Raw genomic sequence first — 72,089 nt, forward strand, 5'->3', positions numbered from 1 at the left:
GCTTGGAAGCAAGGCCTAGGGATCCCGCTTTCACTAGTGGACACTCTTAACAATGATCACATAATAGGACTACTCTACACCCTCTTGTTGGATGATGAAAACCACTAATTGTGTAGGATTACACGAACCCTCAATGCCGGAGTTAACAAGCTCCACAATATTCAATGTTCATATTTAAATAACCTTAGAGTGCAAGATAGATCAACACAATCACACCAAGAACTAACATAGCATGCACACTGTCACCATCACACTATGAAGGAGGCATAGATCACATCAATACTATCATAGCAATAGTTAACTTCATAATCTACAAGAGATCACAATCATAGCCTACGCCAAGTACTACACGATGCACACACTGTCACCATTACACCGTGCAGGAGGAATAAACTACTTTAATAACATCACTAGAGTAGCACATAGATGATATTCAACTAGATCACATAAAGAGAGAGGTGAACCACATAGCTACAGCGGAGCCCTCAGCCTCGGGGGTGAACTCCCTCCTCATCATGGAGACAGCGATGGCGGTGGAGACGGCGGTGGAGATGACTCCGGGGGCAATTCCCCGTCCCGGCAGGGTGCCGGAACAGAGACTTCGCCCCCGAATTGGAGTTTCGCGATGGCGGCGGCTCTGGATGGTTTTCTCTGGTTTCGTCGAACGTGGTCGAGGTTTTAGGTCAGGGACGACTAAATAGGCGAAGAGGCGGAGTCGGAGGGGCCACGGGGTGCCCACACACTAGGGGGCACGGGCCCCCTTGGCCGCGCCAGGGTAGTGTCTGGTGGGCCTGTGGCCCCCCCTCGCGCCTCTCGGGTGTTCTGGAAGCTTCACGTGATCCTAAGATGCTGGGCGTTGATTTCGTCCGATTCCGAGAATATTTCCTTACTAGGATTTCTGAAACCAAAAACAGCAGAAAACAACAACTGGCCCTTCGGCATCTCGTCAATAGGTTAGTTCCGGAAAACGCATAAATATGACATAAAGTATGTATAAAACATGTAGATATCATCAATAATGTGGCATGGAACATAAGAAATTATCGATACGTCGGAGACGTATCAGCATCCCCAAGCTTAGTTTCTGCTCGTCCCGAGCAGGTAAACGATAACAAAGATAATTTTTGGAGTGACATGCCATCATAATCTTGATCATACTATTGTAAGCATATGTAATGAATGCAGCGATCAAAACAATGGTAAATGACATGAGTAAACAAATGAATCATAAAGCAAAGACTTTTCATGAATAGTACTTTCAAGACAAGCATCAATAAGTCTTGCATAAGAGTTAACTCATAAAGCAATAAATCGAAGTAAAGGTATTGAAGCAACACAAAGGAAGATTTGAAGTTTCAGCGGTTGCTTTCAACTTATAACATGTATATCTCATGGATATTGTCAATGTAAAGTAATATAACAAGTGCAATATGCAAGTATGTAGGAATCAATGCACAGTTCACACAAGTGTTTGCTTCTTGAGATGGAGAGAGATAGGTGAACTGACTCAACATAAAAGGTAAAAGAATGGCCCTTCGCAGAGGGAAGCATTGATTTCTATATTTGTGCTAGAGCTTTGGTTTTGAAAACATAAAGAGAGCATAAAAGTAAAATTTTGAGAGGTGTTTGTTGTTTTCAACGAATGGTAGTGGGCACTCTAACCCCCTTGCCAGACAAACCTTCAAAGAGCGGCTCCCATGAATTATTTTTATTTTTGGGTGGCACTCCTTCCAACCTTTCTTTCACAAACCATGGCTAACCGAATCCTCGGGTGCCTCGCCAACAATCTCATACCATGAAGGAGTGCCTTTTTATTTTAGTTTTATTATGATGACACTCCTCCCTACCTTTGCTTTCTCAAGCCATGGCTAACCGAATCCTTCGGGTGCCGTCCAACAATCACATACCATGGAGGAGTGTCTATTTAGGTTAATTAATTTGGGACTCGGAATCCCATTGCCAGCTCTTTTTGCAAAATTATTGGATAAGCGGATGAAGCCACTAGTCCATTTGTGAAAGTTGCCCAACAAGAATGAAAGATAAACACCACATACTTCCTCATGAGCTATAAAACATTGACACAAATCAGAGGTGATAAATTTTGAATTATTTAAAGGTAGCACTCAAGCAATTTACTTTGGAATGGCGGAGAAATACCATGTAGTAGGTAGGTATGGTGGACACAAATGGCATAGTGGTTGGCTCAAGGATTTTGGATGCATGAGAAGTATTCCCTCTCGATACAAGGCTTAGGCTAGCAAGGTTATTTGAAACAAACACAAGGATGAACCGGTGCAGCAAAACTCACATAAAATACATATTGTAAACATTATAAGACTCTACACCGTCTTCCTTGTTGTTCAAACTCTTTACTAGAAATTATCTAGACCTTAGAGAGACCAATTATGCAAACCAAATTTTAGCAAGCTCTATGTAGTTCTTCATTAATGGGTGCAAAGTATATGATGCAAGAGCTTAAACATGAGCACAACAATTGCCAAGTATCAAATTATCCAAGACATTTTGTCAATTACCACATGTAGCATTTCCCGTTTCCAACCATATAACAATTAACGAAGCAGTTCAACCTTCGCCATGAACATTAAAAACTAAGAACACATGTGTTCATATGAACCAGCGGAGCGTGTCTCTCTTCCACACAAGCATTTATTCAAACAAAAACAAAAACAAAAACAAACAGACGCTCCAAGTAAAGTACATAAGATGTGACCGAATAAAAATATAGTTTCAAGAGAAGAAACCTGATAATTTGTCGATGAAGAAGGGGATTCCTTGGGCATCCCCAAGCTTAGATGCTTGAGTCTTCTTAAAATATCCAGGGATGAACCACGGGGGCATCCCCAAGTTTAGACTCTTCACTCTTCTTGATCATAGTATATCATCCTCCTCTCTTGACCCTTGAAAACTTCCTCCACACCAAACTCAAAACAAACTCATTAGAGGGTTAGTGCATAACCAAAAATTCACATGTTCAGAGGTGACACAATCATTCTTAACACTTCTGGACATTGCTCAAAGCTACTGGAAGGTAATAGAACAAAGAAATCCATCCAACACAGCAAAAGAGGCAATGCGAAATAAAAGGCAGAATCTGTCAAAACAGAACAGTCCGTAAAGACGAATTTTATTGAGGCACCAGACTTGCTCAGATGAAAATGCCCAAATTGAATGAAAGTTGCGTACATATCTGAGGATCACTCACGTAAATTGGCATAATTTTCTGAGTTGCCTACAGAGAATTAGGCCCAGATTCGTGACAGCAAGAAATCTGTTTCTGCGCAGTAATCCAAATCTAGTATTCACTTTACTATCAAAGACTTTACTTGGCACAACAATGCGATAAAAATAAGATAAGGAGAGGTTGCTACAGTAGTAACAACTTCCAAGACACAAATATAAAACAAGGTTACTGTAGCAAAATAAACACATGGGTTATCTCCCAAGAAGTTCTTTCTTTATAGCCATTAAGATGGGCTCAGCAGTTTTAATGATGCACTCGCAAGAAATAGTATTTGAAGCAAAAGAGAGCATCAAGAAGCAAATTCAAAACACATTTAAGTCTAACATGCTTCCTATGCATAGGAATCTTGTAAATAAACAAATTCATGAAGCATAATGCAACAAGCATAGAAAGATTAAACAAGTGCAGCTTCAAGATTTTCAGCAAAAAGAGAGGTGTTTTAGTAACATGAAAATTTCTACAACCATATTTTCCTCTCTCATAATAATATCCAGTAGCATCATGAGCAAACTCAATAATATAACTATCAAATGAAACATTCTTATCATGAGTCTCATGCATAAAATTATTACTACTCCCAACATAAGCATAGTCATTCTTATTAATTGTAGTGGGAGCAAATTCAACAAAGTGGCTATCATCAAATATAGGAGGCATATTATAATCATAATTAAACTTTCTCCTCAATACCCGGAGGGCTAAAGAGATCATTCTCATCAAAACCGACCTCCCCAAGCTTAGAATTTTCCATAGCATTAGCAACAATAGTGTTCAAAGCATTCATATTAATAACATTCCCATTAGCATGCATATAAAGTTCCATGGGTTTTTTAATTCTCTCTTCAAACACATCATGTCCTAATTCAAGATAAAGTTCATAAAGATCTCTCATATTTTTGTTGTTTTCCATTATGCCTAACTAGTGTAAACAAGAAACAAAAAGATGCAATTGCAGGATCTAAAGGAAATAGCTTCGAACACACACACACAACGGTGCCAGAAAAGTACTTTACCTGGGACCGGAGTATGAGTGCCTTTTACCTTTCCTCCCCGGCAACGGCGCCATAAAAGTGCTTGATGTCTACGGGTGCTTCTATTCTTGTAGACAGTGTTGGGCCTCCAAGAGCAGAGGTTTGTAGAACAAGCAACAAGTTTCCCTTAAGTGGATCACCCAAGGTTTATCGATCTCGGGAGGAAGAGGTCAAAGATATCCCTCTCAAGCAACCCCGCAATCACGATAGCAAGAAGTCTCTTGTGTCCCCAACACACCTAATACACTTGTCGATGTATAGGTGCACTAGTTCGGCGAAGAGATAGTGAGATGCAAGTAATATGGATGAGTATGAGTGGTAATAGCAATCTGAATAAAATATGGCAGCGAGTAAACATGCAACAAAACAAGAAACAAACGGAGATTCGATGCTTGGAAGCAAGGCCTAGGGATCCCGCTTTCACTAGTGGACACTCTCAACAATGATCACATAATAGGACTACTCTACACCCTCTTGTTGGATGATGAACACCACTAATTGTGTAGGATTACACGAACCCTCAATGCCGGAGTTAACAAGCTCCACAATATTCAATGTTCATATTTAAATAACCTTAGAGTGCAAGATAGATCAACACAATCACACCAAGAACTAACATAGCATGCACACTGTCACCATCACACTATGAAGGAGGCATAGATCACATCAATACTATCATAGCAATAGTTAACTTCATAATCTACAAGAGATCACAATCATAGCCTACGCCAAGTACTACACGATGCACACACTGTCACCATTACACCGTGCAGGAGGAATAAACTACTTTAATAACATCACTAGAGTAGCACATAGATGATATTCAACTAGATCACATAAAGAGAGAGGTGAACCACATAGCTACAGCGGAGCCCTCAGCCTCGGGGGTGAACTCCCTCCTCATCATGGAGACAGCGATGGCGGTGGAGACGGCGGTGGAGATGACTCCGGGGCAATTCCCCGTCCGACAGGTGCCGGAACGCGAGACTCCGTCCCCCGAATTGGAGTTTCGCGATGGCGGCGGCTCTGGATGGTTTTCTCTGGTTTCGTCGAACGTGGTCGAGGTTTTAGGTCAGGGACGACTAAATAGGCGAAGAGGCGGACTCGGAGGGGCCACGGGGTGCCCACACACTAGGGGGCACGGGCCCCCCCTTGGCCGCGCCAGGGTAGTGTCTGGTGGGCCTGTGGCCCCCCTCTGGCCTCTCTCGGGTGTTCTGGAAGCTTCGCGTGATCCTAAGATGCTGGGCGTTGATTTCGTCCGATTCCGAGAATATTTCCTTACTAGGATTTCGAAACCAAAAACAGCGAGAAAACAACAACTGGCCCTTCGGCATCTCGTCAATAGGTTAGTTCCGGAAAACGCATAAATATGATATAAAGTATGTATAAAACATGTAGATATCATCAATAATGTGGCATGGAACATAAGAAATTATCGATACGTCGGAGACGTATCAATCATCCCGACTATTTCCCCCCCGTATTTCCTCGAAAACCAGCCGATATTTGGCCAGGAGCGTCATAACTCGAAAACTGTTGAGAAAATCGTCGTCTATTTTGGAAGTTTCGACTGCGGTCCTCCTCTGGTGACCTATGTCGCTTATTGTGAACAGCATCTTCTCCGTCTGCCCATCTGTTTGCTATCTCCATTAATGCTGACACTGTCCTTGGGTTTGTTCTCCCCAAGTCCTCGACAAAATCTCCTCGTCGAATTCCTGCCACGAACGCATCTATTGCCCTCTCGTCAGATATGTTCTCTGCCGAGTTTTTTATAATGTTCCATCTCTGGATGTATTTCCTCATTGACTCATCATGCTTTTGTCGACATGATCTCAACTCTTCTAGTGATGCAGGTTTTTTGCAGGTGGATCGGAAATTCTTGACGAACACATCTTCAAAACTGTCCCAACTATCGATAGAACCTGGAGGAAGCTTCTTGATCCAAGATCTTGCGGCTCCACTTAGGTGTACTTGAATGCTTTGCATGGCTGTTGCCCTGGTTCCACCTATCAATTTCACCGTGTCGAGGTAATCCACTAGCCAATCCTCGGGATCTTGTAGGCCATCAAATTTCTTGAAATTGTCGGGTAACTTAAATCCTGACGGGACTCGAGTTTTTCGAACTCGTCTCGTGAAGCACGGGAGTCCACACATATCTTCTTCAGCAACTTCTGGTGAGTGCCGATGTTCCCATCTATCTTGTCGCGCTCTATCCACTCTGGCCTGAGTCGCTGTATCTCTAACCCCGCTTGCTCTCGGGGGATCTTGCACTGCTACGGTAGGTCGTGGGCTATTTTGTCTTGCAGCTCCTTCGGGAGGTGTAGCTGCGAATGCTTCTCCCATAGCTCCACATCCTGCCATGGCCATGTTATACAACGCTTCTCTTGGATCTCCAGGAGGTGGTCTGGACGCTAAGATGAAAGCTTGCGTTGCCATGTACCCAGCTTCCGGTGTTTTAGGAATGATATTCTCCCTCGTGTCGATGGACATAAAAGACATGTCGAGGTTTTGAACCAAATTCTCTCTCTCTGCTTCAGGTATGTTTTGCAGCCGAGATCTTGCTCTCCTTCGAGCTTCTCTGTGACTATCTCCCGAAGTTCCTGATTATCGGCTTAAATCTGCCCTTCGCCTGCTTGACGTGGAGGCTGCCTCCCTTCTTCTATCCAAAGCGGCTGTCTGTTTTTCTAATTCTCTGCCAACACGAGCGAGTCTATATTGATAAGCTTGCAATTCTTCTGTCGTAGCAGTTGTAGTCATTGGTTCTGTACCGTCCATAGCTCTTGCAGCTCTGTCCCATGCTTCCTATGGTAGTTGAACCCTTAGACGCGGTGTAGACCCGATATATTTAGTGCCTAAACCTCGCCTGAGATCAGCGGGATCGACATATGGGTTTCCCGCATCGTCGAAAGCCTCTGACGTCTCTGGTTCTGATCGGCTTGGTTCTACGATTGCATAGATCTGATGATATTTATGGACCTTGTCGGGTTTGGTGACACCATCATTGAGATTGGTGAAGACCTTTCCAACAGTAAGAGATCTATCGATGAAGTTGAAGCTGTCGATGTAGCTCGAGTCATCGCTTATATCGGAGTCCGCAGATGACTCGAAAGACATGTCGCTGAAGATCTTGGCAAGTTTTTCACTTGCCCTGGTGCTGATGAAGTGTGGCGACGAAATCTCCTCGTCGCTTGACTCGATTGATGATGCGGAGCTTGAAAAATCGGGATCGACCGCTGATAATCCCCACGAGATCGGAATTTCAAGACGATATGATCCTTCCTTCTCGACGCGGAAGTGGAACTTTCCAAACTTCATCTCCATGGGCTCCTCCAGATACGCATATGCATCCAAACGGGAGGGCGGGTGAGGAACAAAATCAACGAGACCGGTTTCGATCCGTTTACCTCTCGTCCATGGCGTTGCTTGCTACCGACGAAGTCGACGATCTTGAATGTGCCATCGAGATCAGATCCTTGACACCTCTAATCCCCACAGACGGCGCCAATTGACAAGGGATTAACTTACCAATGCCTACAGATTGTAGACTAGGGTTTTAGTCGGGAGTAGAGGGCAAGTAGACCTCGAAGGTTTCAGCCGAAAAGGACTCGACGATGTAAAAACTAGGGTTGCGTGAACAATGAATCGATCCTCTCTTTGTCCCTCGACTCCCCCTTATATAGGAGGCGGAGCCGAGGGATTCGTAATACACAGGTTACAGAGTCCGGGAGGGTTTCCAACCCGTCCCGCAAGATTACAAGTAGTACTTCCTAATACAACTCTAGCTTTCCTTAATAATAACTTGGGCTTCCGAATCTTCTTATTCTTCGAGTCATGGGCCTTCAGTAAACCCCGGGTACCATCTTCGGCAGACCCATTTGGGATGCCTATGTCAATGGAGGCGTCTTTTCTTCTCTTCTTCTATCTTTTCTGATGTAAGGCCCAGAAAGAGAAGGCTGGGGGAAGGTACATGCAATACAAAAGTTTCAGAGGCGCCCGGACATAGAGGGTGTGTCTGGTAGGTCGGGTCTACCCAGAAAATTTCCTCCCAACCGAGAATTTTGGGCCATCCAGTGTTTGTTAGGTCGGGTCACCGTATCTGGGCAGTGCCCACCTCATACAGAAAACGGCCTTCAGCCCTGCCCGGTTGCGAAGCCCGAATTGAGCTTCTCACCTCAGCTCGGTTGAGCTCATCCGGAAAGCGAGACCGCGCGGCCCCAAAAGAATCTCCTCGCATCCCACCCTCGTGAATCGTCTCACCTCCACCCGGTACCCCCGAGCCACAAACCCCCGCTCGTCTCTCCTCCTCACGCATCGCCGCCGCCGTCGCCCTGATATCACCGTCTCCACCGACTCCCCTGACTCCCTTGAGACCCGCTGGAAGGTAGATGGAGGCCGACTTCCGACTGTTGGGATTCGTAGCATACAAAACAAAAAATTCCTTCCGCAAGAACGAATAACAAGCCAAGATCCAATCTAGAAGATGGTAGCAACGAGAAGATCATGAGACTAACCCTCGAAGATTTCCAAAGCCTACGAGATTAGATCTCGTTGTTGCTGTAGTCGATCACTTGCCGCTTTCAAAAGCGCGTAGAAGATCTTGACGGTGCCACAGTCGGGCAGCACCTCCGTACTCGGTCACACATTCGGTGTTGATGACGACGTCCTTCTCCCTGTTCCAGCAGGCAACTGATGTAGTAGATCCTCCTCGGAATCCCGACAGCACGACGGCGTGGTGTCGGTGGTGGTGGAGATCTCCGGCAGGGCTTCGCCTAAGCACCATGGGAGAAGATGGAGGAGGGGAGAGGCTAGGGTTTGGGAGAGGGGGCTTGGGCTGCGACTTGTGGTGCCTTTGGGGTGCCCCTTGGTCCCTTTAAATAGGTGGCCAAGCCCCTTGGGTTGTCCATAAACCTGCCCCCAAGTTTGACTGAGTTCCGATAGGTTTCCGGTTCCGAAAACCTACTCCTTCTCGAACTCTTTTGCCAATTCCGAAATTGCATTAAGGAAAGACTTATTTTCCTTTAAGACAACGTGGTTGCACCTATTATGGAACCCTCCGGACTTCCTTAGACATCCCGGGTCGTCCCGGACACTTCCGGAACCTTCCATAATATTCCGGACTATTCCGGTCCTTCCAAAACCTTCCAGAAGCTCCGGTCAAAACACCGGACTTTTTCCGAACCCCAGAAAATGACTTCCCATATATGAATCTTATTCTGCGAACCATTCCGAAATTCCTCGTGATGTCCTGGATCCCATCCGAGACTCCGAACAACATTCGAACTCCATTCCATATTCCATATCTACTTAAAACGACATCAAACCTTAAGTGTGTCACCCTACGGTTCGAGAACTATGCGGACATGATCGAGACTCCTCTCCGATCAATAACTAATAGCGGGAACTGGAGATCCATAATAGCTCCCACATATTCAACGATGACTTCGTGATCGAAAGAACCATTCACATAAAATAACAATTCCATTTGTCTCGCGATATTTTACTTATCCGAAGTTTGATCGTCGGTATCTCCATACCTAGTTCAACCTCGTTACCGATAAGTACTCTTTACTCGTACCGTGATATGATATGCCTTGTGAACCATTCACATGCTTGCAAGCTAATTGGATGTCATTCCACCGAGAGGCCCCAGAGAATATCTATCCGTCATTAGGATGGACAAATCCCACTATTGATCCATATGCCTCAACTCATACTTTCCGAATACTTAATCCCATGTTTATAACCACCAATTTACGCAGTGGCGTTTGATGTAATCAAAGTACCCGTCCGGTATAAGTGATTTACATGATCTCATGGTCAAAGGATTAAGTTACTATGCATATTAAAGTTTGAAGCATAAAGAACTAAATGACTTGATCATATGCTACGCTTACTATGGGTGTATGTCCATCACATCATTCACTTAATGAAATGACCTTGTTATTAAACATCCAATGTTCATGATCAGGAAACCATGATCATCTATTAATCAACAAGCTAGTTAAACGAGAGGCTTACTAGGGACTCTGGTTGTTTACACAACACACATGTATCAATGTTTCCGGTTAATACAATTATAGAATGGAGTGTAAACATTTATCATAAACACTAAGATATAATAATAACTATTTTATTATTGCCTCTCGGGCATATCTCCAACACCGACGCTCCTCCCCTGGACGGCCGCGAACTCGCAGATCGAGCCGACATGGAGCTCTCGAGCTCCACCTCACCGCTCGTCGGTCAAGGCTGACCAGGCCATCCCTCGACCTCGCGCGTCGGCCTTCTTCTCCGACGGCCATCCACCTCCACCTCCATTTGATGGTAATCTCACCAACTCAGAGAGGAGGTGACCACATCTAACTCAGATGCAGCCTACCAAACAACCTCTTGATGACCCACAAGTATAGGGGATCACAACAGTCTTCGAGGTAAGTAAAACCAAATTTATTGATTCGACACAAGGGGATGTAAAGAATACTTATAAGCCTTAACAACGGAGTTGTCAATTCAGCTGCACCTGGAAAAGCACTAGTAACATGGGTGATGTGAAAGAAGCAGTAATATGAGAGCAATGACAATAGTAACACAACAACAATAGCACAGAGGAGATGGCACCAGAAAGTATTCCAGTGCGGAGTTGACTGTACATCAATGATGATGATGATAGAAGGACCGGGGTTCCCAGCTATCTACACTAGTGATAACTCTCTAAATAACATGTGTTGGGTGAACAAATTACAGTTGGGCAATTGATAATTATGAGGCCATGACAATGCATGCTATGATAAGATAAAGTTTACTGTAGTATTTAATTGGGCATTACAACATAATACATAGAACGTAATCCAACTGCATCTATGACTAATAATCCACCTTCAGGTTATCATCCGAACCCCTTCCAGTATTAAGTTGCAAGCAACAGACTATCGCATTAAGCAATGTGTGTAAATTAAATAATAGAATTATCCTTAGACAAAACATTGTTGTTTTCTCCCTAGTAGCAACATGACATCTACAATCTTAGAAGTTATTGTCACTCTTCCAGAAAACTAGAGGCATGAACCCACTATCGAGTATAAATACTCCCTCTTGGAGATACAAGAAAGTACTTGATCAAGGTAACTACAAGTACCAGAGAGCATGCAAGATCTTAAATAACAGTAGTATGATAATATGATGAACAATCTGATCACAATTCCACAATTTATTGGATCCCAACAAACACAACACCAATTACATCATATGGATCTCAATCATGTAAGGCAGCTCATGAGATCATTGTATTGAAGTACATGGGAGAGGGAGTACCAACTAGCTACAGCCGAGAACCCGTAGTCCAGGGGAACTACTCACGAACCATCATGGAGTCGAAGTGGAGGCGGTGGAATCGATGGAGATGGCTTCGAGGGTCAATCCCCGTCCCGGCAGGGTGCCGGAACGGGAACTTCTGGCCCCCGAAACTCGTCTGGACGATGACGACGGCGACAGAACTTTTCGTGGATGGAGGCTTGATGTTTCAGGGTTTTCGCGTCGGAGGCAATTTATAGGCGGAAGGGTGAGGTTGGTGGGCGCCTGGTGGGCTGATACGTCTCCGACGTATCGATAATTTCTTATGTTCCATGCCACATTATTGATGATATCTACATGTTTTATGCATACTTTATGTCATATTTATGCATTTTCCGGCACTAACCTATTAACGAGATGCCGAAGAGCCGATTCTGTCGTTTTCTGCTGTTTTTGGTTTCGTAAATCCTAGTAAGGAAATATTCTCGGAATTGGACGAAATCAACGCCCGGGGTCCTATTTTTGCACGAAGCTTCCGGAAGACCGAGGGGAAAGGAAGTGGGGCCACGAGGCGCCGCCACAACAGGGCGGCGCAGCCCATGCCCCGGCCGCGCGGCCCCGGTGTGTGGGGCCCTCGTGTGGCCCCCGCGTTGCCCTTCCGCCTACTTAAAGCCTTCGTCGCGAAACCCCCGATACCGAGAGCCACGATACGGAAAACCTTCCGGAGACGCCGCTGCCGCCAATCCCATCTCGGGGGATTCAGGAGATCGCCTCCGGCACCTCTGCCGGAGAGGGGAATCATCTCCCGGAGGACTCTTCACCGCCATGGTCGCCTCCGGAGTGATGAGTGAGTAGTTCACCCCTGGACTATGGGTCCATAGCAGTAACTAGATGGTCGTCTTCTCCTCATGTGCTTCATTGTTGGATCTTGTGAGCCGCCTAACATGATCAAGATCATCTATCTGTAATGCTATATGTTGTGTTTGTCGGGATCCGATGGATAGAGAATACTATGCTATGTTGATTATCAATCTATTACCTATGTGTTGTTTATGATCTTGCATGCTCTCCGTTATTAGTAGAGGCTCTGCCAAGTTTTTGCTCTTAACTCCAAGAGGGAGTATTTATGCTCGATAGTGGGTTCATGCCTCCATTAAATCTGGGACAAGTGACGAGAAAGTTCTAAGGTTGTGGATGTGTTGTTGCCACTAGGGATAAAACAATGATGCTATGTCCGAGGATGTAGTTATTGATTACATTACGCACCATACTTAATGCAATTGTCTGTTGTTTGCAACTTAATACTGGAAGGGGTTCGGATGATAACCTGAAGGTGGACTTTTTAGGCATAGATGCATGCTGGATAGCGGTCTATGTACTTTGTCGTAATGCCCAATTAAATCTCACTATAATTATCATATCATGTATGTGCATTGTCATGCTCTCTCTATTTGTCAATTGCCCGACTGTAATTTGTTCACCCAACATGCTATTTATCTTATGGGAGAGACACCTCTAGTGAACTGTGGACCCCGGTCCATTCTTTTACATCGAATACAATCTACTCGCAATACTTGTTCTACTCGTTTTCCGCAAACAATCATCATCCACACTATACATCTAATCCTTTGTTACAGCAAGCCGGTGAGATTGACAACCTCACTCTGTTTCGTTGGGGCAAAGTACTTTGGTTGTGTTGTGCAGGTTCCACGTTGGCGCCGGAATCCCTGGTGTTGCGCCGCACTACATCCCGCCGCCATCAACCTTCGACGTGCTTCTTGGCTCCTCCTGGTTCGATAAACCTTGGTTTCTTACCGAGGGAAAACTTGCTGCCGTACGCATCACACCTTCCTCTTGGGGTTCCCAACGGACGCGTGCTGTACGCGTATCAAGCTACTTTTCTGGCGCCGTTGCCGGGGAGATCAAGACACGCTGCAGGGGGAGTCTCCACAATCCAATCTCTTTACTTTGTTTTTGTCTTGCTTTATTTTATTTACTTTCTTTGTTTGCTGGATTATATCAAAAGACAAAAAAATAGTTGCTGGCTTTACTTTATTTACTGTCTTGCACTCTATATCAAAAACACAAAAAATTAGTTACTTGCATTTACTTTATTTTCCTTTAGTTTATCATGTTTCCTCCTAAGTTTACTCTGAAAGATATACCGGTAGGACGTGGGTCTATAATTGGAAAAGATAATATAGAAGATTTTTTCACTCATGTTAGTACCACTGAAGATTCTGAAGATAGACACTTGGTAGAACTTGCTCCTACTTATGAAATTGTTGTTGCTTCTTTAGTTCACGTGTTGGAAACTAAATTTGTTAATCTCAATCCTGTAATTCAACATATGTTTCTTACACTTAGTGATATGGAAGAAGGAGAAAATAAAGATGTTGTATTAGAAACCCTTCTTAAAGAATTTGGGGGAATAGCAAGAGAAGCCAGAAAAGTCTTCACTAAATATAATATGTTAGGCTCTTATACCAATTTTGCAAGTACCCTTGAAAAAATGGAAAAAGATAGACAAAAGTATACTAATCAAGTTAATTATGAGGGGGATATTAAAACCTCAATACCGTGCAAACTCTTAGGAATGTGCGAGGCACTAGAAAATAATTATGCTTGGCTTGTTCCCGAAAATTTGTTTGATGAAAATATCAAGCCTAAGACTAATGAAAAGGGAGCCTATGAAACTTACATAGATAAGATACAATGCATAGTTGAGAAAACTCCAAACCCCGCTGTCGATGCATCATCTCTTGATAACACTTGATATACACTTTCTGCGCCTAGCTGAAAGGCGTTAAAGAAAAGCGCTTATGGGAGACAACCCATGTTTTTACTACAGTATTATATTTTATATTTGAGTCTTGGAAGTTGTTTACTACTGTAGCAACCTCTCCTTATCTTAGTTTTGTGCGTTGTTGTGCCAAGTAAAGTCGTTGATAGTAAGGTTCGTACTAGATTTGGATTACTGCGCAGAAACAGATTTCTTTGTCGTCACGAATTTTGACCTGCCTCTCCGTAGGTAGCTCGGAAAAATATGCCAATTTATGTGAGTGATCCTCGGATATGTACGCAACTTTCATTCAATTTGAGCATTTTCATTTGAGCAAGTCTGGTGCCTCAATAAAATCCATCTTTACGGACTGTTCTGTTTTGACAGATTCTGCCTTTTATTTCGCATTGCCTCTTTTGCTATGATGGATGAATTTCTTTGTTCCATTAATGTCCAGTAGCTTTGTGCAATGTCCATAAGTGTTAAGAATGATTGTGTCACCTCTGAACATGTGAATTTTTATTATGCACTAACCCTCTAATGAGTTGTTTCGAGTTTGGTGTGGAGGAAGTTTTCAAGGATCAAGAGAGGGAGATGATACAATATGATCAAGGAGAGTGAAAGCTCTAAGCTTGGGGATGCCCCGGTGGTTCACCCCTGCATATTTTAAGAAGACTCAAGCGTCTAAGCTTGGGGATGCCCAAGGCATCCCCTTCTTCATCGACAACATTATCGGGTTCCTCCCCTGAAACTATATTTTTATTCCATCACATCTTATGTGCTTTGCTTGGAGCGTCGGTTTGTTTTTGTTTTTTGTTTTGTTTGAATAAAATGGATCCTAGCATTCATTGTGTGGGAGAGAGACACGCTCCGCTGTTGCATATGGACAAATATGTCCTTAGTCTTTACTCATAGTATTCATGGCGAAGGTTGAATCTTCTTCGTTAAATTGTTATATGGTTGGAATCGGGAAATGCTACATGTAGTAATTCTAAAATGTCTTGAATAATTTGATATTTGGCAATTGTTGTGCTCATGTTTAAGCTCTTGCATCATATACTTTGCACCCATTAATGAAAAAATACATAGAGCTTGCTAAAATTTGGTTTGCATATTTGATCTCTCTAAAGTCTAGATAATTTCTAGTATTGAGTTTTGAACAACAAGGAAGACGGTGTAGAGTCTTATAATGTTTACAATATGTCTTTTATGTGCGTTTTGCTGCACCGGTTCATCCTTGTGTTTGTTTCAAATAACCTTGCTAGCCTAAAACTTGTATCGAGAGGGAATACTTCTCATGCATCCAAAATCCTTGAGCCAACCACTATGCCATTTTTGTCCACCATACCTACCTACTACATGGTATTTCTCCGCCATTCCAAAGTAAATTGCTTGAGTGCTACCTTTAAAATTTCCATTCTTTACCTTTGCAATATATAGCTCATGGGACAAATAGCTTAAAAACTACTGTGGTATTGAATATGTACTTATGCACTTTATCTATTATTAAGTTGCTTGTTGTGCGATAACCATGTTCCTGGGGACGCCATCAACTACTCTTTGTTGAATATCATGTGAGTTGCTATGCATGTCCGTCTTGTCTGAAGTAAGGGAGATTTACCACTCATTTAATGGTTAGAGCATGCATATTGTTAGAGAAGAACATTGGGCCGCTAACTAAAGCCATGAATCATGGTGGAAGTTTCGATTTTGGACATATATCCTCAATCTCATATGAGAACATTAATTGTTGCTACATGCTTATGCATTAAAGAGGAGTCCATTATCTCGTTGTCTATGTTGTCCCGGTTTGGATGTCTAAGTTGAGAATAATCAAAAGCGAGAAATCCAAATGCGAGTTTTCTCCTTAGACCTTTGTACATGCGGCATAGAGGTACCCCTTTGTGACACTTGGTTAAAACATGTGTATTGCGATAATCCCGGTAATCCAAGCTAATTAGGACAAGGTGCGGGCACTATTAGTATACTATGCATGAGGCTTGCAACTTGTAAGATATAATTTACATGATACATATGCTTTATTACTACCGTTGACAAAATTGTTTCTTGTTTTCAAAACCAAAGCTCTAGCACAAATATAGCAATCAATGCTTCCTCTGCGAAGGGCCTTTCTTTTACTTTTATGTTGAGTCAGTTCACCTATCTCTCTCCACCTCAAGAAGCAAACACTTGTGTGAACTGTGCATTGATTCCTACATACTTGCATATTGCACTTGTTATATTACTCTATGTTGACAATTATCCATGAGATATACATGTTACAAGTTGAAAGCAACCGCTGAAACTTAATCTTCCTTTGTGTTGCTTCAATACCTTTACTTTGATTTATTGCTTTATGAGTTAACTCTTATGCAAAACTTATTGATGCTTGTCTTGAAGTGCTATTCATGAAAAGTCTTTGCTTTATGATTCATTTGTTTACTCATGTCATTACCATTGTTTTGATCGCTGCATTCATTACATATGCTTACAATAGTATGATCAAGGTTATGATGGCATGTCACTCCGAAATTATCTTTGTTATCGTTTACCCGCTCGGGACGAGCGAGAACTAAGCTTGGGGATGCCGATACGTCTCCGACGTATCGATAATTTCTTATGTTCCATGCCACATTATTGATGATATCTACATGTTTTATGCATACTTTATGTCATATTTATGCATTTTCCGGCACTAACCTATTAACGAGATGCCGAAGAGCCGATTGCTTGTTTTCTGCTGTTTTTGGTTTCAGAAATCCTAGTAAGGAAATATTCTCGGAATTGGACGAAATCAACGCCCAGGGTCCTATTTTTGCACGAAGCTTCCAGAAGACCGAGGGGGAAAGGAAGTGGGGCCACGAGGCGCCGCCACAACAGGGCGGCGTGGCCCATGCCCTGGCCGCGTGGCCCTGGTGTGGGGCCCTCGTGTGGCCCCCCGCGTTGCCCTTCCGCCTACTTAAAGCCTTCGTCGCGAAACCCCCAGCACCGAGAGCCACGATACGGAAAACCTTCCAGAGACGCCGCCGCCGCCAATCCCATCTCGGGGGATTCGGGAGATCGCCTCCGGCACCCTGCCGGAGAGGGGAATCATCTCCCGGAGGACTCTTCACCGCCATGGTCACCTCCGGAGTGATGAGTGAGTAGTTCACCCCTGGACTATGGGTCCATAGCGGTAGCTAGATGGTCGTCTTCTCCTCATGTGCTTCATTGTTGGATCTTGTGAGCTGCCTAACATGATCAAGATCATCTATCTGTAATGCTATATGTTGTGTTTGCCGGGATCCGATGGATAGAGAATACTATGTTATGTTGATTATCAATCTATTACCTATGTGTTGTTTATGATCTTGCATGCTCTCCGTTATTAGTAGAGGCTCGGCCAAGTTTTTGCTCTTAACTCCAAGAGGGAGTATTTATGCTCGATAGTGGGTTCATGCCTCCATTAAATGCGGGACGAGTGACGAAAGTTCTAAGGTTGTGGATGTCTTGTTGCCACTAAGGATAAAACATTGATGCTATGTCCAAGGATGTAGTTATTGATTACATTACGCACCATACTTAATGCAATTGTCTCGTTGTTTGCAACTTAATACTGGAAGGGGTTCGGATGATAACCTCGAAGGTGGACTTTTTAGGCATAGATGCATGCTTTGGATAGCGGTCTATGTACTTTGTCGTAATGCCCAATTAAATCTCACTATACTTATCATATCATGTATGTGCATTGTCATGCTCTCTCTATTTGTCAATTGCCCGATCGTAATTTGTTCACCCAACATGCTATTTATCTTATGGGAGAGACACCTCTAGTGAACTGTGGACCCCGGTCCATTCTTTTACATCGAATACAATCTCATCGCAATACTTGTTCTACTGTTTTCTCGCAAACAATCATCATCCACACTATACATCTAATCCGTTGTTACGAGCAAGCCGGTGAGATTGACAACCTCACTTGTTTCGTTGGGGCAAAGTACTTTGGTTGTGTTGTGCAGGTTCCACGTTGGCGCCGGAATCCCTGGTGTTGCGCCGCACTACATCCCGCCGCCATCAACCTTCGACGTGCTTCTTGGCTCCTCCTGATTCGATAAACCTTGGTTTCTTACTGAGGGAAAACTTGCTGCTGTACGCATCACACCTTCCTCTTGGGGTTCCCAACGGACGCGTGCTGTACGCGTATCATGGGCCCACACCACCCTTAAGCACGGGCCAAGGCCAGGCCGCACCTAGGGTTGGTCTGGCCGGTTCCTGGCCCCCCTCCGTCTCTCCTCTGGACTCTGTCTTCGTTTCGGTAAAATAGCAACTTCGGATTTTGTTTCGTCCAATTCCGAGAATATTTCCTTTACAACTTTTCTGAAATACAAAACAGCAGAAAACAGGGAACCGACACTGTGGCATCTTGTTAATAGGTTAGTGCCGGAAAATGTATAAAAGTGAAACGAAGCATGAGCAAAACATATATAAATTGGTGTAAAGCAAGCATGAAGCATCAAAAATTATAGATACGTTTGAGACGTATCACCTGTCAGCTCAATACATCTCAACACACACAGTCTAACACACCCGGGAAATAGGAAATCTGAGTAGCCCTGGCTACCAAACACACCCAGAGTATCCTTGACCTCGTCTTCAAAGGAAGGCGAAAGAATGGAAAGGCGGCTTCTTTTAATACAAGTCTTCTCCACCGAAAGACCAAGTAAATTTCCTCCCTGTTTACGAAACTCGCTTCAACCCTGAGGGCAAGCCTCTTTCTAACCCTTTGACCAAGGAAGATCAGCATTCCATTGAGCCATGGCGACTAATACCTTCGATATGGATTATGGGTGCAATATAGTAGCTTTTTAACTAGAAGATCTAGGTTTATCAAACCTTGGGAAACATTTTCTGATGGTTAAGGAACTCTACAATACTTGCTAGTTTGCTTTACCTTATGTTTATCAGACCTTTCCAGTTTATTTTATATCTTTGGTTGCTGATGTCTCCCTAGTGCAGAGATATCTTTTAGTACCTTTTAATAAAAAAAGATTTTCACTAGCTGAATTTCTTGCCAGCTTTCATTATTCATAAGGTCTACATGTCATTGGGTGAATTTCTTGTCAAACTTTGCTATATTTTACTGCTTTCAAGTTCTCAGCCATACTTTTGTGGCTGCCATATTTTCTGAACTTAGGCTGGCCGTGGTTAAGGAGCAAACACGCTCTTAGTACTCCTTCCGTCTCAGTTCAGGTCTTGCACGTATATCTAGATTGATTATTTGATCAACATAATATTAATTGTATAGTACAAAAATTATATCATTAGAAAGTAGAACATCTAAACTTTTTAATAATATATATTTTATATTATGTTGATAAAATTTACGATCTAAAAATACGTGCGAGTCTATGAACCGGAACGAAAGTAGTATCTGAAATAGATGGGCCGCCGCCGAGGCGTACCAATCACGAGACCATGCCTCGAACCCGGTTTACTCTCTAGCGTGCCATCTTCTCCATAGACCCCTCTCCCAAGCCAAGACAAAGCCTTCGTTGTTTCGAGACAATTCTTACAGGGTTATATTCGTCAGAATGCAGTTGCAAACTTGCAATGATGGCATAGATTTGTTTGGGACCAATGAGCTTTAAAAAATTCGTTCTTTTCCCGCTATCCCTTTCTTTCTTTCGGGGCCTTCGGTTATTATTATTTCCTTTTGGACCTGCCGGCCCAGGTCTCGAGCCTGCCCCTGGTCACAGTCACTGTTCAAAAGACTGTAAAAAGTGAGCAAGGTGACTGGCGATGGTAAAAAAATGGCACAGGATTCTCTGCCCTGCAGCTCAAACGGTGACAGGGTGTGCTGTGTTCCAAATGCCATGTCTAATCCAAGGTAACTGCCCCAATGAGAAATAAAATTCACTGACATACTACATGTGTTAAATCGACAAGTTTTCTGTTTTCTCCTTTATTCCAAAAAAAAGAGCAAAAAATCGATGGTACCAACGACCCAATGCTTGATCGCACGTAAGAAATTGTTGCGACTTATAAGAACATGCAACATCTTTTAAACGTTGGAATGCTCGAAATTATGTCCTCGTGCCAAATCATAAGATGGAATCCCTAACAAAACCGCACATGCTTTGATGCTTTTAACATACTCCATAGATAATTCTCACGAAACGACTGATACCCAAAATTTTAGCACATCTAAAGTATGAAAACGACGTTAAGAAACGAAATTGAAGCAACAGTAACATATTCAGGACGTCTTTAATCACCTGCCTGTCGATTGTCACGATTCCGGTCTACGACGGTACTGTAGCATTACGACACCAGCGTGACTCACATACCGTACGTGCGTGCCTGCCACTACTGTACAACATAACAAAACAGCCGTCAAAAGCCCTAACGATTTTCTTGCGGTCAATACGCGCACCACCTCTTCATTGACTGACTAGTCTTCAGCTCACCTGGGTTCTCAGGTCGCTGCAATAATTCTGCTCTATACGTATGCATACGTACTTTTTTTTTGCCAAGTCGGGCTGTTTCATAAAAGTTAATGCGTTATCTGATCAAAACTATTTTGGAATCTAACATTCTAACCATGAAGTTCAGCGCCATAGATGTTAGATCCGAAGTTGTGCGGATCGGCGCGGGAAATACCAGGATGTACTGGGGTGTAGGTGCACCTGTTTTCTCTAATACTGGAAAAATGCTATTATGATAAAATGTTAAAATGACACTATAATGATTGGTAGTGTACTGTTCACGGTAATAAAAAAATCCTATTTTCACAAATATGTGTAGGTCCCACATGCATTTTTATGCCAAAATCTGCAGAAATAAGTTGGATATACATGCGTGCATTTTGTCAAAAAAATTGAAACTTTGAAATAGCATTTTTTTTGGAATTTTTCATTATAGGGTGCACGTGCACCCGGGTACATATCATCTGCTTCCGGATCGGCGCCAACTTTTATAGGCATGAGAGCATTCCAGCCGGCTTCCCCACACTGGCCTCCAAGTGAAAATGGGGGACATCGTCCAACGGCGTTTCCCAAACACGTCTCGCGTCCGGCGCGGCCTAATTGTCTATCCGACATTTACTTGCTATTCTCGACCCATAGGGCATGCTCTAGGAGCGTTGGATAGGAGCCACACGACGTGAAACTTTGGATACAGATAGCTGGGATCCACACACCAGTGACCCACTTGCGATTGAAACCACCACATCGCTCCCTCCTTCACCCAGGCCGTTCCCACCACTCGAAATCGTCACCTCCGTCGACGCAATTTCTAATGCCTCACGTCGACAAAACCGGCTCGCTGACGCGGGCCGCAGTTAGTTTTAGGTTTGTCTTTCGTCTCTCCGGCCATTTCCCGTCGCGGTAGGTGTGTCGATCTCGCGCGCTGCGCTTGCTCTCAAGGTGTTCGGCCGAAGGGCAGAGCCGGCTTTGGCACCGCCGCCATTCCGTGCAATGACTCATATATTTCTTGATTTGCAGACTATAGATAGCGAGGACGAGATGATTATGCATTTATTAATGGAAGAGGAAGCCAATGTTTCCATCGACACAGAGGAACATTTCATGATTCTCGCCTGTCTTCTTCAACTTGAAGAGGATGAGAAGGAGGCCCTTACCAAACACAGAGGGCCAAAATGCGGGAGAAAGAAATCGTAGCCAAGGCAGCGATTGGAAGGCCATGTCATGCTCTACACCGACTATTTCGCCAAGTATCCTACATATACGACAAAGGATTTTTGCTGGCGATTTAGGATGCACAAGGAGTTGTTCAAGAACATAGTGCATGGTGAGAGAGAGAGAGTTTGATACGTACTTTGAAATGAAGAGAGATGTAGTCGGACTCCGAGGCTTCTCATCACTGAGAAATGCACTCCAACAATTAGGATGCCAGCGTATGGAGTTCCCGGAGATCTGAAGGATGAGTACGTATGGATGTCTGAGTCCAGTGCTGAGGAATCCATGTACAGATTTTGCAGGTCAATGGTCAAGAAGTTTTGGCCACATTATCTTCGAGGACCAACCCAAGAAGCTTGTATCATGGCACATAGTGAAGCTAGAGGATTTCCTGGGATGCTCGGAAGCATCGATTTCATGCCGACGAGGGTGCTCCCCGGCAATGCCCATCATGAGGGGCTTAGGATTGACGAAATCCTGCAGGCTGACATGAGACATCGGATACCAAACAAACGGGGAGAGAGATTTACCCAGTTTCGGGACCCTAGATGAGGTAAAAGCCTTACTTCATGCTTGTCTGATCTTAGTTATCGAATATATCGTGTTACAATAGGGTGATAGGCTGTGGTTGTTGTCTCGTCGAGAGACTAAGATTCTAGGGTTCTAGGTCTTGACTTACGGTGAATCTACGTGTTAAAGTTGTGCCTCGGCAGACCCTCTCCTGGCTTTTATATAGTAGGCCAGGTCCCGAGAGTTCTGTCCGGACTCGACTAGGTTACAAAGAGATCTATTCTATTGCCTTGCTCGTCAAGAATCCTTCTTCGGGTAGGTCTCCTCTACTAGAACCGACGTATAGACCCACCTTGGTTGTTGGGCAATCTTCATGGCCCCTGGTTGGGCCAGAGGAGGTAGGCTAATGTTGGTTACCCGAAGGGTAATGCCCACGCATATGCATTGGTCATGGAAGAATTGTCCATTTGCCTGGCAAGGTTTTTTTACAAAGGGCATCATGGATATTGTGGCCGACTATGACCTTTGCATTTGGCATCCTTTTTTCGACATGGCTGGTTCATACATTGATATCAACATGCTTCAGGGGTCCCGGTGTTTGCAAGACTAGTTTAATGGCATGCTCCACCGTGCAACTATGAGATCAATGGTCACCAATACAACAAAGGCTACTGTCTAGCCGACGGGATCTATCCAAAATGGGCGACAAAGATGCGAAGACAATCAACACACTAGTGGGTCAAAAGAAGTCTTAATTTGCTTCGCGGCAAGAGAGTTGCAAGAAGGATGTGGAGCGGGCTTTTGGTGTCCTGCTCTTACTTGGTCTCAGTAGGAGATGTGGATGGTGATGAATTGTTGTGTGATCTTGCACAACATGCATGATCATCTAAAGTGAGCCCACAAATCTACCAATGGATGATCATCCATATGATGGCCGGGTCCTCTTGCCCAACTTGATTATGAGTTGCCTTCTGATTTTGGAGATTTTTTCGTCATGCATACGGAATCCTCGATGCATGTATTCATGCGCAACTTCAAAATAATGATGTCGAGCATCTGCGGAGAGTGAAAGGAAACATCTAAAACTATTTATTTGTGTGCTACAACTACTCCTTATTTGCAAACAATTTATTTGCGTGATATGCTATGTATTTTGTGTGCTTGAATATTTATTTGTGAGATATACGATTTGGTTAAAATTGGGGAAAAAATGATAAAACCTAGCCGATCAGCCGGTTTGGGGGACGCAGTGTCGGTCACAACTGTTCCCCAAAGGTGGCAACCCACGCTGACGTCCACGCCGGATGTCGTTTGGGGGACCCGACTGGGATGCTTTGAAGCGGCTCTAGGTGGTACGGCGCCGATCTACTTTTGGGGCCAACTGATGTGGCCCCAACCTTCATTAGAGCATCTCCAGCTGCGTCCCCAAAGTGATTTGGGGTGCGCCGGATAAAAAACCCAGGCGCGTCCCCCAAAGCCTTTTTTTGTCCGGCGCGACCCGATACGGTGTCCGGTGCCCCGAGCCCGTACCTGCCTCACAGGGGATGCTCCAGGCACGCCAGACACAACGAAAAGCGAGGTGGGCTCCCACATGTCGGCGAGTATTTCCATAAACCGTTGGTTCGCGCCTTTTATTTCTCATCGCGCCTTCCCTCCCGCGTCTCCCACCCCTCAGCCGCCGCTGTATTTGCCGGCCGTTTCGACGGCTGATCTCTTCTGAGATTCGACACCATCATCGCGATTGGCACTCTCGCCGGACGTTTCGTCGCTGCCACTTCGCCAGCGCGTCCTAGAATGCGGCATCAAATCCGCCCCACCTCCGCGCACACAAGGTGTTCGACGACTTGCCAAGTAGGCGCGATTGGCCGCTGTTCGTTGCCTCGTCTGCTGCGCCGCAGTTTTCACCATTGATTTTGTTTCAGACATGGATAGCGACGACGAGATGCTTGTCCGACTACTCGAGGACGAGCAAGCCTTCAACGACGACCTCTGGGAGCATTTTCTGATCATCGCGTCCCTTCAGGACATGCTTGACACCGAGGCGGAGAAGAGGAAGAGGCCGCACCGCTGAGGATCAAGGCCGCGGAGAAAGAAGTCGAAGCCCCGGCATAGGATGGAGGGGCATACCATGCTGCACAACGACTACTTCGCAGATGACGCAACACAGGCCGATAATTTTCGGCGCCGGTATAAGATGAGCAAGGGTTTGTTCATGAATATCCTCCACGTCGTTCGAGAGTTCAACAACTATTTCAAGCTAAAGCACGACGCTGTAGGCGTTGCCGGGTTCTCGTCGATTCAGAATTGCACCGCCGCCATGAGGATGCTTGCATACGGAGCGCCTGTCGATACATAGGTCGACTACGTTCGCATGAGTGAGTCTACTGCCATTGAGTGCATGTACAAGTTTTACCGAGCTATGGTGGGAAAGTTTGACAAATACTAGTTGAGAGGGCCAACTGAGGAAGAGACTGCAAGGATCATGGCACAAAATGCTGCTAGAGGATTCCCTAGAATGCTTGGAAGCATAGATTGCATGCACTGGTCATGGAAGAACTGCCCGTTTGCTTGGCAAGGTATATACAAAGGGCATCATGGATATTGCAGTGTGGTGCTTGAAGCTATGGCAGATTATGACCTATCGATTTGGCATTCTTTCTTTGGCATGGCAGGATAACACAATGACATCAACGTGTTGCAGCAGTCTCCGGTGTTCAGCAGACTAGTGGAAGGGCATGCTCCACCATGCAACTATGAGATCAATGGCCAATAATATACCAAAGGCTATTATCTAGCCGATGGTATATATCCAAAATGGACCACTTTTATCAAAACAATCTCGGCTCCATCAGGTCAGAAGAATTCCCACTTTGCTGCGCGCCAGGAGGCTTGCAGGAAGGATGTCGACGGGGCATTTGGTGTGCTTCAAGCTCAATTTGCAATTGTCCAGTACCCTGCTCTAAGCTGGTCTCACGACCAAATGTGGGAGGTGATGCAGGATTGTGTGATCATGCACAACATGATCATCGAGGATGACCGCAAGAATCAGGTCAGGAGACATGTTTATCCATATGAGTGTCAGGGCCCTCTTGCGGAGGTTGATCATGAGTTGTCTGCAGATTTTGCTGATTTCCTCACGATGCACGCAGAGATCCGTGACAGCAATGTTCACGATCAACTTCAAGCTGATCTCGTTGAGCATATGTGGAGGATCAAAGGATTATTAGCAATGCAGTGGCACCTTGATCTAACCCCATTTATTATATTTGTTTAGTTGTTTAGTTGTTTGTTGTATTTTAATTTGAAAACAATTTCCGCAAACATATTTATTTCTATGCTATATTTAATAAATGGTTGTGTTTTTAAAAACCTTTTAAAAAAGTTTTGGGGCGGCCGTTTGGGGGACGCGGCTGGGGAGCGACGTCCCCCAAACGCGGCACGAACAAAACACGTCCCCAAAACGCTTGATCCGGCGTTGTTTGGGGGAACGATTTGGGGGACGCGACTGGAGATGCTCTTATGAAAGTCAAATAAGATTTTTTTTTTCGTGGTTTTTTTTCTTTTACCATATGTAACGGTGAAGCAACCCGTTTTCGGAGGACATGCGGTTAGGCACCACACCACTTTCACATCAGTATCTATCTTTATCTTTATACAACATGCGTCGTCCCGCTGGAGCAGGATGTAGGTGTATTTCCGATCCGCGCGGACGCAAACGGTTGCCATGTTGGAGATGCCCTTAGTACTGTCAAGGATCAGGGTTGTGAAAAAATATGTTTCTCAAAAAACGTTTTTTCAAAAAGCACTATACATACAGCCCACACAAATAATCCCATGCTTTTCCTAGGAAAAACAATAGTAGCAGGAGCAGATAAAACCTAGGGTGAAAGAAGAAAAGCAGGGGGAGGGAGAGGTTGAAGCAGACTGAAAACGATGGAGAGTGGGGGAGTACACTTTAAAAACCTTTTTTATGTTGCACGCATCCAGGGACGATAGCAGTGGAGAGAGAGAAGAGAGACCACACAGGCACAGCTAGGCACAAGGCAGGCAGGCAAGGGCGCACACTGCTCCTGCTCTGCTCTGCTCGCCCCCACCTCCCTCTCCCTGTTCTATACTCTCGCACGCCAAAGGCCAAGCAAGCAAGCAACCAAGCAAGCAGGAGCCACATCCAGACCAGACGCACCAAGAAAATCATCGCCATCCCGCGCGCCCTCCCAGATCTCGCTCAGCCTACTATGTGGGATTAGGTAGATGAGGGCGGCGCTCTTCGGTGCCGACCGGAACGGGGGACTCCACCGACCCGCCACCGCCAAAGATCTCTTCTGGCCGCCGGGCAAGCAGCAGCAGCAGCTGGAGCCCAGGTCCGTGCTCGACTGCTCCCGCAGGCTCAGCCCGCCCAACTCTGCATCGACGCTGTCGTCGTCCCTCGGCGGCGGCGCGGCTGACTCGGCCGGCGGCGTGGCGGCCGTTTCCGAGAGCAGCGCCGGCGACGCCGAGGCCGTCAAATGGGGGGACCACGGCAGCGGGGGGAGGAAGGACGACTGGAGCAGCGCCGGCGGCGGCTGTGAGCTGCCGCCCATTCCTGGGGCCCTCGATGTGGGCCTCGTCGGCGCCGAGGGCTGGGACGCCATGCTCGGCAACGCCGCGGTGGCGGCCGGGCAGGACCAGACCTTCCTCAACTGGATCATGGGGGCGGCCGGCGAGCTGGAGATGCCGGGGGCGCCGCTCCCAATGCATCAGCAGCCGCTCGTCGACAATGCAGGCTTCGGGTTCTCGGCCGTCGACCCAATGGGCTTCGCGCTCGACCACCACCACCACCACCTCGGCGGCGCCTCCTCCGACCTCTCCTCCTCCGGCGCCACCGGCGGCGGCGGCGGCAGCAGCAAAGCCTCCTCCGCCTTCGGCCACTTCTCGCAGGAGGCCGCATCCCTCCAGCCGCCGCCGCCTCCCATGCTCTTCCACGAAGGTATCGACACAAAGCCCCCTCTTCTTGGACCGCACCCGCCTGGCCACGGCCTCCTCCACCACCACTACCAGCACCAGCACCAACCGCCGCCTCCCGCCGCAACCTTCTTCATGCCGCTCTCCTCCTTCCCCGATCACAACCACCGCTCGCCACTTCACCAGCCACCACCACCCAAACGCCACCACTCCGTCCCAGACGACCTCTACCTCTCCCGCAGCAACCTTGGCGCCTCGGCTGCCGGGCAAGGCCTCGCCTTTCCCCTGCTCCACGGCTCAGCCCCGTTTCAGCCCCACCCTTCGCCGCCGCTTCGCGGGGCGATGAAAACCACGGCTGCAGAGGCGGCGCAGCAGCAACTCTTGGACGAGCTGGCTGCGGCGGCCAAGGCGGCCGAGGCCGGCAATTCCACTGGCGCGCGAGAGATATTGGCGCGGCTCAATCACCAGCTTCCCCCGCTCGGGAAGCCCTTCCACCGCTCCGCCTCCTACCTCAAGGAGGCGCTCCACCTCGCGCTCTCCGACGGCACCTACGGCGCCTCCCGCCTCACCTCCCCGCTCGACGTCGCCCTCAAGCTCGCGGCGTACAAGTCCTTCTCCGACCTGTCCCCCATGCTGCAGTTCGCCAACTTCACCGCCACGCAGGCGCTTCTCGACGAAATCGCCTGCAGCACCGCCTCCTGCATCCATGTCATCGACTTCGACCTCGGGGTGGGCGGCCAGTGGGCTTCATTCCTGCAGGAGCTCGCCCATCGCCGTGGCACCGGCGGCGTGCCTCTGCCGCTGCTCAAGCTCACGGCCTTGGTTTCAGCCGCTTCTCACCACCCGCTAGAGCTCCATCTCACTCAGGATAACCTCTCACAGTTCGCCGCTGATCTCGGGATCCCGTTCGAGTTCAATGCCGTCAGTCTTGATGCTTTCAGTCCGGCGGAGCTCATTTCTCCTACCGGGGATGAAATCGTAGCTGTTAGCCTCCCTGTTGCTTGCTCTGCCCGAGCACCGCCGCTGCCTGTAATCCTTCGGCTGGTGAAGCAGCTTTCTCCTAAGGTTGTGGTCGCTATGGACTATGGAGCTGATCGTGCTGACCTCCCGTTCTCGCAGCACTTCCTGCATTGCTTTCAGTCTTGCATGTTCCTCCTTGACTCGCTTGATGCCGCCGGGATTGATGCGGATTCCGCATCTAAGATTGAGAGGTTTCTTATCCAACCAAGAGTGGAAGACGCCGTGCTTGGGCGGCGCAAGACCGACAAAATAATGGCATGGCGGAATGTGTTCACAGCTGCTGGGTTCACACCTGTGCCGCTCAGCAACCTCGCCGAGGCGCAGGCCGACTGCCTGTTGAAGCGGGTGCAGGTCCGAGGGTTCCATGTGGAGAAGCGTGGTGCTGGGCTCACGCTCTGCTGGCAGCGCGGCGAGCTCGTCTCCGTATCGGCATGGCGGTGCTGATCATCGGCAGCGGCCACCGTCTGCAGGCATCATCCACTCCAGTAATGTTGTTCATTTTGTCTTGCAGTTAAATGTTGCGATGGAAAAACTACTACTATCTTGGCTGTTGTTGATCTAAAAACTATCTTGCCTGTTGGACACCCTGTATTGCTTTTCGTCGCAACTTATTAGCTAGGCCTAGAGGATTTAGCAACATTTGTGTCCGGTATCTCTAGTGTAATGGTGTTGCTCTAGGTTCTTACCACGACGTTCGCACTCTCTGCTCATTTTAGCATTTACCATGTCATTTCAAGAATTGCTTGTGAGGAGAGAGTACTATAATTTTAACCAGTGGAACCGGTTCTATGGTACAGTATTGATATTTGCTCCATCATGTGTGCTTTAGTTATTCCTGATGTATCTTATTTGTGCATTTTTGTGCTTAAATTGAGCTGCCGGTTCTAGGTATCTCTCTGTTTATCATCGCAATGCTGACAATAGTCTTAATGGTTTTTTCATAGGTGGAGGGTTAACTATAGTAGGACTATAATAGATGAAAAATAAGATTTAGCTTGCCCTGGTTTTAAAAGCTTAGAGTGCAGACCTTGCCATAGTGCATTTGACCTACATGTATTAGAAGCAAATAGAATAGAACTTTACCCCAAGAAGAAGAAAGCAGAGCTTAACTGACATTAACGAAGGGCACTAGGGATCCCATTGATGTCCACCTGATATAATTCACATTAGTACCTTTTCTTTTCTATATGAAGCTAAGTTCTTTATCGAAAAAATATGAAGCTAAGTTGTAATTGGTATAGATTATGGTGCAGATTAGATTTTATATCTTCAAAGTGAACTTCTCTCAGTATTAGTTTGTTTGTAGCTACATGAATACCTTACTCTGAACTTTTGACTCATTCCCATCATGTGGTATGTTTCCAAGATAGCTACCTATGGAAAAGAAAAATGAATGTGAAGTATCCCTAGGAATAGATAGTGATACCTGATTTGCTATCGTGCCAAACCTGGAGGGCAAACAACATGATGAGCAATTGGCTCTGCACTGGGCATTCAGTTATATTTCCACAATAGACTTCATGCCAGTAGAACATGACAAGCACAAAACAACACATTTCCTATCGTAATTTTTGTGTGTGGATATGTGGCTATGTGCTGTGATGAGGTGTGCATGTCCATCCGCAAGCTAGTGAAGACAACAATGTTTGGCTGCGTGCTGGCGCCTTGTTGGTATTTGTTTCAAGATAGGCACAGGTTTTCTAGATGAAGATATGCATAGTTTTGATCTGAAATAAAAGGACGTGCCTTGTTGGTGTTTGTTTTATTTTTGGTTATTGCCCATCCAAATGTCTGACGCAGGTTGCTGTGTATACAAGCCATCTGATTGCAAAAATCTCAAAAAGAGTGCTGTGAGACCAGGCTATAGAAAGGTAGGGCTAGGCCATGTCTGGAACATCGGATTACTGAAACTTGACTGTTAGATGGTAGTACAAAATTCGGATCAAATTCCTGTGGCGTTTACCTTTAACCACATCTGAGTACAGTAATTTGTGCCTGTGACTTTGCTTGTCACTCACAGTAGAGACAACTCTGCTACGAGGTTTTTTAATCCCCATCTACCACTTGCATAATGCGTGCACATACAAAACCCTACAGCTCTACCAGGGCCATCATATGAGATGTGTCCTACCTCGGTTTTAAAAAAACGGGAGGTGCTATTTTATCTTTGATTTTTATTATTGTAGTAGTATGAAATTTTATAAGTGTGTGAGAGACGGACAAGGGCACTGACCCTATGATTTTCTAGGGTTCATTTCATCTTCGCTCATCTCCCACATGGTCGTGTCCCCTCCTGCCTCCTGTTCCACATTCTCGCCTTCATCATCGCTTGCCCCCGTGCTGCCTTCCAGCCACTTAAAAATCATCGTCGTCTGTACTGCTTGTACTGGTTTGTCAAGAAGAAGCTGTTATCTTTTACCGGGGAGAAGGCGCGAAGGCGCTAGCAAATCTGAGATTTGAAAGGCTGATAAAATAACCCATGTTACAGGTGTGACAGCGGAGTGCAGCCAGTTTGCCTTTCCTCCTACTAGTAGCCTGAAAAGGAAAAATAACCATGTGTGCTAACTGCTATTCGGCGACAGCGGCGTCCACACAAAGAGTATTAGGGCATCGCGACGCAAATCCGACATCTAAATTGTCCCGTGCGTCCATTTGCGTCGCCCCGTGGACACGAATATGACCGCTTTTTGTCTGTGCGCCTGTTTGCGCATGGGGTGCCTCCAGCGGATGCATTTGCGCGTCGGCATGAATTGGGATGTTTGAAAACATCAAAATAAACAGTTTCAACGAAATCTTAGTTATTACATCCAAATTTTCAAAAGTATGTATGAAAATAAGACGGTATCCTCTAGGCAATGTTTTCATGGCTAGCCAATGCCCACTGATACTCAATCAAATCCGTCTGCAGGCATTTGCACACGGCCTCGTTAGTGACTTCTACATTCATATGCAGATAGTCCTCCCAAGATATTGCCTTAGGGATTGGCGCAACCAGCTCACCTTGAAAATCCCAGTGATGCTCATTGCGGCCATCAGGACACTCGTTCTCAACGATCATGTTGTGCGTGATCACGCAGTATGTCACCACCTCATGCATGGTCTTGAGCGACCATGTTCTTGCCGGGTGACGGACAATTGCCCACCGAGTTTGGAGCACACCAAATCCCCGCTCCACATATTTCCTGCAACTCTGCAAGCCTCTTGCATCTTGGCAAACCTCCTCGTCTTCTCCGAGTTTGGATTACGGACAATCTTCACCAGTGTGGCCCAATCAGGGTAGATGCCATCAGAAAAATAATATGGCTTGTCATATGCATTTTCATTGACCTCGTAGCTCACCCGGGGAGCTTTGCCTTGCATAAGCCTGTTGAAAACCGGTGATCGGTGCAACACATTGATGTCGTTGTTGGAACCGGCCATGCCAAATCCATAAATATAAGTCTTGAGATATGACAGCTTCCAGAATAACAGTCTGTCTCTCCGCATGCCTGCTGTACTGACCCTGCCATACAAATGGACAATTCTTTCACTCCCAGTGCATGCAATCTATGCTGCCAATCATTCCCGGGAACCCTCTAGACTCGTTGATAGATAACAGCCGCCTTGTATCCTCAACAGTTGGCTCCCTAGAGTAATGCTGTCCGAACACGGCAATCACGGCTCGGCAAAACCTGTACATGGACTCAAGGTAGGCGCTCTCACCCATTCGAAGATACTCATCGAATATATCAACAACCATTCCATATGATAGCATGCGAATAGCTGCAGAGCATTTTTGGTTGGAGGTGAAGCCTAGCGCACTAGTTGCATCGGGCCTGCATTGGAAGTAGGGATCGTAGTTTCTGACACCCTGTAGAATGACCATGAACAGGTCCCTTGACATCCTGTACCGGCGCCGGAACATTTTTTCCTTGAACACAGGATCAGTGCGGTGGAAGTAGTCCTTGTGGAGCCAGAGGTGCCCTTCCACTCTGTTGCGCGGCAGGTTTTTTGAGCGGCCCTTCACAGAGCCCCGGTGAACCGGTGTCTAGCTTGAATTGTACTCGTGGAGGATGGAGGCTGCAGCAGTAGCCAATGTCTGCGTCGACTGATCGGACTCCTCGTCGGAAGAGGAGTCAACGACCTCCGCGCGGAACTTGTGCAGCATCTGCCACATGTCCATATGCGTGGGTATGAACTGCGGATCAATGGCCGCGCACAATAGCGCCAAAAAGAAGAGTAAGAAACCTACCGGCGCAATTGACCAAATAGGTCATGGGCGGCGAGGACGGGCGGCGAAACCAGCAAAGTTTGGCCCCTACCAGGCGACAGGTGCGCGCCAGAGCCTACCCCGACTCAGATCCTGCTGTCCGGCGCGGCGAGGACCGAGCCGACGGCGTGTACTGCGGCGTAGCGGCGGGGGCGCGGTGTTTATCCGGTCTCGTGTTAGATCCTATGATTTGGTTAGTTAGCCTACGAGAACTTGCGTCTCGGCGGTGGCGGGTGAGGTTGGGGTGGTGGCGTCACACTAGGACAACAAGGAAGGGGAAAAAGAAGCAAATCGAAGCAGTCGATTTTGCTGTCCCTAACATGCGGGACCGGGTAAGAAAAGGATGACGCTCTCCGCGACCGCGCAACGTCTGCGGAGACGCAAACCTGGCGCATATTTGGGCCAGGTTTGCGTCGCCGCGGATGGCCCGGTCACTTTGTGTCGCGCCGCTGGAGCAGGACCCAGACGCATTTTCGGTCTCCGCGGACGCAAACGGTCGCTCAACATTCGTTTGCGTCGCCCCATTGGAGATGCCCTTAGAGCATCTCCAGCCGCGTCCCCAAATGGCGCCGGATCGAGCGTTTGGGGGACGTATTTCCTTCGTGCCGCGTTTGGGGGACATCGGCGTCCCCCAAACACGCCCCCAAAACTTTAAAATACTGTATTTTTATTTTAATAGATAGAAGAAATTTGTAGGTACGGTGAAGAAATAACCCTGTACTAATTTTCAAAGCGGTGCAACATAAACAAATTACATATAAAAACTTCGAAAAAAGATAAACAAATTACATATAAAATTTTGAATTTTTTAAACTACTTCTTTGATGGCCCCGCCTCGTCGTCCTCACGGTGGCGCTTCCTGCTCGTGGCCTCTTCTGAAGAGCCGGTATCGTTTGATGTGTAGGAGGAACTTGTGTCCCCCTCGTCGTTGATGGTGCTCGCCGGCTGCGCCTTCATCTGCGCCTTCGCCCGAGCCCTTGCTGCTGCCGCCTCCTCAGCCTCTTCCTCCTCCTCCTCCTCCTCGTCGGCCTCCCATTCCTCCTTGCTGTACGGTGGCGGGGAACCATCGCTGCTAGGCGTTGCAACTCTGTCCCACCAATGGCGCTGATACATTGCAAATGTATCTATAATTTTGATGTCCCATGCTTGTTTTACACCAATTTGTATATGTTTTGTTTACACTTCGTTGCACTTTTATACATTTTCCGGCACTAACCTATTAACAAGATGCCAAAGTGCCAGTTCCTTGTTTTCTACTATTTTGTATTTCAGAAAATTTGCACATGAAATATTCTCGGAATTGGATGAAACAAAAACCAAAGTTCATATTTTACCGTAACAAAGACGGAATTCAGAGGAGAGACGAAGAGGCGCCACAGGGCAGCCACACCAGGCCATGGCGCGGCCCAGGTCCTGGCCACGCCATGGGGTGGTGTGGGCCCCCCAGGAATCCACCGACCTCGCCCTTCCGCCTATTTATTCACGATCTCGGGAAAAACCTAAATACCCGAGCCTCCATCCACGAAAAGTTCCGTCGCGGCCGCCATCACCGACCCTAGCTCGGGAGGGTTCTAAAGCTCTTCCCGGCACCCTGCCGGAGAGGGAGATCATCACCGGAGGCCTCTACATCGCCATGCCCGCCTCCAAAGTGATGCGTGAGTAGTTTATCTCTGGACTACGGGTGTATAGCAGTAGCTAGATGGTTGTCTTCTCTAATTTGTGCCTCATGTTTTGATCTTGTGAGCTGCCTATCATGATCAAGATCATCTTTATGTAATACTACATGTTGTGTTTGCTAGGATCCGATGAATATTAAATACTATGTTGAGATCGATTATATACTTGTCATATGTTGTTCATGATCTTGCATGCTCTCCGTTGCTTAGTTTATTTTACTTTGTCTTGTTTGCTTCATTATATCAAAAACATAAAAAATTAGTTTCTCTTATAGCTTTTATTACTATTATTCTGTTTTAATTTTGCTAAAATGGGTACTCCTGAAAATATTAAGTTGTTCGACTTTACTAGCACAAAAAACAATGATTTTATTTGTACACCTATTGCTCCACCTGCTCCTGAAGCAGCCATCCTATGAAATTAAACCAACTTTGTTAAATCTTATTATGAAAGAGCAATTTTCTCGTGTTACTACTGATCATGCTGCTTCTCACCTTAATAATTTTGTTGAACTTTGTGAGATGCAAAAGTATAAGGATGGATGGTGACATTATTAAACTGAAATTTTTTCCTTTCTTTTTGAGAGGGAGAGCTAAATATTGGTTGCTATCTTTGCCTAGAAATAGTATTGATTCTTGGGTTAAATGCAAAGATGCTTTCACTGGAAAATATTATCCTCCTGCTAAGATTATATCCTTGAGAAGTGACATAATGAAATTGAGACAATTTAATAATGAACATGTTGCTCAAGATTGGGAAAGAATGAAATCTTTGGTAAAGAATTGTCCCACTCATGGACTGACTACTTGGATGATCATCCAAACTTTTTATGCAGGACTGAATTTTTCTTCAAAAAATCTTCTGGATTCAGCTACTGGAAGAACCTTTATGTCGATTACTTTTGGGGCTGCAACAAAACTCTATGATGATATGATGATAAATTATTCTGAATGACACACCGAGAGAGCTCCAGAAGGTAAGAAGGTAAATTCTGTTGAAGAAATCTCCTCTTTGAGTGATAAGATTGATACTATTATGTCTATGCTTGTTAATGGTAAAGCACATGTTGATCCAAATGATATTCCGTTAGATTCTTTGGTTTCTCAGGAAGAGCATGTTGATGTGAACTTCATTAAAAACAACAATGCTTATATGAATAATTTTGGTAGCAATAATTATAGGCCATATCCTTCTAATAATGGTAACGCTTATGGAAATTATTATGGTAATTCCTACAGCAACAATAAAAGTGCATCCTCTGATCTTGAAGTCATGCTTAAAGACTTTATTAGTAAACAAACTGCTTTTAATAAATCTGTTGAGGAAAAGTTTGTCAAAATTGGTGTTCTTGCTTCTAAAGTTGATAGCCTTGCTCTTGATGTTGAATTTCTTAAATTAAAGGTTATGTCTCATGATGTTAAAGAAAGTAAAACTTTAAATGCCATTCAAGTTATAATTTATGACAATGTTAAGATGTTAGCGGAATTGCATGCTAGGTGGGAAAGAGAAGATGAAATTGCTAGAAATAATAATATGACTAAAATTTGTACCATTACCACCACTAGTAATACTGAAGTCTCAAATGCTAGCAAACCTCCTACTATTAATGGTAACATAATTGGTGTAGGAAAAGGCCCCACTCCTCTTACAAAATTGTCTAGAACCACTGAAACTGTTTCTGATAAGAGTGCTGAAATTTCTCGGAGTATGGGAGACAATAGTTCTTTTACCTTTGACAATAATGACTTTGATTTTGATAATTGCAATATCTCTGAAGTAATCAAGTTCTTGCAGAAGCTTGCTAGAAGTCCCTAATTCTAGTGCTATAAATATGGCTTTTACTAAACATATTATAAATACTCTCATGCAAATTAGAGAAGAGAAATTAAAACGTGAAGCTTCTATTTCTATAAAGTTATAAGATTGTTGGGAGCCCATCATTAAGATGAAAATAGATGACTTTGATTGCAATGCTTTATGTGATCTTGGTGCGACCATTTCTGTTATGCCTAGAAAAATCTATGATATGCTTGAATTGCCAACATTGGAACAATATTACTTGGATGTTCATCTTGCTGATATTGCTACAAAGAAACCTTTGGGGAGAGTTAATAATGTTCTTATTATGGTTAATAATAACTTTGTCCCTTTTGATTTTGTTGTTTTCGATATTAAATGCAATGCTTCTTGTTCAATTATTTTGGAAAGACCGTTTCTTAAAACTGTTGGTGCTGCTATTGATATGAGAGATGGGATTATTAAATGTCAATTCCCACTCAAGAAAGGGATGGAATACTTTCTTAGAAAAATAAAGAAGTCACCTTATGATTCTATTATTAGAACAAGTTATGATGTTGATGCTTCTTCATTTGAAAATACTTGATGCTAGCTCTTTTTCTGCGCCTAGCTGAAATGCGTTAAAGAAAAGCACTCTTGGGAGATAACCCATGTTTATTTCTGTAATTTTTATTTTATTGAGTCTAGGAAGTTATTACCTCTGTAATAACCTCTCCTTATCATTTTTATTTCATTTTTGTGCCAAAAATAGCCTCTAATAGGAAGAAAGTAAGATTTGGGGAAGTTGCTGTCCTGAAACAGATTTTGTGATGTCACCATAAAAATTTGTATTCCCAGACATAACGTAATTTTAAGCTGCCAACTTTCGTTAGTTGAGCACTTTTCGATCTGAGCAACATAAGATTTTCGAAAAAATCGATCTTTACATACTGTTCTATTTTGACAGATTTCTGCCATTATTTGCATTTGACTATTAATCTCTTTCTTTTTAAATTCTTTTGAGAGAAAGAGATTTTTGAAAAAGTTGCTACAGTAGATAATGTTTTAGTGGACATTTGATATATGTTAGAACTGAAATCAAGTAGATTTATTATTTTGATTGCAGTAATGCTGCTAATGAGAATTGTGTGAAGTTTTGTATGAAGGAAGTTTTCAAGTGTAGGGAGAGAAGAATGATGTAAGGAGATGAAGTATGGACAAAATCTCAATCTTGGGGATGCCCATGTAACCCCAAGAAATATCCAAGAGGTACAAGCGTCAAAGCTTGGGGATGCCCAAGGCATCCCGTCTTCATCAACAAAGCATCAGGTCATCTTTCTAGGCGCTATATTTTTATTGCTTAATATGCTATGTGTTGTTCTTGGAGCGTCTTCATTTTTATTTTTAGTTTTGGTTTCGTTCTGTTTTGTTTTCTGTAGCATATGGTTGGATCCCAACATATTTTTTTCGGAGAATGGCACACTCCATTTTAATTGCATAGAACACTCTAGTTTTCGCTCTTATTATTCTGCGAGTGTTCTCTTTTGCTAGTAATGCGCTTAGCTCTTCGTTTTACATTGTTTTTTTCAGAGATTGTTAGTTTTCTTTATTTATGTATGATTAGCTCTCTGGTCCTTATTGTTATTATCTATGAGAGTTGTTTCAAATAAATTTATTGGTGTTGGAGACGAGTAAAATGTTTCATGATTATAGTGATGCAAAAAAAGCTTGTTTAGACTGTGCCATAGACTTTGACATGTCATGTTGGATGTTATTCTTATCATATGTAGTTATTGTTGTAGCACTACTTGTATCAAATAGCTGAGAGTGCATAATGTGCCATTGAAATAATCATGTTTTGTTTCCATCATACAAAGCATAATATTGCCGTATTCTCCTTTGATGCTATATTGGGTTGACTTGGCACATGTTTACATCATGTTATGAATATAAACCAGTCACCTAAAGACTCTATGATCATTTAATTTTTGACTTGTAATATCACTTTATGCTTTTATTAATAACTTTTAGTCGCTATGCATGATTATGGCCACTATCGCTCTTTTAGTTGGTCACTTCCAGTCTTTTGCTAGCCATCGCCTATACTGAGTATGAGCTCTACTCATGTATCCAACCACCAAAAACCAAAGTGCAAATTGTGTCCACCATACATACCTATATGTGGTATTTCACCACCACTCCAAAGTGAATTGCTTTTGTGCTACCTTTAAACCTTCAAACATTATTACCTGTTTTGTATTTTGTTTTAGCTCATGAGGAAGTATTGAATGGTTTATTATCTTTTCATGACTTCATTCCATGGCTAGCATGAATAATGTGCTGGTCCTAAATATTGCAAAAAGAGCAAGGCAACTGGGTGCCCAGCCCAAACAAAATATAAAATAAACAAATAAACAAATAATGCTCCGTACATTATGTACTGGAGATATTCTAAATAATGGTGTGCAATGGAGAACTACATGGGAGCCGCTCTTGAGGTCACTATATGAAAGGATGATAGATCATTTGATGCCATTCGTTGACGTAGACATGCATACCTCTCAAAATATATATTTTCAACACTCCTATTGCGTTCAAAATAAAAAGCTCTAGCACATGAGTACTCTTGCTTCCCTCTGCGCAGGGCCTTTCTTTTACTTTTATGTTGAATCTTCATCTTTTTACTTTATGCACAAATTAAGAGAGCATAGTTGTCATTCTGAGTATAATGTGCATAGTCCTAAAATTTATTATTGATTGATTCATGATTATGCTATTGCTTGTTCTGAAATTACTTGTATCTAGTCACCCTTTGAACTTTAAAGGTGTCCTGGCATTTATGTTTTGCTACTTCATAAAGGACAAGCTGAGTATCACTTTGCTATGTTTTCTCTATGCTCATAAACAACCAGTTGCTTTCAATGCACAATTGTTCATGATCCTTTGTTTGAGTTAGTTCTCATGTTATAACACAGTTTCTAAGTTCCATTGTTGGAATTATATCTATCATGTCTATGTTTATAGTACTTTGATCCCAACTCACAATGCTTTTATAATAACTTGATCAAGATTGTGTTGGCTGCATGTCACCTCAAAAATTATTTTTGTTATCACTTACCTACTCGAGGACGAGCAGGAGTTAAGTTTGGAGATGCTGATACGTTACAAATGTATCTATAATTTTTGATGCTCCATGCCTGTTTTACACCAATTTATATATGTTTTGTTTACACTTCGTTGCACTTTTATACATTTTTCGGCACTAACCTATTGACAAGATGTCACCGTGCCAGTTCCTTGTTTTCTGCTATTTTGTATTTAAGAAAAGTTGTACAGGAAATATTCTCGGAATTGGACAAAACAAAAGTCGAAGTTCATATTTTACCATAACGAAGACGGAGTCCAGAGGAGAGAGAAGAGGCGCCACAGGGTGGCCACACTAGGCCATGGCGCGGCCCAGGGCCTGGCCGCACCATGGGGTGGTGTGGGCCCCCAGGCATCCACCGACCTCACCCTTCTGCCTATTTATTCACGATCTCGGGAAAAACCTAAATACTTGAGCCTCCATCCACGAAAAGTTCCATCGCGACCGCCATCACCGACCCTAGCTCAGGAAGGTTCTAAAGCTCTTCCCAGCACCCCGCCGGAGAGAGAGATCATCACCAGAGGCCTCTACATTGATGGGATTCGTAGCATAGAAAACAAAAAATTTCCTACCGCAGGAACGAATAACAAGCCAAGATCTAATCTAGTAGATGGTAGCAACGAGATGAAGATCATGAGACTAACCCTCGAAGATTCCAAAGCCTACGAGATTAGATCTCGTTGTTGATGTAGTCGATCACTTGCCGCTTTCAAAAGCGCGTAGAAGATCTTGACGGTGCCAAAATCGGGCAGCACCTCCGTACTCGGTCACACGTTCGGTGTTGATGACAACGTCCTTCTCCCCGTTCCAGCGGGCAGCGGATGTAGTAGATCCTCCTCGGAATCCCGACAGCATGACGGTGTGGTGTCGGTGGTGGTGGAGATCTCCGGCAGCGCTTCGCCGTAAGCACCGCTGAAGAATTAGGAGGAGGGAGTAGCTAGGGTTTGGGCGCAGGGTGGTGATGCGACTTGGGGAGCTAGGGCTGCGACTTGGGGTGCCCCTTGGTCCCTTTAAATAGATGGCCAAGACCCTTGGGTCGTCCATAAACCTGCCCCCAAGTTTGACTGAGTTCCGATAGGTTTCCGGTTCCGAAAACCTACTCCTACTCGGACTCTTTTGCCAATTCCGAAATTGCATTAAGGAAAGACTTATTTTCCCTTAAGGCAATGTGGTTGCACCTATTATGGAATCCTCCGGACTTCCTTAGACAGCCCGGGTTGTCCCGGACACTTCCGGAACCTTCCATAATATTCCGGACTATTCCGGTCCTTCCAAAACCTTCTAGAAGCTCCGGTCAAAACACCGGACTTTTTCCGAACCCCGGAAAATGACTTCACATATATGAATCTTATTCTCCGGACTATTCCGAACCTCCTCGTGATGTCTCGGATCCCATTCAAGACTCCGAACAACATTCGAACTCCATTCCATATTCCATATCTACTTAAAATGACATCAAACCTTAAGTGTCACCCTACGGTTCGAGAACTATGTGGACATGATCGAGACTCCTCTCCGATCAATAACTAATATCGGGACCTGGAGATCCATAATAGCTCCCACATATTCAACGATAACTCAGTGATAGATTGAACCATTTACATACGATACCGATTCCCTTTGTCACGCGATATTTTACTTGTCCGAGGTTCGATCATCGGTATCTCTATACCTAGTTCAACCTTGTTACCGACAAGTACTCTTTACTCGTATCGTGGTATGTCATCTCTTGTGAGCTAGTAACATGCTTGCAAGCTAATCAGACGACATTCCACCGAGAGGGCCCAGAGTATATCTATCCGTCATCGGGATGGACAAATCCCACTCTTGATCCATATGCCTCAACTCACACTTTCCGAATACTTAATCCCATCTTTATAACCACCCATTTACACAATGGCGTTTGATGTAATCAAAGCATCCTTCCGGTGTAAGTGATTTACATGATCTCATGGTTGAAGCACTAGGTAACTATGTATCGAAAGCTTATAGCAAGTGGAACTTAATGACTTGATCTTATACTAGGCTTACAATGGGTGTGTGTCCATCACATCATTCACCTAATGATATGATCTTTTTATTAATAACATCCAATGTTCATGATCAGGAAACCATGATCATCTATTAATCAACAAGCTAGTTAAACGAGAGGCTCACTAGGGACTCTGGTTGTTTACACAACACACATGTATTAATGTTTCCGGTTAATACAATTATAGCTAGGGGTGTAAACATTTATCATGAACACTAAGATATAACAATAACTACTTTATTATTTCCTCTTGGGCATATCTCCAACATACATAGCCATGCCCGCCTCCGAAGTGATGCGTGAGTAATTCATCTATGGACTACGGGTCCATAGCAGTAGCTAGATGAATGTCTTCTCCAATTTGTGCCTCATGTTTAGATCTTGTGAGATGTCTATCATGATCAAGATCATCTTTATGTAATGCTACATGTTGTGTTTGGTTGGATCCGATGAATATTGAATACTATGTTGAGATCGATTACATACTTTTCATATGTTATTCATGATCTTGCGTGCTCTCTTTTGCTAGTAGATGCTTTGGCCAATTAAATGCTTGTAACTCCAAGAGGGAGTATTTATGCTCAATAGTGGGATCATGTATCTAGTTTTATGGAAGAGTGACAATAACTTCTAAAATTGTAGATGTGTTGTTGCTACTAGGGAGAAAACAACAATGATTTATCTATGGGTAATTCTATTGTTTACTTTACACACATTGATTAATGCGATAATTTGTTGCTTGCAACTTAATACTGGTAGGGGTTCGGATGATAACCTGAAGGTGGATTATTAGTCATAGACACAGTTGGATTACGGTCTATGTATTATGTTGTAATGCCCGAATGAATCTCATAGTAATCATCTTGTCATGTATGGTCTTTATTCTGTCAATTGCCCAGCTGCAATTTGTTCATCCAACATGTTATTTATTTTTATGGAGAGACACCTCCAGTGAACTGTGGATCCCGGTCCTTTCTTTTACACTGATAAAATCATCCTGTTCTGTTTACTTACAGCAAGCACTGCTCTTTTTAATTCCACTGCAAACAAACATCTCTTTCCACACTATACATTTAATCGTTTGTGTTCAGCAAAACCCGTAAGATTGACAACCTCACTGTAAGTTGGTGCAAAGTATTTTGGTTGTGTTGTGTGCAGGTTTCACGTTGTTGCTGACGCCGGTAGTGCGCCCTGCCACAAGTCAGCTAGAAACCCCTTTAGAAGTCACGCCTTTCTTCTACTGGTCGATTAAACCTTGGTTTCTTACTGAAGAAAAACTTGCTACTGTGCTCATTATAAATTCCTCTTGGGGTTTGCCAATGGTGTGCAATCTGCGCTCATCAGGCGCCATCCCGGCGGCTTCCCCTTGCAGTTGGTGTCTGATGGCAGAGAGAGGTCGCTCATTGTGAGAGAGGAGGAGAGATGAATGGCGTCGGCCGGTTGTAGATCGGAAAGCGCATACGTAGGGGTCTTATTGAGCGCGGATGAATGGCGGTGCATATATAGAAGAGAGCGGTGGTTGCTCTTCCGTGGAGTTCGTGCTCCATTCCGGCGGTTCGCGCGTTGATCGACGCAGTTGCCACTACGATGGTTCACCTTCCCGGCAACTGCACCGTCGCTAGGTAGGTGGCGGTTGAGCATCCGTTCGTGAGTCGTTGACGCGTCGGGGCCATGTCTCCTCGCCTCGCTTCTCGTTGTGTCCGTCATGCTCAGAGCGTCCCCTGTGTAGCGGGGACGGGCTCGGGGCGCCGGAGACTGTATTGGGCCGCTCCGGACGGAAAGGGCCTTTGGGGCTGATACGTCTGAAATGTATCTATAATTTTTGATGCTCCATGCTTGTTTTACACCAATTCATATATGTTTTTCTCATACTTTGTTGCACTTTTATACATTTTCCGGCACTAACCTATTAACAAGATGCCACAGTGCCAGTTCCCTATTTTCTGCTGTTTTTGTATTTCAGAGAAGTTGTACATGAAATATTCTCGGAATTGGGAGAAACCAAAGCCGAAGTCAATGTTTTACCGCAACAAAAACAGAGTCCAGAGGGGAGTCGAAGGGGGGCAGCATGGCGGCCACACTTACCCTAGGCGCGGCCTTGCCCTCGCCCACGCTTAGGGGCGGTGTGGGCAACCCTGGCCTCCACCGACATCGCCCCTCCGCCTATTTATTCACGATCTCCGGAAAACCCTGAATACCCGAGCCTCCATCCACTAAAACTTCCATCGCGGCCACCATTGTAGAACCCATCTCGGGGGGTTCTGAAGCTCTTCCCGGCACCCTGCCGGAGGGGGAAATCATCGCCGGAGGTATCTACATCGCCATGCCCGCCTCCGAAGTGATACATGAGTAGTTCATCCCTGGACTATGGGTCCATAGCAGTAGCTAGATGGTTGTCTTCTCCATATTGTGCCTCATGTTGAGATCTTGTGAGCTGCCCTACATGATCAAGATCATCCTTATGTAATCCTACATGTTGTGTTTGCTGGGATATGATGAATATTGTATACTATGTTGAGGTCGATTATATATTCATGTCATATATATGTTATTTGTGATCTTGCATGCTCTCCGTTGCTAGTAGATACTCTGGCCAAATAGATGCTTGTGACTCCAAGAGGGGGTATTTATGCTCGATAGTAGGTTCATTCCTTTAGTTTTCTAGAAGAGTGACAATAACTTCTAAGATTGACGTGGGCATTACCATTCGGGTAACTGACATTGCCCTATCCTGTGCGGCCCAACTGGAGGCCCATGAAGATATCTGATGGCAAGGTGGGCCACTAGGACGGTGCAGGAGAAGATCCCTTGAAGAACAAGGCGAGAGGGAAGCCGAACAAGAAAAGTTTAGAGCTAGGTCTTTTGTAAACCTAGTCGTACCCGGACAGATCTCTTGAGACCTGGCTTCCCATATAAAGGCCAGGAGAGGGGCTGCTGAGGGACAGAATCAATCATAGCAACTTTAGCCACCAGAAGTCTAGAGCTAGGTCGCCGTAGCACTTAGCCTCTCGACGAGAACACAGCCGAAACCTTCGGCACCCCATTGTAACCCAATATTATCATAATCAAGATCAGACAGGCAGGACGTAAGGGTTTTACCTCATCGAGGGCCCCGAACCTGGGTAAATCGCTCTCCCCGCTTGTCTGTTTACCGATGTCTCGTGTCAGCCTACATGATTCCATCAATCCTAAGCCCCAATCGGAGGGCATTGCCGAGGAGTACCCTCGACGATTGGCGCCGTCTGTGGGAAGCCTGTCGGCACAACGCAGGTCATCGGCAGTCCCAGTCACGTCTGCAGCATTTGTGCTTGAGTCGCCAACGCCGTCAGATCCAAAAGATTTAGTCTGTTGCGGGTCCTTTGAGTTCGTACCACACACCGAGGCGTCGCGCCTGATCTCTGCAGAATCGTGCGGCAACATGGATACTACTTTCGGTGGTGTCCACTTCATCATTGAATCCGGAGGGTTTCTTCACCTCCCTAGGTCAAACGCATCAAGCCCAAGGAATTCGGTTCCAGAAGGTATCACTCCAACAGCAACCTCGGCAGTCCCATCCAGGAGCACGCAAGAGGGCAGCCGAGGCAGCTTCGACGTCATGGGGGAGCAAAGGAAGAGACGAAGGGACTCGCGTCGTGAAGAAGAAGAGCGAATCGCGACTCGTTCTCATCAGTACGAACGAGGATGCCACAACACACAATCGAACAAGGGCCGCTCTCGCGCACCTTATCTATCGGCCACGGAGCAGCTCGAGGCACCGTGTTACCTGCACTCTTATATCGATCCAAAGGACGACCATGAAAAATCTAGCCATTTGCTAAAGAATTGTCGGCAGTTCCTCGAAATTCGGCAGTTCTGCGACGACCTCAGGGCCGAAGCCATGGTAAGAGTTCATACGATGGAGAGAAGAGCAGGATCCTACAGTTATCCACCAGAACCATACGTACCAGAGCCGTACATGCTAGCAGGAGGAGATAAGTACGTACCAACCGAGGTGTTTCCAGAACCACACGGGCAGGTCAGCATGATCCATAAAACCAGCTTTTCAAAGAGAGAAATCAAGAATTTCTCATGAGAAGTAAAGTATGCGGAAGTTGCCATGGTCGATACACCCGAATTCATCGACTGGTTAGATCAGAGCATCTCCTTCAGTAAGGCAGATGACCCTAAGGCCGTCCCAAGGCCTGGTCATGCAGCCCTTGTCCTTGAAGCACAGATCGGAGGATACAATATGAGCAAAGTATTCATGGATGGAGGGAGTGGCTTGAACCTGTTATTTGCTAGCACGATGAGAGCAATGGGCCTAACAGTCGTCATGCTAAGAGAGTCCGACACAGGATTCCACGGCATCATACCGACTCGACCCGCTGATTCCCTCGGTAAAATATCACTGGATGTAGTTTTCGGCACGCCTAGCAACTTCAGGAAGGAGAAAATCGAGTTTGAAGTAGTTGACTGGGAATCCCAGTACCACGCCATCCTCGGCAGGTCTGCGTTTGCCAAATTTATGGCCGTACCCCATTACACGTACTTGAAACTGAAGATGCCAGTCAATAATGGGACAGCGATAACCATCCATGGAAGCTTCTCCCGTTCAGATAACTGCGACAGAGATTTCTATAAGATCGCCTCGAAATTCGGAGCTAAGGAAGAACTTAACGCAGTCGATGCCATCACGGACCACACGAAGCCACCAGCCGACAATCGAAACGTAAGATCTGATGAGTTTGACATCGCAAAGGAAGCAAAGAAGCAGCAGGTGCACCCCTCTGACTCGAAGAAAACGGTCAATACGTCAGCAGACCTTACTGTCGCATAGGAAGGCGCGCTCATCGAGTTCCTCCGTGAGCGCTGGGAAATATTTGCATGGGAACCATCCGACATGCTAGGTATTCCCAGGGAACTCACTGAGCACGCCCTCAATGTTGACCCAAAAGCCAAACCAGTACAACAGTCGATGCGCCAATTTTCTGAGCCGAAGAGAAAAGCAATCGGCGAAGAAGGTTAGTTGGCTCCGCAAGGCAGGATTCATTCGGGAGCTCAAGGAAGCGGAGTGGGTGGCCAATCCTGTCATGGTGCCAAAGAAATACACAACCGCTCTTCGCATGTGTATCAATTACACTAGTCTTAACAAGCATTGCCCAAAGGATCACTTCCCACTGCCTCGTATTGATCAGATAGTCGACTCCGCAGTTGGATGTGATCGTCTCTCTTTTCTCGATGCATACTCCGGGTACAACCAGATCAAGTTCAAGAAGGAAGACCAGGAGTTGGCCGCGTTCATCACCCCACACGGCGTTTTCTGCTACAACGTCATGACTTTCGGGTTGAAAAAAGTAGGGGCAACCTATCAACGGTGCATGCAAGCCTGTCTTGGAGAACAGATTGAGAGGAATATCGAAGTTTACATCGACGATATCGTGGTAAAGACGAAGCATGCCACCACTCTCATTGAAGATTTGCAGGAAACCTTTGACAAACTCGACAAGTATAAAATCAAGCTGAACCCGAAGAAATGTTTCTTCGGGGTGCCAGGAGGACAAGTACTCGGATACTTCATCTCAGCCAGAGGAATAGAAGCCAATCCCTTGAAGATCAAATCTATTCTCGACATGGAGCCGCCAAAGAATTTGCACCAAGTGCAGCAATTGGCAGGACGATTGGCAGCACTCAACAGATTCATCGCCAAGCTAGGAGAGAAAGCTTTGCCCTTCTATAGCCTAATGAAGAAGTCAGAAAAATTCGAGTGGACAAATGAAGCGCATGAGTCTTTTGATAACTTGAAGAAAATCTTATCGACGTCCCCAGTGCTTGTAACCCCACGCGAGAAAGAAACACTGCTTATGTACATAGCAGCAACGATGCAAGTCTTCAGCAGCGTCCTGGTGATGACGCGTAAAGCACACGTCCGTTGGGAACCCCAAGAGGAAGGTGTGATGCGTACAACAGCAAGTTTCCCTCAGTAAGAAACCAAGGTTGTCGAACCAGTAGGAGATGAAGGCCACGTGAAGGTTGTTGGTGGAGGAGTGTAGTGCGGCGCAACACCAGGGATTTCGGCGCCAACATGGAACCTGCACAACACAATCAAAATACTTTGCCCCAACTTAACAGTGAGGTTGTCAATCTCGCCGGCTTGCTGTAAACAAAGGATTAAACGTATGGTGTGGAGAATGATGTTTGTTTGCGAAGAACAACGAGAGAACGAGTTTGCAGTAGATTGTATTTCAGATGTAAAAGAAAGGACCGGGGTCCATAGTTCACTAGTGGTGTCTCTCCAATAAGAAATAGCATGTTGGGTGAACAAATTACAGTTGGGCAATTGACAAATAGAGAGGGCATAACAATGCACATACATATCATGATGTCTACTATGAGTTTTACTTAGGGCATTACGACAAAGTACATAGACCGCTATCCAGCATGCATCTATGCCTAAAAAGTCCACCTTCGGGTTAGCATCCGCACCCCTTCCAGTATTAAGTTGCAAACAATAGACAATTGCATTAAGTATGGTGCGTAATGTAATCAACACAAATATCCTTAGACAAAGCATTGATGTTTTATCCCTAGTGGCAACAGCACATCCACAACCTTAGAACTTTCTGTCACTGTCCCAGATTCAATGGAGGCATGAACCCACTATCGAGCATAAATAATCCCTCTTGGAGTCACAAGTATCAACTTGGCCAGAGCCTCTACTAGCAACGGAGAGCATGAAAGATCATAAACAAGACATATATGATAGATCAATTAATCAACTTGACATAGTATTCCATATTCATCGGATCCCAACAAACACAACATGTAGCATTACAAATAGACGATCTTGATCATGATAGGCAGCTCACAAGATCTAAACATGATAGCACAAGAGGAGAAGACAACCATCTAGCTACTGCTATGGACCCATAGTCCAAGGATGAAAGACTCACGCATCAATCCGGAGGCGGGCATGATGATGTAGAGCCCTCCGGTGATGATTCCCCTCTCCGGCAGGGTGCCAGAGGCGATCTCTAGAATCCCCCGAGATGGGATTGGCGGCGGCGGCGTCACAGTAACTTTTCTCGTATCGTGGCTCTCGGTACTAGGGATTTCGCGACGGAGAGAATAAATAGGCGAAGGGGCAGAGTCGGGAGGCGGACGAGGGGCCCACCCCACAGGCCGGCGCGCCCCCCTCTAGGCCGCGCCGCCCTAGGGTGTGGGGCCACCTTGGCCCCTCTCCGTCTCTCCTTCGGTGTTCTTGAAAGCTCCGTGGAAAATAAGACCGTGGGCTTTTGTTTCGTCCAATTTCCGAGAATATTTCCTGTGTAGGATTTCTGAAACCAAAATAGCAGAAAACAGGAACTGGCGCTTCGGCATCTTGTTAATAGGTTAGTGCCGGAAAATGCATCAAAATGATGTAAAGTGTATATAAAACATGTGAGTATTGTCATATAACTAGCATGGAACATAAGAAATTATAGATACGTTTGAAACGTATCACCTGGTTGTCGAGCGAGAAGAAGCAGGGAGAGTTCACGGCGTGCAAAGACCCATTTACTACCTCAGTGAAGTACTCACACCTGCAAAACAGAGATACCCTCATCACCAGAAGCTGGCGTATGCAGTATGGAGAACAGCTCGCAAGCTACGGCATTATTTCACGGAGCACCCGATCATCGTCGTAAGCGAGGCACCGCTGAAGAATATACTCACTAACCCAGAGGCCACGGGTCGAGTGTCCCATTGGGCTATCGAGATAGCGCCACACGCACATAACCTACGTCAACCGAACGGCGATAAAATCCCAAATCCTCCCAGATTTTGTGGCAGACTGGATCCAGTCACAAACACCGGCAGCACCCGACATGTCGGGTTCATGGACAATGTACTTCGAGGGGTCCAAGTGGAGCACAGGTGCAGGAGCAGGGGTGATACTGATATCGCCACAAGGAGACAAGATGAAGTACATACTACGTATGAATTTCTCTCTGCCGATAGATAATGAAGCAGAATACGAAGCACTGTTGCATGGAATGAAAATGGCAAAGGCATGTGGAGCAACTCGCCTGGAAATTTATGGAGACTCGAACCTGGTGGTACAACAGTCGATGAATTTATGCGACGCGGTCAGTGACAACATGATCGCCTACCGACAGTTGTACCAAAATATGGAAGCCAAATCTGAAGGGTGCGAACTTAAGCATATCGGCAGAGCCAGCAACGAGGAAGCCGATACTCTGGCGAATATTGGATCCATGTGCTCCCCCATTCCAGACAGAGTGCTTTATGAAGTTATCACTCAACGATCGATAAAGGAGAAAGCATCGGCATCTCCGAAATCGTCGGCTGACGAATCAGAGGCAAACCCGCAGCAGGCTGCCGAAGAATCTCCACCTCGATCTGCGGAATAGGTCCTCCTCCTCGAACCACTGTGGACCAAACCATTTCTAGCATACCTGACGAAGCAGGAGTTACCAGAGGATCCGGTAGAAGCAAGACGAATCGTCAGACGGTCAAAGGCCTTTACTGTGGTAAATGGAGAACTCTACAAGCGCAGCATCTCCGGTATCTTTCAAAGGTGTATTGCCATTGACGATGGCAAGGCACTGCTGCGCGAAATACACGAGGGAACTTGCGGACACCACGCAGGCAGCAGGACCCTTGTGGCAAAAGCCTTCAGGGCAGGATTTTACTGGCCAACTGCAGCATCAGATGCTCGAGATCTGGTTATGAAGTGCGACCCTGCCTGCGTTTTTCACCAAAACCACACGCTCCTGCGACAGATGTGATGACAATACCTCTGGCATGGCCCTTCGCTCAATGGGGACTCGACCAAGTTGGACCATGATGACCCACAAGTATAGGGGATCGCAACAGTCTTCGAGGGAACTAAAACCCAATTTATTGATTCGACACAAGGGGAGCCAAAGAATATTTGTAAGCCTTAACAGCGGAGTTGTCAATTCAGCTGCACCTGGAAACAGACTTGCTCGCAAGAGTTTATCAGTAGTAACAGTTTTATAGCAGTAGCAGTAGTGAAATAGCAGCGACAGAGTAACAAAGACAGCAGTAGTGATTATAGTAAATGGCAGGATTAAAATACTGTAGGCACAGGGATGGATGAACGGGCGTTGCATGGATGAGAGAAACTCATGTAACAATCAAGGTAGGGAATTTGCAGATAATAATAAAGCGGTATCCAAATACTAATCAATCAATAGGCATGTGTTCCATATTTAGTCGTACGTGCTCGCAATGATAAACTTGCACAACATCTTTTGTCCTACCAGCCGGTGGCAGCCGGGCCTCTAGGGAATCTACTGGAAATTAAGGTACTCCTTTTAATAGAGCACCGGAGCAAAGCATTAACACTCCGTGAACACATGTGATCCTCATATCACCGCCTTCCCCTTCGGTTGTCCCAATTTCGTCACTTTGGGGCCTCGGGTTCCGGACAACAATACGTGTATACAACTTGCAGGTAAGATCATAAAACAATGCATATCATCATGAAATAATAACATGTTCATATCTGAGATCATGGCACTCGGGCCCTAGTGACAAGCATTAAGCATAACAAGTTGCAACAATATCATAAAAGTACCAATTACGGATACTAGGCACTATGCCCTAACAATCTTATGCTAATACATGACCAATCTCATCCAATCCCTACCATCCCCTTCAGCCTACAGCGGGGGAATTACTCACACATGGATGGGGGAAACATGGCTGGTCGATGGAGAGGCGTCGATGGTGATGATGGCGATGATCTCCTCCAATTCCCCGTCCCGGCGGAGTGCCAGAACGGAGTTTCTGGTCCCAAGACGGAGTTTCGTGATGGCGGCGGTGTTCTGGATTTCTTCTGGCGATTTCGTCTAACCCCCCGTGCGTTTTTAGGTCGAAGACGTTAAGTAGTCCAGAGAGGGGCGTCGGAGGCCGGCCGAGGGGCCTCACCATAGGGCGGCGCGCCCCCCTCCTAGGCCACGCCGGCCCATGGTGTGGGGGCCGTGGGCCCCCCCTGGCCTGCCCTTATGGCTCCGTGAATCTTCTGGAAAAATAAGCCCTTTGACATTAATTCCGGGGATTTTCCTGAAAGTTGAACTTCTGCACAAAAACGAGACACTAGAGCAATTCTGCTGAAAACAGCGTTAGTCCGTGTTAGTTGTATCCAAAATACACAAATTAGAGGCAAAACAATAGCAAAAGTGTTCGGGAAAGTAGATACGTTTTGAACATATCAACTCCCCCCAAGCTTAGATTATTGCTTGTCCTCAAGCAATTCAGTTAACAACTGAGTGCGATAAAAGAACTTTCACGAACACATTTGTTCATATGATGTAAATATTCTCATGACATGGACAAGTACTTAAGCAATTCGTAATAAGACACATGCAAATAAAATCATCTAACAGCTATGTCAATCATGGAAAAGGTACCAACAAATTAATAATAAGCATCATGAATCATGTCTATCAGCAAGATTGTAATGTTCATAGAAGGATATGATAAAGTGGTATCTCGCGTGCCCGTATTCGTACAGCAAAACATAAATGCTCGGACACCTTTGAGGTTCATGGGAAGACCGGAAGTAGAGATTATCAAAGATAAAAGCATCAAAGTTATACCACAGTTAATCACATTTTGGGACAAGCATATTATACTAAGAATGACAGTTGTGCTCTCAAGAAAGTGCTCAAAGAAAGGATGGAGACTCAATGTAAAAGTAAAAGATTGACCCTTCGCGAGAGGGAAGCAGAGATTAACATGTGCTAGAGCTTTTAATTTGTAAAACGAGAGTAAAATTATTTTGAGAGGTGTTTGTTGTTGTCAACGAATGATAGTGGGTACTCTAACTACCTCGTCAACCAGACTTTCAAGAGCGGCTCCCACGAAGGACGTTATCTCTACCAGCAAGGTAAATCATCCCTCTTCTCTTTTGTTTACACATATATTTTAGTTTCATTATGGATGACACTCCTCCCAACCTTTGCTTACACAAGCCATGGCTAACCGAATCCTCGGGTGCCTTCCATCAATCACATACCATGGAGGAGTGTCTATTTGCAATTTAAGTTGCTTACTGATAAATCAGGGCAAAATATGTGAAGAGAATTATAAATGTGAGTTGATTAATTGGGGCTGGGAACCCCGTTGCCAGCTCTTTTTGCAAAATTATTGGATAAGCGGATGTGCCACTAGTCCATTATGAAAGTCTGTCAGGAGTAAATGACAAGATTGAAAGATAAACACCACATATTTCCTCATGAGCTATAAAACATCGACACAAATTGAGAAGTATTTTGAAGGTTTAAAGGTAGCACATGAGAATTTACTTGGAATGGTTTGAAATGCCATGCATAGGTATTTATGGTGGACACTCTGGAATAACTTGGTTTTCGGGGGTTTGGAAGCACGAGCAGCGTTCCCGCTCGGTACAAGTGAAGGCTAGCAATAGGCGGGAAGCGACAATCAAGAGAGCGATAGCATCGTCATAATCATGCTTGCGACAAAATAATTTAACGGATGCATAAAAGTGATACAAGAACTCTGAGGTAAAGTAAATCATCGAGGCTTAATTGACTTTTGTTCAGTAATATGCATGCGTGAGCAGGTGCCAAGTTGATTCAAGTGAATTATTGAGAGGAGGATACCACAATATTATACCTATCTATGAATAAAACAATGCAAGCAAATATTTATGACATGCTACTCATATTAATAAATTTGAACTAATCATGAGAGATCATGAACTATTAGACTTTTTTAAATGACATATACCTCACATGAACCAACTAAGCATGCTCACATGGATGAGTATATGTACAAAAATTAAAACAAATAGAGTTCATACCAGCCTCTCACCACAGTCGAATTGTCGTAGATCGTCATTATTGCCTTTTCACTTGTGTAGCTTGAATAATATGGAATGAAAGCCAAGCGCCAACCACCGAAGACCTCTGAACTCCATAGTGAACTCTACAAAACCAAAAAAGAACAGAAAATATTTTTGGTGTTTTCGAATTGGAAACGAGAACAAAAGGAAACAAGCAAACAAAGTAATTTTTTTTGGATTTTCTTATAGCAAACCAACGATAGCAAACAAAGCAAAATAAAAGCAAGAAACCAAAATAAACAAATGGTAAAGAGAAACAATAGAAATATTTTTGGTCTTTTTGTGTTTTAGGAAAGAAACAGAGCAAAAGCAAGAAAATGAAAGCTAAAAGAATCACATAAACACAAAGCAGCAGAAATTCGTCAAACTTGACAGCAGTACAGTAATCGATTTTTAAGAAATTCTTCCGCTGCTCAGCTCGAAAAGTGTTCAACTAATGAAAGTTAGATAATAACCTGGGGAACATGCACAAAAATTGGCTTCGTTTAATAACGTCCTGGCTGTTTTTGAGAATTTTTTTGGTATCAGTCCAGAATCTGTTTTCAATCAGCACTTCCCCAAATATCATCTTCCTCTTATTAGAAAACCACTTTAAGAAACTAAACAAGTATGTATAAGTATCCAGCAACTATAATATGCAATGAACGAGTGATGCCGGTATACCTCCCCCAAGCTTAGGCTTTTGGCCTAAGTGGAGATCAATCCCATGGTGCTCATGAAGTGGCACCTCCGTAGTACGACGAAGATGGATCCTGTTCTGGGTATGTGCTGGAAGAAGCACCAGGATACGTGACGGTGTAGTCGTGGGAGGGCTCGGCGTCCTCGGAGTCATGCTGTTGATGGAAGCCATGTATCTTCAGCTGCTCATCCACCTCCTCCTTGGAGCGCGACCATGGTTTCATGTGAATACTGAACAAATCTGGCTGCGGCAAAGGGATTTTCCTCTCATCCCCGTCAGTAAACAACATTCTATAGACAATATTATCTAAACTAGAGTCAGTTGTAACGAATTGATGACTCTTCATAGCAGCAATATCAAGCCTTATAGGAGTTAATTTCACATCAGTAGGGTTAAGAGGAAGATCTAGATATGCTAAAATGCGCGAGGCAACAATTCCTCCAAAAATAGGCCCCTTGTTAGTGATGGCGTGTATTTCACACGTTCGTTGGGCAACCCCAAGAGGAAGGTATGATGCGCACAGCAGCAAGTTTTCCCTCAGAAAGAAACCAAGGTTTATCGAACCAGGAGGAGCCAAGAAGCACGTTGAAGGTTGATGGCGGCGGGATGTAGTGCGGCGCAACACCGGAGATTCCGGCGCCAACGTGGAACCTGCACAACACAACCAAAGTACTTTGCCCCAACGAAACAAGTGAGGTTGTCAATCTCACCGGCTTGCTCGTAACAAAGGATTAACCGTATTGTGTGGAAGATGATTGTTTGCGAGAGAAAACAGTAAAACAAGTATTGCGAGCAGATTTGTATTTCAGTATTAAAAGAATGGACCGGGGTCCACAGTTCACTAGAGGTGTCTCTCCCATAAGATAAAAGCATGTTGGGTGAACAAATTACAGTCGGGCAATTGACAAATAGAGAGGGCATAACAATGCACATACATGACATGATAAGTATAGTGAGATTTAATTGGGCATTACGACAAAGTACATAGACCGCCATCCAACTGCATCTATGCCTAAAAAGTCCACCTTCAGGTTATCATCCGAACCCCTCCGAGTATTAAGTTGCAAAGCAACGGACAATTGCATTAAGTATGGTGCGTAATGTAATCAACAACTACATCCTCGGACATAGCGCCAATGTTTTATCCCTAGTGGCAACAAGCACAACACAACCTTAGGGGTTTCTGTCACTCCCCGTGTGTCAATGCAGGCATGAACCCACTATCGAGCATAAGTACTCCCTCTTGGAGTTAAAAGTAAAAACTTGGCCAGAGCCTCTACTAGAAACGGAGAGCATGCAAGATCATAAACAACACATGTATAATAACTTGATAATTAACATGACATGGTATTCTCTATCCATCGGATCCCGACAAACACAACATATAGAATTACGAGATAGATGATCTTGATCATGTTAGGCAGCTCACAAGATCCAACAATGAAGCACAATGAGGAGAAGACAACCATCTAGCTACTGCTATGGACCCATAGTCCAGGGGTGAACTACTCACTCATCACTTCGGAGGCGACCATGGCGGTGTAGAGTCCTCCGGGAGATGAATCCCCTCTCCGGCGGGGTGCCGGAGGAGATCTCCGTAATCCCCGAGATGGGATCGGCGGCGACGGCGTCTCAGTAAGGTTTTCCGTATCGTGGTTTTTCGCCTCAGGGGTTTCGCGGCGGAGGCTTTAAGTAGGCGGAAGGGCAGAGTCGGGGGTCAGACGAGGGGCCCACACTATAGGTCGGCGCGGCCAGGGCTTGGGCCGCGCCGCCCTATAGATTGGCCACCTCGTGGCCCCACTTCGTGTGTTCTTCGGTCTTCTGGAAGCTCCGTGGAAAAATAGGACCCTGGGTATTCGTTTCGTCCAATTCCGAGAATATTTCGTTACTAGGATTTCTGAAACCAAAAACAGCAGAAAACAGGAACTGGCACTTCGGCATCTTGTTAATAGGTTAGTTCCGGAAAATGCACGAATATGACATAAAGTGTGCATAAAACATGTAGGTATCATCAATAATATGGCATAGAACATAAGAAATTATCGATACGTCGGAGACGTATCAAGCATCCCCAAGCTTAGTTCTGCTCGTCCCGAGCAGGTAAAACGATAACAAAGATAATTTCTGAAGTGATATGCCATCATAACCTTGATCATACTATTTGTAAACATATGTAGTGGATGCAGCGATCAAAACAATGGTGATGACATGAGTAAACATGTGAATCATATAGCAAAGACTTTTCATGAATAGTACTTCAAGACAAGTATTAATAAGTCTTGCATAAGAGTTAACTCATAAAGCAATAAATCAAAGTAAAGGTATTGAAGCAACACAAAGGAAGATTAAGTTTCAGCGGTTGCTTTCAACTTGTAACATGTATATCTCATGGATAATTGTCAACATAGAGTAATATAACAAGTACAATATGCAAGTATGTAGGAATCAATGCACGGTTCACACAAGTGTTTGCTTCTTGAGGTGGAGAGAAATAGGTGAACTGACTCAACATAAAAGTAAAGAGAATGGTCCTTCAAAGAGGAAAGCATCGATTGCTATATTTGTGCTAGAGCTTTTATTTTGAAAACATGAAACAATTTTGTCAACGGTAGTAATAAAGCATATGAGTTATGTACATTATATCTTACAAGTTGCAAGTCTCATGCATAGTATACTAATAGTGCCCGCACCTTGTCCTAATTAACTTGGACTACCGGATCTTTGCAATGCACATGTTTTGACCAAGTGTTACAATGGGGTACCTCCATGCCGCCTGTACAAAGGTCTAAGGAGAAAGCTCGCATTTTGGATTTCTCGCTTTTGATTATTCTCAACTTAGACATCCATACCGGGACAACATGGACAACAGATAATGGACTCCTCTTTAATGCATAAGCATGTGGCAACAATTTTTATTCTCATATGAGATTGAGGATATATGTCCAAACTGAAACTTCCACCATGAATCATGGCTTTAGTTAGCGGCCCAAAGTTCTTCTCTAACAACATGCATGCTCCAACCATGAAGGTGGTAGATCTCTCTTGCTTCGGACAAGACGGACATGCATAGCAACTCACATGATATCCAACAAAGAATAGTTGATGGCGTCCCCGAAACATGGTTATCGCTCAACAAGCAACTTAATAAGAGATAAAGTGCATAAGTACATATTCAATACCACAATAGTTTTTAAGCTATTTGTCCCATGAGCTATATATTGCAAAGGTGAATGATGGAATTTTAAAGGTAGCACTCAAGCAATTTACTTTGGAATGGCGGATAAATACCATGTAGTAGGTAGGTATGGTGGACACGAATGGCATAGTGGTTGGCTCAAGGATTTTGGATGCATGAGAAGTATTCCCTCTCGATACAAGGTTTAGGCTAGCAAGGTTATTTGAAACAAACACAAGGATGAACGGTACAGCAAAACTCACATAAAAGACATATGGTAAACATTATAAGACTCCATACCGTCTTCCTTGTTGTTCAAAACTCAATACTAGATGTTATCTAGACTCTAGAGAAACCAAATATGCAAACCAAATTAGCAAGCTCTAAGTATTTCTTCATTAATGGGTGCAAAGTATATGATGCAAGAGCTTAAACATGAGCACAACAATTGCCAAGTATCAAATTATCCAAGACATTATAGCAATTTACTACATGTATCATTTTCCAATTCCAACCATATAACAATTTAACGAAGAGGAAACTTCACCGTCAATACTATGAGTAGAGCCTAAGGACATATTTGTCCATATGCAACAGCGGAGCGTGTCTCTCTCCCATAAAGTGAATGCTAGGATCCATTTTATTCAAACAAAACAAAAAAACAAAAACAAACCGACGCTCCAAGCAAAGTACATAAGATGTGGCCGAATAAAAATATAGTTTCGGGGGAGGAACCCGATAATGTTGTCGATGAAGAAGGGGATGCCTTGGGCATCCCCAAGCTTAGACGCTTGAGTCTTCTTAATATATGCAGGGGTGAACCACCGGGGCATCCCCAAGCTTAGAGCTTTCACTCTCCTTGATCATATTGCATCATACTCCTCTCTTGATCCTTGAAAACTTCCTCCACACCAAACTCGAAACAACTCATTAGAGGGCTAGTGCATAATAAAAATTCACATGTTCAGAGGTGACACAATCATTCTTAACACTTCTGGACATTGCATAAAGCTACTGGACATTAATGGATCAAATAAATTCATCCAACATAGCGAAAGAGGCAATGCGAAATAAAAGACAGAATCTGTCAAAACAGAACAGTCCGTAAAGATGGATTTTATTAGGCCACCAGACTTGCTCAAACGAAAATGCTCAAATTAAATGAAAGTTGCGTACATATCTGAGGATCATGCTCGTAAATTGGCGTAATTTTCTGAGCTACCTACAGGGAGGTAGACCCAGATTCGTGACAGCAAAGAAATCTGGAACTGTGCAGTAATCCAAATCTAGTACTTACTTTTCTATCAAAGACTTTACTTGGCACAACAAAACATAAAACTAAGATAAGGAGAGGTTGCTACAGTAGTAAACAACTTCCAAGACACAAATATAAAATAAAGTACTGTAGTAAAAACATGGGTTGTCTCCCATAAGCGCTTTTCTTTAACGCCTTTCAGCTAGGCGCAGAAAGTGTATCTCAAGTATTATCGCGAGATGAAGCTTTGATATCATAAGCTTCCACATTTGTAGTGGTACTAGGGGCTTTGTCAATTTTAGGCCTATAATAATATTTCTTTGGTTTAGGCACTTTAGAGGCATACATAAACTTTTGCTCCTTCCCCACATAAGCTTTCTCTCTAAACTGTAAAGATGAAAAGGTTGAACACAAAGTTCCCATAGCTTTTTCAAGTTCGCCAATCCTATTAATTTGATTATCATGGTCAACACAAGTTCCTAGGACACCAATTCTTTCATCAATTCCTCCTAAGGATTTATCAAGTTCATCAGTTTTATCAAGTAATATTTCCAATTTAGTTTCAACACTCGGAAAATTCTTCTCTATGGTTTCCAATTTTTTCATAACATCCTCAAGGGAGATTTCAATTTTAGTTTCATTAACAGGTGGTGTTCCAAATAAACTCTCAATGATGCAGCTAGCTTCTAAAGCGGGAGCACCTAGGAAGTTACCCCCGCGAGACAATCAAGAACATATCTATTCCAGCTAGAGATACCAACATAAAAATTCCCGAGTAGGATAGTAGTGGAGTGTTTCTTAGTGCACCTATTATGAGCATCACTAATTCTATACCAAGCATCTTTTAAACATTCTCCTCCTTGTTGCTTAAATGAACGAACTTCAACTTCAGGATTACTCATTTTAGCAGTAGTAAATAAAACAAACTAGATAAAGTAAATGCAAGTAAACTAGTTTTTTTGTGTTTTTGATATAGCAAACAAGATAGCAAATAAAGTAAAGCTAGCAACTAATTTTTTTGTGTTTTGATATAAGTGCAGCAAACAAAGTAGTAAATAAAATAAAGCAAGACAAAAACAAAGTAAAGAGATTGAGAAGTGGAGACTCCCCTTGCAGCGTGTCTTGATCTCCCCGGCAACGGCGCCAGAAAATATGCTTGATGGCGTGTATTTCACACGTTCGTTGGGCAACCCCAAGAGGAAGGTATGATGCGCACAGCAGCAAGTTTTCCCTCGAAAGAAACCAAGGTTTATCGAACCAGGAGGAGCCAAGAAGCACGTTGAAGGTTGATGGCGGCGGGATGTAGTGCGGCGCAACACCGGAGATTCCGGCGCCAACGTGGAACCTGCACAACACAACCAAAGTACTTTGCCCCAACGAAACGGTGAGGTTGTCAATCTCATCGGCTTGCTGTAACAAAGGATTAACCGTATTGTGTGGAAGATGATTGTTTGCGAGAGAAAACAATGAAACAAGTATTGCAGCAGATTTGTATTTCGAGTATTAAAAGAATGGACCGGGGTCCACAGTTCACTAGAGGTGTCTCTCCCATAAGATAAAAGCATGTTGGGTGAACAAATTACAGTCGGGCAATTGACAAATAGAGAGGGCATAACAATGCACATACATGACATGATAAGTATAATGAGATTTAATTGGGCATTACGACAAAGTACATAGACCGCCATCCAACTGCATCTATGCCTAAAAAGTCCACCTTCAGGTTATCATCCGAACCCCCTCCAGTATTAAGTTGCAAAGCAACAGACAATTGCATTAAGTATGGTGCGTAATGTAATCAACAACTACATCCTCGGACATAGCGCCAATGTTTTATCCCTAGTGGCAACAACGACAACACAACCTTAGGGGTTTCGTCACTCCCCCAGGTGTCAATGCGAGGCATGAACCCACTATCGAGCATAAGTACTCCCTCTTGGAGTTAAAAGTAAAAACTTGGCCAGAGCCTCTACTAGAAACGGAGAGCATGCAAGATCATAAACAACACATGTATAATAACTTGATAATTAACATGACATGGTATTCTCTATCCATCGGATCCCGACAAACACAACATATAGAATTACGGATAGATGATCTTGATCATGTTAGGCAGCTCACAAGATCCAACAATGAAGCACAATGAGGAGAAGACAACCATCTAGCTACTCGCTATGGACCCATAGTCCAGGGGTGAACTACTCACTCATCACTCCGGAGGCGACCATGGCGGTGTAGAGTCCTCCGGGAGATGAATCCCCTCTCCGGCAGGGTGCCGGAGGAGATCTCCGGAATCCCCCGAGATGGGATCGGCGGCGACGGCGTCTCAGTAAGGTTTTCCGTATCGTGGTTTTTCGCCTCAGGGGTTTCGCGACGGAGGCTTTAAGTAGGCGGAAGGGCAGAGTCGGGGGCCAGACGAGGGGCCCACACTATAGGTCGGCGCGGCCAGGGCTTGGGCCGCGCCGCCCTATAGTTTGGCCACCTCGTGGCCCCACTTCGTGTGTTCTTCGGTCTTCTGGAAGCTCCGTGGAAAAATAGGACCCTGGGTATTAAACCTTGAACTCTCAGAATCGTTCATCTTTAGTCCTTATCCCGGTTGAGCCAAATAAATATTTGCCACGGTTTGCAAGAAAAACTCAAGGTAACGGTAAAAAAAGAAAGGCATGACGATGATGATAGGCAAAGCAAGTGGACCCTCATGGCACGACGCTTCAAGAAAATTGGCAATGAGAGAAATCGAGGGAGAAATTGGTTCAGTGACGCAAGGGTTTCTATTTTTTGCATTTAAGATGTTGGGTTCGACATCTCAGCTGGCTTGGGCTTGGTCCGGTTTAAAACCAGTTCAGTTGCTTGCCTGTTTCTTCTTTCGATGTTAGCGATTTTTTCAAGTCTAACCAAAAGGGATGAAAAGTGAACTATTCCAAAAGTTCAAGGTCCATTCTAAACTAAAAATATTTTTTAGGACGAAAAGTGAACTTCTCCAAAAGTTCAAGGACGAGAAGTGGACTTATATAGGTGGTTAAGCCCACATTATTGATGAGGACCAAGAAATCATCAAGCAGCCCTGCATTGCGCGAAAAGTCATAACATGGAAAGGATGAAGCATTAGGGACTCCATTATCCTCTTCAACTTCGAAGCTCGGTGCGATGACATCCTCATTATAGGATCGTCAGAATCGAGTGGCTGCCCTTGAGGGCCTCCCCGTGCTTGTCGTCTCTCTTTCAAACACTTCTCCAAAGTTATAGTTATCCATCTTCCTTTTCTGAAATTTTTCAACAAACATTATAAAATTTGATTTGGTGACATATAATTGAGGGAAACTACTATAGGAACTTGGTAGAGTACTAAACATGCATCAAAACTAATTTTTACCTCTTAGAACAAGCATGCAAGCTCACTAAACATGTTACCTACAGCAGCAAAATATTCAAGATATACTCAACCAAACAAAATTCTACTTGGATAATCGGAGGAGTCACATACCGGAGAGCAAATGTGCCAAATTTCGGACGGAAATCCGGGCTGAGCAAAGAGATCGAGAAATCTTGAGCTCTTGAGCGAAAACGCGAGTGAGAGAAAGTGAGTACGAGTTTTTTCGGGAGAGAGAGTGAGATGGGAGGAAGAGATGAAGAAGTGGGGCAAGGAGGGGCCCACACCACGAGGTGGCGCGCCCCCCTCCTTGGCCGCGCCGGCTGGTGGGGTGCAGCCCTGTGGTGCCCCACTGGTCATCCCCAGGTGCTCCCAGATGCCTCTTCGAAAAATAAGACCAACAGTATAATTTTAGTGAATTTTTGAGAACTTTGAAAAATGCACATTTCTAGGTGTCAAAATTGTTATTACAGGACAGAAAAAGATTTTCAAACCTCTAAGCAACAAAGCATCTTGCAAAATAAGTAGTGCTACAGCAAGTAAAGCAAGTGGAGGAAGAAAGAAATGTTGTTTAGCTCTTCTATGCATATAAAATGTATTTGTTAACAAGGTTGATCAAGTCTTGCCACCAAATAAATTTTACATGACATAAGAAGAAATAAACCTCAAATCAATCATGTTACCTTGTATTGAATTGATATGGATCCAATCACAAGAGTTTGATATTCTTCTTTAGGCTCATATATTGGAAAATCAATAGTTCCCACTTTGATGGTTCTCAAATTAGAAATTGTATTAACTCCATATACTTTATCAATCCTCTTGGGAAAATAAACAGTATGTTCCTTGTCATCGACATTGAAAGTAAATTTTCCTTTATTGCAATCAATAACAGCCCCTGCGGTGTTAAGAAAAGGTCTCCTAAGAATAATAGACATATTATCATCTTCAGGCATTTCCAACACAACAAAATCAGTTAATATTAAGCAATTATTACTAACTTGAACAGGAACATCCTCACATATACCAACATGAATAGCAGTAGATTTATCGGCCATTTGCAAAGATATATCAGTCGGTATCAACTTATCTAAATAAAGTCTCTTGTAATGGAAAAGGCATAACACTAACACCTGCTCCCAAATCACATAGAGCAGTTCTAACATAATTATTCTTGATGGAACAAGGAATAGTCGGTATACCTGGGTCTCCCAACTTCTTTGGAACCTTGCCATTAAAAGAGTAATTAGCAAGCATAGTGGAAATCTCCTCATTAGGAATTTTCCATTTGTTAGTGACAATATCTTTCATATACTTTGAATAAGGAGGCAATTTAATAGCATCAGTCAAAGGGATTTGCAGGAACAAAGGTTTCATCCAATCACAAAATTTATTATAGTGTTCTTCTTCCTTTGATTTTAGTTTCTTAGCAGGAAAAGGCATTTGCTTTTGAACCCAAGGTTCCCTTTCATTACCATGTTTCTTAGCAATAAAATCCTCTTTAGTATACTTTTTATTTTTAGCATGCTTTTCAGGTTCTTCTTCAACCTCTTCTTTATCAGAAGCATCATTCTTATCATTATCTTTATCATGTTCATTACCAATTTCAGTTTCAGCATCAGAAATAGAAATACTATTAGGACATTAATAGGCTCAGAGGATTCTACAACAGTTTTATGTTTCTTTTTCTTTTTCTTAGAAGGAGCACTAGTTTCGGTTCGTTGAGAATCTTGTTCAACTCTTTTGGGATGCCCTTCAGGATATAGAGGATCCTGGGTAGAAACACCGCCTCTAGTTGTTACTTCATAAGCATGTTTTTCTTTAGAATTATTTTTTAACAAGTCATTTTGCACTTTAGTGAGTTGATGAATTTGAGTTTGAACCATATTAAAATGTTTAACAAGCATCTTAACATCATTGGAGGTTCTCTCCACAATACCATGCAATTCACTAATAGCTCGAGAATTTTCCATTAAATGATTCTCTACTCTCATATTAAAAATATTTTGCTTAACAATATAATTATCAAACTCATCTAAGCATTGAGCAGGAGGTTTTGAATACGGAATATCTTCCCTAGTAAAGCGTTGAAGAGAGTGTACCTCAATCATGGATGAAGGGGGAGTTATCTTGCATAAATCTTCTATGGGAGGTAAATTCTTCACATCTTCGGATTTAATACCCTTCTCTTTAAGAGATTTCTTGGCTTCCCTCATATCTTCATCATTTAATTTAATCATACCCCTCTTCTTCAATATCGGTGTCGGGGTTGGTTCAGGTGTAGCCCAATCATCATGATTCCGGCCTATTCTAGCCAATAATTCTTCAGCGTCATCTGGAGTTCTTTTCCTGAAAACACAACCAACACAACTATCCAGGTATGCCCTAGACTCAATGGTTAGTCCACTATAAAATATATCAAGTAAATCATGCTTTTCCAAATCATGTCCAGGCCGAGCTCTAATAAGAGAGCAAAATCTCGCCCAAGCCTCAGACAATTTCTCTCCATCTTCCTGGTCAAAATTATAAATTCTCTGCAAAGCAATATGTTGAGCACTAGCAGGAAAGTATTTCCGAAAGAAAACATCAAGCAAATCACTTGGACTATTAATAGAATCAGGTGGCAAACTATTATACCAAGTTTTAGCATCATCCTTTAATGAGAAAGGAAAATTTTTAGCAACGAAATAAGTACGCTTCTTAACATCATCCGAAAACAAGCTACTCAGAGTAGACAGCTCAATCATGTGTTCTACAACACTTTCTTTTTCAGTACCACAAAAAGGTGTTTTCTCAACAATAGATATATGAGATAAATCAAGAGAAAAATCATAATCCTTATCCTTAATGTTTATAGGAGATGTGGCAATTAGGATCAGGAGACAGTTTATATCTAACAGTATGTTGTGCAAGAAGCCTTTTAATATTACTTGTACCAGTAGTAGCGTTGCATTTATCAATGAAATCATCATCAAGTTCTACATAATCTTCATCAAGATCATCACTAGAGTATTCAACAGACTCAGGTGAATTAACAGGTGTAGCAACATTTTCATTAGGAATTTTAGTACTTTCAATTTGTCTAGACCTAGCAATCGTAGCATCTAGAAAAGATCCTAATAAACCATCATTATCAAACACAGCAGAAGCATCATCAAAATTATAAGAGGAATTTTCAGATTCAGCAGAAGTACCAGCCTTTGAAGCTTGTGGTGGTGAAACAAGTTTACTTATCACAGATGGTGAATCAAGAGCAACAGAGGTACTCGTAGTTGTACCTTTTTTTGTAGTGGATGGTAATATGGCGACTTTAGTATCGCGAGGTTTACCCATGATGGAGAATTTGCAGCGAACAATATCAATCCAAGTGAACTTGCAAATAAAGCTATGCTCCCGGCAACGGCGCCAGAAAATAGTCTTGATGACCCACAAGTATAGGGGATCGCAACAGTCTTCGAGGGAAGTAAAACCCAATTTATTGATTCAACACAAGGGGAGCCAAAGAATGTTTGTAAGCCTTAACAACGGAGTTGTCAATTCAGCTGCACCTGGAAACAGACTTGCTCGCAAGAGTTTATCAGTAGTAACAGTTTTATAGCAGTAGCAGTAGTGAAATAGCAGCGACAGAATAACAAAGACAGCAGTAGTGATTATAGTAAACAGCAGGATTAAAATACTGTAGGCATAGGGATGGATGAACGGACGTTGCATGGATGAGAGAAACTCATGTAACAATCAAGGTAGGGCATTTGCAGATAATAATAAAGCGGTATCCAAGTACTAATCAATCAATAGGCATGTGTTCCATATTTAGTCGTACGTGCTCGCAATGAGAAACTTGCACAACATCTTTTGTCCTACCAGACGGTGGCAGCCGGGCCTCTAGGGAATCTACTGGAAATTAAGGTACTCCTTTTAATAGAGCACCGGAGCAAAGCATTAACACTCCGTGAACACATGTGATCCTCATATCACCGCCTTCCCCTTCGGTTGTCCCAATTTCTGTCACTTTGGGGCCTCGGGTTCCGGACAACAATACGTGTATACAACTTGCAGGTAAGATCATAAAACAATGCATATCATCATGAAACAATAACATGTTCAGATCCGAGATCATGGCACTCGGGCCCTAGTGACAAGCATTAAGCATAACAAGTTGCAACAATATCATAAAAGTACCAATTACGGATACTAGGCACTATGCCCTAACAATCTTATGCTATTACATGACCAATCTCATCCAATCCCTACCATCCCCTTCAGCCTACAGCGGGGGAATTACTCACACATGGATGGGGGAAACATGGCTGGTCGATGGAGAGGCGTCGGTGGTGATGATGGCGATGATCTCCTCCAATTCCCCGTCCCGGCGGAGTGCCAGAACGGAGTTTCTGGTCCCGAGACGGAGTTTCGCGATGGCGGCGGTGTTCTGGATGTCTTCTGGCGATTTCGTCTAACCCCCCGTGTGTTTTTAGGTCGAAGACGTTAAGTAGTCCAGAGAGGGCCGTCGGAGGCCGGCCGAGGGGGCCTCACCATAGGGCGGCGCGCCCCCCTCCTAGGACGCGCCGGCCCATGGTGTGGGGGCCGTGGGCCCCCCCTGGCCTGCCCTTCTGGCTCCGTGAATCTTCTGGAAAAATAAGCCCTTTGACATTAATTCCGGGGATTTTCCCGAAAGTTGAATTTCTGCACAAAAACGAGACACCAGAGCAATTCTGCTGAAAACAGCGTTAGTCCGTGTTAGTTGTATCCAAAATACACAAATTAGAGGCAAAACAATAGCAAAAGTGTTCGGGAAAGTAGATACGTTTTGGACGTATCAGACCACTGCCAAGATCGTCGCCTGGAGGACACACGTATCTACTGGTCGCAGTCGACAAGTTCACCAAGTGGATCGAGGCAGTACCTGTTCGAAATCAGAAAGCCGAAACCGCCGTTCAGTTCTTCAGGGGAATAACTTGTCGATTTGGTATGCCCCACAGCATCGTCACAGACAACGGAACTAACTTTGACTCCAAAAAGTTTCGGAAGTTTTGTGACGACAGCGGCATTAAGCTAAAATTTGCATCGGTGGCCCACCCACAGACCAACGGCCAGGTGGAAAGGATCAATGGTCTAATAGGGGACGGCCTCAAGAAACGCCTTACGGGTGCGGCTGGAGCCTGGGTCGAGGAATTACCATCTGTGCTTTGGAGTTTGCGTACTACACCCAATAGGTCGACCCAGTACACCCCGTTCTTCCTGGTACACGGAGCCGAAGCAGTTTTGCCAGCCGACGTTCGGTTCAAAGCTCCTCGGGTGACAGCGTACACAGAATCCACCTCCAACATTGCGCTGCAGGATGCCGTGGACCTCCTTGACGAAGCTCGGGATATTGCTTTGGAAAGAACAACGGTGTACCAGCAGGCGTTAAGAAATTGTCACAGCCGACGAATACGCAATCGAAGCTTCAGTGTTGGAGATATGGTACTGCGGCTGAAGCAAGAGAGAACCTCGAATCTCCATGGGAAGGGCCATTCATCATCACTAAAGTGATACCAGGAGGAGCTTATCGGCTCAAAAACCCAACTTCGGGAAAAGAAGTTGAAAATCCATGGAACATCGCACATTTGTGACGGTTCTATGCATAGTATACAATTATTTCCTCCCTGTTATTCGGCAGCTCTTAAGTTTGCTTTTATATTATGAATAAAATTCTGATCAGGTTTCCTACCTTTTTATTGATCCAGGCCTCATCATCCGAATAAATTGTTCGGGGCCCCTGTCACTGGCTCTTACTCCCATCGGGAGCGCTGGCCAAAAACACGCTCGCACGGTGTCATTAATCAAATACTCCTATCAGGAGCTAAGGTTAATGACACACAAAACAACCCATCCAAGCCTCGAGAAAATACGCGAGTGCTGCAGTCAATGGACGTACTATCACAAAATAAGGCTCAAACCGGTGCACCGCGTGACGAAGCCAAGCGTCTAAATCCCTCGATTATTCGACGGGTGTCGCTCTTACAAAACTTACATATCGACTCCGCAATAAACTTGCAATTACAACGGAGTCGTCGGGTCAGCAGGCTGAATTGATCACTCGGCCGCCCCCGACAATAAATTATTAATCGAATTAACAAATTCGCCAGAACTACATGATGTGCAAAACACACGTCGAATTTACATAAGATTATCCCCTACAGGTACAAGGACATTACATTCATGACAAGGTTCCCTAGCCCTCTCGGGCCTTCAGATCCCTCTCAATACCTGTCTCCATCCGTGAGATGATGGTATACGCAGGACTTCTAGCAATATCATAGTACTGGTCTAAACTCCTTTTGGTGTTTGCTTTGGCCTCCAAATCTAAGGTCGGATGACATGCTAACACTGAAGCAAAGGCAAGTTCAGCACCGGCCAGGAGCTCTTTTCGCACCAACAGCCGAATCCTCTCAGGGGTCTTGAATCGGGTAAACAGAGCAGACAGAGTTTCGGGCGCTTCATCCAGAGGAAACAATGTCTTCCAGACCATCGTGAGATGAGCGTGGAACTTGTCAAAATAGTAGTGCACCTTCTCTGCTCGATGTTCGAATTTCGCCATGATAACAACTTTCGGTCGATGTGACCACAACTCATGCTTCGGGTGAGCGACGTCACTCATCGCTTCGATCTTTTCGTGGATCCTCTTGTTTTCCTATGATTCATCGGAAGCTACGACTGTCAAGAAACAAATGTCAGTTAAAGAATATTCAAGCTTCGTCAGAAATCAACAGATGGACAAGCACTTACAGCTCAAGCTTTCGGTAGCAACATGGAGACGATCGAGAGCATGTTGTTCAACGACAGTCGCTATCTTCCTCTTTCTTTTCACCAACGCCGCCATCGCGTGAAGGGTGGTAATATCTTTGTTCAAACGGGATATTTGATCACGCAAACGACGAACAAGATCAGATTCATCGCTAGCCAAAGGATTTAAAAAAGGATCGGCACGGGAAGAAGACGAAGGAATCTGCAGCACAATTCTCAGTTCAGAACAGCATTAATATAAGCTCCCATCGGGAGCGCAGGAGTGTATATATTACATTCAAAAGATTGTTTGTACTCGCAACAGAGCCAAAATAAAACAGGGTTGAGTTAAACTATATCAGGCCTTAATTACAACTGATAGAGCAAGCATTCATTCAAGGAAGAACTGACGATGAACCAGGGGCAGCTTCAGGCGCAGCTTTGGTCTTCGCCTCATCAACCAGCTTGAGGAGCTGATTAGCACACGTTACTGTTGATTGTTTGAAGGGCTCAAGGTTGATTAGGCGATTATTGTCATCTACAGGCAATGCCTTAGACAACTTCTCTAGTTCAGAGCCCATCCCATGACCCATTAGCAGCTGGGAAGTAAGTACCGCTCCAAACAAACGGGAACGACGCTTTAGTACCTCTACAGGCTCAGAAGAGTCGACGAGGAAAGCGTCTGCCATCTCGCCAAGAGTCTTGTCCTGCTTCATCTTTAGGAAAATCATCGAGAATAGCCTCGATAAAGCTCCTTTGGTCTTTTGCAAAAGTCCAAGAACTTGGACGTTGGACTCAACGGAGAGTGACAGGGCGTCAGACATGGAGTCCTCCTGAAGCTTGCGAGCCCGATTGATGGTTATGTCGGCAGCACCTGGAGGAAGATATATAAGAAACTTGGAGGAAAGTACTGAAGAAAAGTTATGCATCAAGGAACTTACCCAATAAATTCGCGATGGATTCACGGAGGATGCCTTCTTTTTTATCAGCAGCGACTGCAGCCTCGCGTCTGGCGTCTTACTCATCCTTCATTTGTTGCTTCAGCCCTTTCAGTTCATCCTTCAGCGAGATGTTTTCATTTTTAGCATCGGTTGCGAGCCTGTTGGCCTCTAGCACTTGGTCAGCCGAAGTCTTGATGGTCTTCCGAAGATGAGCATTCTCAGACTCCAGACGGGTGAATTGCTCGGCAAAATCTACCACAGCGTCAACTGTGGCATAAATTGGCTGCAAGGGAAAAAGCCAAGAAAACTCAGTCGAATATGGAAATTCAGCAAAAAAGAAAGAAACCAAGTCAAATAAATCACTTACATGGTCTCGAGCAGCCGACGAGGTGGGAGCGTTGCCAGAAGGAATAACCTTCGACACCGGAACCTTTTCCACGGTCGTCCTTGAGGGCGGCGTTGGTTTGGCAAGCGAAGGGTTCGATTCTTTGGCTGACTCAGACTTCCCAGAGAATAACTTAGCCCTCTTTGCAAGAGGAACGTCATCGTCATCATCAGAGCTGCTTAAAAAGAGAGGATGATTAACATAAAGAATGAAGAAGGATAAGCTACGAAGGGAAAAGTAGATACTCACAGGTCCAGGTCGTCTTCGACAGCAAAAAAGTCTGTCGAGCTTCTCACAGCAGGGGGAGGCGATGCGGTTTCATCGGCATCATTATCTTGTCCGCTAGGACTTGATCCAGCCATTGTAATAAGGTCCTCATTTATCCTCTTGCACCGCATGCTCCTGGTGAGGGCATCATCTTCGGGAGTATCATCCTCCTGGACGTCACTGTCCTCAAGGATATATTGGGCGTCCTCAGTTTCCTCGGAGTCATCATCATCATCCTCTGGTTGCACACCACTTCCGGGTGTAGGAGGATAACATTGAGCCACGGTGGAAGCCTGTTGACAGGAGTAAAATCAGCAAAAGGTCAAAGAACAGCACAAAGATAATAGTAAGAGCAAGAAACATTGAGAATTACCTCAGCCGGAAGATGGTGGAAATCGTATGGGGGACGAGCCGAGGTCAGAACAATATTTTCCTTCATGCTGAGGCACGTCAGACGACGCACCTCGTCGCGAAGTTCGTCAGCCGACAGGTCGGCAGAGCTGACCCTCAACTTGTCATCCTTGCCAATATACAACCACAACTGGTGGGGCCGGGACATCAGCGGCTGCACCCGACGTTGTAAGAACACTGAGACTACCTCGGTACCACACATCATTAGGCCTCCCGTGTTTTTCAGATCTATGACCTGGTCAAACAGCTTGTTGGCTATCACCCTCTCTTCAGGAGAAAGGGCGTTTCGCCAGGACTTCTTCGGCTGAGCTACCAGGACGTCCTCGAACGGAGGGAGATTGGAGCGCCGCCCAGACACCGAGGTATCTCGCAGATAGAACCATTTGTTGCGCCAGCCCTGGACGGACTCCTTCATCGGATAGTCGAAGTAATCAATCTCTTTCCTGACAACAAAGCCAACGCCACCGACGACGGGGGGGGGGGGGAATTGCCGTCATTGTGACGCTTGACGTAGAAGATTTTCCTCCAAAGACCCCAGTGGGGATCAATGCCGAGGAAGGCTTCATAGACGGTGATAAAGATGGAAAGATGGAGAATGGAATTTGGGGTCAGCTGCCAAAGCTGGATCCCATAGAAGAAAAGAAGGGAGCGAAGAAACTCGTGGGCAGGAAGAGAGAGACCGCGAAATAGAAAGGCGACGAACATAACAGTAAAGCCCTTTGGGGGCTTTGGGCGAGAAACTGGACCTGGAAGACGAATGTCGTCGTCAGATGAGGAGATGAGACCAAGAGCTCGCAGCTTGTTCACGTCGCGATTGGAAATGGCGGAGGCGCTCCAATCATGGCTGACTTTGGCCGCGTCTGAGGCATTGGCGCTCTTCTTCTTGCCCATGGCGTCTGGAGCACTTGAGAGAAGAATAGAGGTGAAAGGAAAGGTTGGGAGAGAAGGTGAGCAGTGTGGAAACGTAAAAAGTAAAAACAGCGGGAAGGCTCCCTATTTATGTCACAGGATTGATGGGAAATCGTGGCCATAACTCCATAGGCATCGTGGGAGGAGGATCAGATCTGGTCGTACACGTGTCGCCCAAGAAGAGAACGTAACCGGCGGCCCATTATTCCCACGATGTGCGAAAATCGAGGAGACGCCTCGGTCAGTACGCACGCACCGGTGATTTCCTAAAAACTGCCCGCGCAGAACTAGGGTGGGCCCGTCAGGTCAAGTCTTGTCAGTCAGACCACAGCAGTGGTAGCGTCATCAGTGACGCCATGGAGCCCTCCGGAAGCATCCGAAGAAACACAAAAAGCATCGGGAGCACTAAGTGCGCACCCGATAAAACGTGAACTCGAAGATACCCCTTGTGAAGAAATATTTGAAGAAAATGATGGAATGCTCAGCTCGAGTCTGCACCCGGCTGCAAGCACCCGTTCCCAGACTCGGGGGCTACTCCCATCGGGAGCACTGAGCGCGCACCCGATAAAACTTTTTTGCACTCCAGGATCATGCCCGGGGACTTGATTCTGTGTAGGGTAACGATGTTTTGCCATCGACAGTTAACCAGAAAAGCTGGGCACGTTA

General features: G+C 44.7%; 1 protein-coding gene across 1 annotated transcript; it reads left to right on the forward strand.

The window, feature by feature from the left end:
• The first annotated feature begins 26,562 nt into the window (after nucleotides 1-26,562).
• Nucleotides 26,563-29,324, forward strand: LOC124692874 (scarecrow-like protein 27). Its single transcript, XM_047226311.1, has one exon. It carries the CDS (start codon nucleotides 26,803-26,805, stop codon nucleotides 28,954-28,956), a length of 2,154 nt encoding a protein of 717 aa, XP_047082267.1. The 5' UTR covers nucleotides 26,563-26,802; the 3' UTR covers nucleotides 28,957-29,324.
• The last annotated feature ends 42,765 nt before the right edge of the window (nucleotides 29,325-72,089 follow it).

This window comes from Lolium rigidum, chromosome 2 (assembly GCF_022539505.1).
Source record: "Lolium rigidum isolate FL_2022 chromosome 2, APGP_CSIRO_Lrig_0.1, whole genome shotgun sequence".
NCBI classification, from domain to species: domain Eukaryota; kingdom Viridiplantae; phylum Streptophyta; class Magnoliopsida; order Poales; family Poaceae; genus Lolium; species Lolium rigidum.

Excerpts from the sequence above, each read along its gene's own strand:
- LOC124692874 (XM_047226311.1), top strand. The coding sequence starts at position 26,803 with ATGAGGGCGGCGCTCTTCGGTGCCGACCGGAACGGGGGACTCCACCGA.